This window comes from Arachis ipaensis, chromosome B6 (genome assembly GCF_059453495.1).
Source record: "Arachis ipaensis isolate K30076 ecotype BB chromosome B6, ASM5945349v1, whole genome shotgun sequence".
NCBI lineage: Eukaryota > Viridiplantae > Streptophyta > Magnoliopsida > Fabales > Fabaceae > Arachis > Arachis ipaensis.
The window spans coordinates 134270511-134342599 of record NC_142441.1 but is presented as its reverse complement, the minus strand read 5'-3'; the positions used below and the strand labels follow the sequence as shown (position 1 = coordinate 134342599).

General features: G+C 33.9%; 3 protein-coding genes and 2 pseudogenes across 3 annotated transcripts; all 5 read left to right on the top strand.

The window, feature by feature from the left end:
* Positions 1 to 667, top strand: part of LOC148562819 (uncharacterized) — a 16128-nt pseudogene extending 15461 nt beyond the window's left edge.
* Positions 668 to 31164: 30497 nt separating this feature from the next.
* LOC107605001 (putative metal-nicotianamine transporter YSL6) lies at positions 31165 to 38726 on the top strand. Its single transcript, XM_016306733.3, has 7 exons — positions 31165 to 31805; positions 33425 to 33597; positions 34189 to 34286; positions 34453 to 34590; positions 35577 to 35766; positions 36029 to 36161; positions 37425 to 38726. Exons 1-7 carry the CDS (start codon positions 31457 to 31459, stop codon positions 38357 to 38359), a joined length of 2016 nt encoding a protein of 671 aa, XP_016162219.1. The 5' UTR covers positions 31165 to 31456; the 3' UTR covers positions 38360 to 38726.
* A 12379-nt stretch (positions 38727 to 51105) lies between these two features.
* Positions 51106 to 53509, top strand: LOC107647394 (uncharacterized). The gene is made up of 5 exons (XM_016351472.1): positions 51106 to 51361; positions 51469 to 51577; positions 51686 to 52946; positions 53150 to 53268; positions 53353 to 53509. Exons 1-5 carry the CDS (start codon positions 51106 to 51108, stop codon positions 53507 to 53509), a joined length of 1902 nt encoding a protein of 633 aa, XP_016206958.1.
* Positions 53510 to 57101: 3592 nt separating this feature from the next.
* On the top strand, positions 57102 to 59178 carry LOC107647393 (cation/H(+) antiporter 15-like). Its single transcript, XM_088491010.1, has 3 exons — positions 57102 to 57296; positions 57959 to 58963; positions 59155 to 59178. The coding sequence occupies exons 1-3, from the start codon at positions 57102 to 57104 to the stop codon at positions 59176 to 59178; spliced, it is 1224 nt and encodes a 407-aa protein (XP_088347136.1).
* Positions 59179 to 59480: 302 nt separating this feature from the next.
* Positions 59481 to 60662, top strand: LOC148562818 (cation/H(+) antiporter 15 pseudogene; annotated as a pseudogene).
* The last annotated feature ends 11427 nt before the right edge of the window (positions 60663 to 72089 follow it).

The following is a 72089-nucleotide window of genomic DNA, read 5'->3' as shown; positions in this document are numbered from 1 at the left end:
TTCTGGGCCGAAAACTGGGTCAAAATAGGGCCTAAAATAACTCCCAGCAAATTCTGCAGATTCTGCAGATTGCGTACGTCACGCGATCGCGTCATCCAGCGTTTTACCTTGTCACGCGTGCGTGTCGTCTACGCCTTCGCGTCACTGATGCAGTTTCCAATCCGCACGGTTGCGTGAGCCATGCATCCGCGTTACTGCAATTTCCTCTATGTCGCGCGGTCGCGTGAGCCATGCGTCCGCGTCACTTCTCGCTGGTCATCTCCTTAATTTCTTGTGTTCCTTTCATTTTTTGCAGGCTTCCTTTCTAATCTCCAAGTCATTCATGCCCTATAAAACCTGAAACACTCAACACACAGATCACGGCATCGAATGGAATAAAGAAGAATTAAAATACAAAATTAAAAGTCTCTAGGAAGCAAGTTTTCAACCATGAAGTATTTTTAGGAAGGAATTATAAATGCATGCTTATTTAATGAATAAGTGGGTAAAGATTTGATAAAACCACACAATTAAACACAATATAAACCATAAAATAATGGTTTATCATAGTTCTTCTGGAATTTTGAGGGTCTTTTCCAGGTATAGATTCCTTGAAGTTGCAAAAAACCGGATACTTCAGCTCACAGTATCTGTTTGCAAACTTGACTGGGTCTGTGGCGGGCAGTAACTGATCAGCTTTTTCCTGCGGAGTAAAATTCTTCTCCCGCCAGAAATCATCATGGAGGATATCCAAAATAGTGGTAGAGGATTCTCCTCTTTTTCTCTTGCATGTGCCTGTTTTGGCTTTTCCTTTGCCTTTGGGGTCTGACATCCTGAAAAGCAGAGATTTCAGGATACAGTTTATTAAACTAAAGCAAGAAAACAGGTAAGCAAATAGTATATGAGCAATATAAGCATAGAGGGGCAAAAGAGGAATAAAAGAGCAATATAAGCATAAAGTGAGTTAAATATATGTAAAATTTTGGACTGTATTCAAATGAAAAGTCAGAGAATAAAAATCACGATCCAAAATCTATGATATGCAAAATTCTTGTTAATTAGGAGCAACAATAATCATGCCTTGAAATGGTTTGAAAGTAGTTAGTTGAAAACTTAAAAGAGAAGTTAGAAAGTTAGTGCAGTTAAGAGTTAAAAAGTGAAGTTAAAGTAAGTGGCATGGTGTTGTGATTCTTAATTAACAAAATTTGCATAAACTTGAATAACAAGTAACTCACATTCAAGTAGATATTGCAGATTATTGATGATAAATCATAAAAAAGAATTACAAAATGAAATTGAAATCATCAATAATGCGATTTAATTAATAAGGGAATTAGAAAGAATAAGAAGCTAGCCCATTCATTCATGAATTGACTTGGTTAAAACCAATTAGTGCAAAACTTGAAATTGCCAAAACCAATTCATGAATGGGAGTTGAATGAAATAATTTGCGGAAAAAAAAATCGGGCAGCATTCCGGCTATAAATTGGACGTTCCCGAGTAATAAACAGCAGCAGAAATAGTTCATATGATAACAAAGTGGTGCAGAAAAGAGTAACAAATAGTAATTCACATGAATTCAGAATAAACAAACTCAATCTGCAGTAAGAAATGCAATTCAGGTAGAATAGTGTAACAACAGCATTAAATAGTAAAGAACAGCATATGAACAGCATCATCATCACAGCAAATTCAAAATTGCGAAACAGATAAAACAAGCAGCAAGAACGGCGCAATTATCAGACTTAAATCCACTAACCACATCTTAGCTACCTAACCACCTAAAATCCACTACGATCATGTATTTCTAACTATCCTAATTAGAACATAATTTGAAAAATATGTAACTATCTAACTAACTGGGAAAGGAATCGGTGTGCAGCGGAACCTGGTGGGCGTAGTAACAGAATTTGGATGCAGAGAGAGGGTGGTGGTGTGGTGGGTGGCACGACGGCGCTGAGAGTCTCGCGGTGGTGGCAGGGCGGTGCGGTGACGGTCGTTGGTGGAGGCATGGGTTAACAAAGGGAGAGAGAGAAGAAGAAGGAGGGGGCAAGGAGAGGGGTGGCATTGGGGTGGTGGTGTTGCCGGCGGTCTGGGTGGTGGCGGTGGTGCTGGTTCAGTGATGGAGCAGGGCGCCTTGGAGGAAGGTGGGTGGAAGGGGAAGAAGAGGGGGAGAAGAAGAGAAAGTAGGGGGGCAAGGACGGTGCGGCGAGGGCAGCGCGGCGAGTTCGGTGCAGTGGCTGGGTCGGTGGTGACACGGCGGCTGGTCGGCGATGAGTGCAGAGGAGAAGAGAGAAGGCTGTGAGGGGGGAAGGGGTAATGGCGACACGAAGAGGGCTAGGGTTCCACATGGTTGGGTTAAGTGGATTCAAATCCACGCGAATGCGTGGTTGAGGCAGAGACGCAATGACGTGGACGCTTCATTGATGCAAACGCGTGAGTGAGGGATAATGATAGTGACGTGTACGCGTGAAGCATGCTAGGGGTGAGCACGGGTAGCGGGTACCCGATTATCCGTCCGAACCTGAACCGAACTAATTAAATTGGTTCTGGAACTAATGGGTAATCGGGTCCAACCCGAACCAAACCGATGGCCTTTGTTAGTAATTAGTTCGGGTATCGGTTCTGGGGGTACGGAACCCGAACCAACCCGCAAACCCGATCATATATTAATTAAATAAAAAAATAAAAAATATATATGACTTTTCTATTAGACAATGATTATTCACTATTAATATGTTTGGATTTTAATGAGTTTAATTTTTAATGTATCTGGTGTTTAACATGTTTGGATTATTTCTATTGATGTTACATGTTTTTGTGCTTGTTGAATTTTTAAGATAAAAATTTGTTTTTTTTTTATGAATTTTAAAGTCATCGGGTACCCAATTACCCGAACCGAACCAATCTGTTCTTAATCGGTTTGGTTTGTTTCGGTTACATGTACAAAAAATTGCAAATTCGAACCAAATCGAACCAATTATATTTTGATCGGTTCGGTTCTAATTTTACCATAAAACTGAACCAAACCGACCCGTGCTCACCCCTAAAGCACGCGTACGCGTTGCCCAGAATTGTGCTAAATGCACAAATCCAGCGTCGTTTTGGCGCAACTCTCTGTTTCAATTGAGGGGGCAATAATTTCCACGCAACGCGTACGCGTCGCCCACACTTTCGCGTGGTGTGTGTGAAGTGAAAGTGACGCGTACGCGTGGCCCAAATTGTGCCTAACGCATAACAGGTGCACGATTCCAGCCCAACTTTCTGGGCATTGGATTGTGACATCGATTTGTAGTCGACCCCCACACGTGGCCCATGCGCACGCGTGGTATGTTTTTGTTTTTTGTTTTTTTAGGCAGTATGCAAGATGCAGATATTATGAATGATCCTAGGGAAAATAAAATAAAATAAAATGAAACTAAAACAAACAAAACGAAATAAAATTAAAATTGGAAAAGGGATGATCATACCGTGGTGGGTTGTCTCCCACCTAGCACTTTTAGTTAAAGTCCTTAAGTTAGACATTTGATGAGCTCCTTGTTATAGTGGCTTGTGTTTGAACTTATCCAGAAATCTCCACCAACGTTTGCAGTTCCAATAGCCTCCGGGGTCCCAAACTAGGCACGTAAAGCCTTCAAGCAAGTCAAAGCAAGTTTTCAGACTCCAGGAGTATTGATTGTCCGGATAAATTCCAGGATCCCAAACTTTACTTCTATACCCGTCTTCGCTGTTATCTTCATTATTCCAACCGGGCAGTACACAACCTGAATTTCCACTGAGATACCCAAACTTCTTCTGAAATTCATTTAATGGAGCTCTATACCAATCCTTGCACTTCCATTTGGAGCGTGGAACCATATTGAACCTTAGGTGCCAACTGTTATTACCAACCATCTCCCTCTTGCTCTTAAAGCCACAAAGAGCTCTAAGCTGGCCATCGGTTTCAAGCAAACCATATTCAAGTGGAAAGGTAAAGATAAAGACTAAGGATTTCACCCACTTGAAGTTTGTATTAGGTGGTAGTGGCCGTGGGAGAGGTGTTTCTGGTGGTTCTGCAAATTCCACTTCCTTGTACTCCTCTGTGAATTCTTCCATTTCCTGACAGACCTCTTCAATTTCAACCTCGTCTTGATCAAAGTCTTCAATTTCTTCCTCATCACTTAAGTCATAAGTTGGAGGTTGAGAAAAGTCTACCTCCATATCATCTTCATATTCACTCGGGGCAGAATCTTCAGTCTTAAAGTATTCAATTACGGATGGAAATTCATCACTAGGAAAGCTTGATTCATGATCATCATTACCAAAAAAACTTACTTCTTGATTTGTTCCGTCTAGTTCTTCATAAGATACATGCTTTGGGGGTTTTGCACTATCCTCCTTAGCATCAATTACAAATTTCTGGGCAAAATTTTCCACAACTCTTGCTTCCCATGGAGGTTCAGCGTCTCCTAAGTCTTCAACGAATTCTTCTTCCTTGATAATTTCAGCTTCCTCTACTTGTTCCAGTACAAAGTCGTGCTCTTTACTGTCCACTGGGGTCTCTAGTGTCTTCTTCGTACTGGGGGCTAATCGATTTATCGCTTGCTCCAATTGATGAAGGGTTGTATGAAATTGGTTCACTGTGTCCTTGAGACATTCCTGTGATTCTTGGTTCGACGGACATGGATATGGTGCATATGAAAGTGGTGGTCCTCGGGAGTAATTGGATTGGAATTGGGGTGGGTAGAGATTAGGGGCATATGGAGGTGAATGGTTGTGGTTGGCTTGTGAGTATGGTGGTTCAAAGCTATGTTGAGGAGGTGGTTTATAGGCGTATGATGGGGCTTGTTGGTAACCACAAGGGGGTCCACCATATCTATCATCTTGGTACGCCCCTTGGAATGGCTCTTGACCATAGTAATTTGATGGAGGTGGTTTGTCACGAAGGGGTCCACCATAACTATTGTCTTGGCATGCATTGTAGAATGGTCGTTGTCCATGGTATCTTGGAAGGTGTTATTGCCGAAAGGGTTGATCAGATCCTCGTGGCTCCTTCCATCTTTGATTGGTTTGACCTCGATGCATGTTCCTGTTATAGCTTCCATTCTTTTCAACAACATTAGAACCAAACTCAAAGCGATGGGGTGAGAACTCATAGTAACTGATAAAAATTAAAAACAAAAATAAAAACAAATAAACAAGCAAAATAAAATATTTACAATAATCAATAATAAGGCACACGTTTGCAATTTCCCGGCAACGGCGCCATTTTGACGATTAGATTCTTGCTAGTAAAGAATTTTACAGATAAAGTCTCGTTGCAAGTATAGTTTCTAAACCAGCAAAGAATCCTTTCGTACAAAAAAACTTTGGTTGTCACAAGTAACAAAACCCAATAAAATTTATAACCGAAGTATTTAAACCTCGGGTCGTCTTCTCAAGAAATTACAGGGAGGTGTGATTTATTATTGATTATGGAATAAGGTGTGTTTTTGGGTTTTTAAAATAGAGAATAAGTAATTTAAATGGCAGAAAAAATAAATTAATAATTATAAAGACTCTTGGTAAGGTATGAGAACTGGAAATCCCATCCTAGTTATCCTTATTAGGTGTGATAAGAATTGTTATTGCTCTCACTTAGTTAACCCTTACTAAATAAAGGAAAGTCAAGTGGACCAATTAACTTGATTCCTTAAGTCCTAGAATATTTTTAAAGCATAGGAAACATGTTTTCACATATATCATAGAATAAGGAAGGAATTATAAAACCATGCAAATCTTATGAATAAGTGGGTGAAGAATTGATAAAAACACTTAATTGAGCACAAGATGAATCATAAAATAGGAGTTTATCACAGAGAATAGTTTAAAATCAATCAAACATAAAATTGAATCGTAAAGGAAAGAGAATAACGAAAAAATATAAAATGAAAGACAATGAATCAAATAAACAAAAGAAAACAAGTTAAAAGTTGACTTCTAACACTTACATGCACTTACACTCCATGTTCTTCCATTGCGTTGCGGAGACTAGGAATTTTATGAGTTTATGTGATGATCTAGCATTCTTGATTGAAGTCTCTGAACTCTTCTGAGTTTCTACTATTTAAAGACCATGGAGATGGTCTTGTCATGGATCATGTTATCCACTATCTTACTTCTCCTTTTTTCTCAGGCATGACCTTGCCTTATCCATGAAGAATCTTGACGCCCAAGTTTGACACCCACGTCTTCCAAGAGATGATTGATGTTCCTAAGAAAAAACAGTAACCCGTGACTGACTTTCTTGAATCTAGACATGTCCCCCAATCACTATCTGAGAATCCGGATGGAGTGAGGTCTGTGTTGGGTGAGAAGAATAATCCCTTTGCTGGAGCTCCCCTTAAGTATCTTAGGACCTTTAGTGCAGCCTCAAAATATTTGTCCGTAGCACAATCCAAAAATTGACTTAACTTTCCAACCTCATAGCAGATTTCAGGTTTTGTGTTTGTGGATACAATAGACGTCTAGTGATTCTTCTATATTCTGAATTTGATGTGAGTGGATTCCATGTGTGTTTCGATAAGGGTGATGTATAGTCAATAGGGGTTGAAGTTGGCTTTGCTGTCATCATCCCATAGTCTTGGAGGAGATTGAGGTAATACTTGCGATGGCACACAGTAATCCCCCTCTTGCTTCAAGCGACTTCCATACCAAGAAAATACTTGAGTTCACCCAGATCTTTAATTTTGTACAGATCATACAAATACCCTTTTATCCAAGAGATTTCATTCAAATTATCCCCAACGAGCATAAGATCATCAACGTAGACAAGAATGATTGTAAACCCACATGGAGAGCACTTAGTAAACATGTTGTAGTCATGTTTAGATTAGGTGTAGCCAACAGCAACAAGCGAGGCAGCAAGCTTGGTGTTCCATTGCCTGCTTGCTTGCTTCAGTCCACAGAGAGAATGATCAAGGCGGCAAACCAAACTAGGTTCTGGAAGTTATAACCCAGGGGTGGTCTCATGTAAACTATCTCATCTAAATAACCATGCAAAAAGGCTGTATTTACGTCTAATTGATGTAAATGCCAACCCTTGACAGCAGCAATGGACATAACAATCCAAAGGTATTCATCTTGACAACTGGGATAAAGGTATCCTTGTAGTCTACACCTTAAGTTTGAGAGAATCCCTGTACCACGAGCCTCGCTTTATACCTGTCCACGGTGCCATCAGGGTGAAGCTTGAGCTTGAACACCCATTTACAACCCACATCTCTTTTACTAGCAGGTAGTTTAGTGAGTGTCCAAGTTTTATTGTTCTCCAAAGCAGAAAGTTCATTGTTAACAGCTTCCTTCCAATTAGGATCCACAACAGCTTCATCATAGGTTTTTAGTTTTGTATGCATGGATACAACTAATGCATATGTAGGTTTGACAGGGGATGCAAAATTATTTTTAAAAAATTCTAAGTGGGAGATAGGAGATTCATGTGAGGGCAACAAGCATGCAATGAAAATCTTTCAAATAGGAGGGAGGCCTCCTTATTCTATCTGATCTTCTAATTTCTTGTACATCCTCATGATGTGATGAATGTGTGCAATTAAATTCTGATGCATCAGTATCAATGCCCTAGGGCATGAGCTCAACAGTTGGTTCATGTAATTCAGCAATGTTTATGATGATTATGCAATTGATTATTGAGACCAGATTCAAGTGTGATGTTCTGTGAAGTAATGTTATGATCAGATGAAATGCCTATATCGAATAGGTCAATGAACGAGTGTGTAGAGCGTTGTGATGGAATCATGAGTAGAAAAGTAAAAAGTCTGATATGGCAATACATTCTCATAAAAAATCACATTTCTTAACACAAAAATTTCTCTATTTGTCAAATCATAGAGTATGTAATTTTTTACACCCGGTTTATGACCAATATGCACACACTTGTGTGCTCTCTTATCAAGCTTTGTCCTATCAGCAGTGAGTGTAGAGGTATATGTCAAGCACCCAAAGACTCTCAAATAATCAATTTTTGGCAATTTGTTCTTTAAAATTTGATAATGAGAGTGATTTTATAACAAAGTGCTTGGAATCCTATTAATTATGTGGACTGCTTGTGCAGCCGCATAATTCCAAAAACATCTTGGCATGGCAGAGTGAAACATTAGAGCTCTAGTTACTTCAAGTATATGTTGATGTTTACGCTCTACAATACCATTTTGTTGAGGTGTCTCAATGCAAGTTGTTTGATACAAGATTCCATTTGAATTATAGAAAGATGTCAGTTTAAACTCTGCACCATTGTCTGTCCTAATTTTCTTTACTTTGATATTAAACTGAGTGCTAACTAATTTCACAAAATTTTGCACGAGAGAAGAAGAAGAGGCTTTAGCCTTTGATTTCATGAAAAACAACCATGTAAATCTACTTTGTCTTCTATTACAGTAAGAAAATATCTATGTCCTCCCATAGAGGAAGTACCAAGTGGTTCCCATATATCTATATGAACAAGCTCAAACAAGTTTTCAGATTGTGACAGACTAGATGGAAAAAAAGTTTTTTTTTTTGGCAAAGTGACATGAGTCACATGGATCTGCAGATCCTTCATTCTCTAAACATGAGTAAAATTGTTGCATTATTTTCATTCTTCTATCTGGCCACTGTGGTTTCGAAGGCATACGGGCCTTTTTTTGTTCAGATACTCCAATCATCCTCTTGCAGAGTTGATCCTGTATCTCACAGTTAGAATCATTAAAAATGAATCAATAGCTACGATCTTATGTCAGTTTGGAGACTAAAATGAGGTTGAACTTAAATTTTGGTATGTACAATGCATTAACTAAATGAAATTGACTTGTGAAGTGAATGGTTCCTGCTATGTCAGTAACAATTTTTGTTCTATCTAAAAGGTTAACATGTATAGGCTTGATATGATATAAGGTACTAAATGCACTAATAGAAAATGATACATGCTTACTGGCTCTTGAGTCTATCACCCAAGAGTTTGGACTAAATGTGCATAAAGACATTATAAACGCTATACCTTGGCTTGATGGTAATGTGATGGTTTGGTTGCTGTCATTATGAGTTGGTTGCTGTGAACCTTCCTTTTCCAAAAGTGCTAACAATGCTAGTTTCTGATTTGTAGAGAAATAAATCTCAGATCTGTCACCATTGGGTCCCTATCGAAGAGTATTGCTAATTTTATCAACCTTCTCATAAGTAGCTACGCTGTTTATCATGCTACCCCTATTGTTATTCCTCATATGTGGTGGCAGTCCATGCTTTCTATAGCATACATCTTCAACATGTCCAGATTTTCCACAAAAAGTGCATTGTTTATAACTCTTACCACCTCTGACACCACTTACTATTCCTCCTCTTTCTCGAAAACTTTTTCCACCTCTCATTGACTGGTGGTTTTATGTATTAGTTCTAAAATTGGCATTAGCTATCAGTGTCTTACAATCATTCGAATCATAATTTTGTCTTTATTGTTGGAGGAGCAATGAAAAGGTAGCATCGACCTTAGGAAGTGGTGTCATCAACATTATTTGAGATCTTGCTATTGCAAACTGATCATTAAGACCTCTAAAAAAATGCACCAGGTAAGTCTCTTCCAATCGGTTTCTCATAATGTCAAGTACACAATTACACGTCCCGACACACACCTTGCAATCTGGAATTAGACTAAAATTGTCCAATTCTTTCCAAATACCTTTCAATTTTGTGAAATAGGCTGTGATGCTGAAGTCTCCTTGCCTTGTTAAAATAAATTCCTCTTGTAATTCAGCAACTCGAAAAATATCTCCATGATAATACCTATGTTTCAGAGCATTCTATAGGTCTGTAGCTACATTAATCTAGATCACACTTTGTGCAATATCTAGACTCAAAGAAAGATTCAGTCATGACACTATATATGTATTGCATCTATCCCATATATCGTATAGAGGATCATCTCTCGCTGGTTTGGTGATAGATCCATCAACAAATTGTATTTTATTCTTAGATCTAAGAGCTCTGGACATTCCTCTTTCTCATACATGATAGTTATTAGGTCCAATAATAGTTGAAATCAAAAGAACCCCTATATTCTCTCCAGGATGAAGAAAGTACGGACTCACCGGATCTGTAATAGGACTTAGATTTGCTCGATTTATGGTGTATTGCAACTGGTTTCACCAAGTTTGCAACCGATTGGATGTCAAAGTTAGTCGCTGGATTTGCCATTGTTGGTTCTGACTGTGAGTTCGGCATCAAATTCTACATGCAACGGGTTCTGAGATGTGAATCGATCACCTTCCACACCTAGTCTCGTAATCGGAGTACTTACCTACTCCACGCTCACTGCACCATGTTGAAGAGCTATGGCAGAGGCAAAGCACTCTCATCAACTCTGTTGTATGAGTCTAAGTGTGAAGAGAAAAGAAGAAATAGAACGAAGCTAAAGAAAGTGATAAAAGTAGTGAAGCAGAGAAGAAGTTAGAAGTTCAGAGAGAGAATAGTGAGAAGCACTACTAATCAAAATTTTCATCTCAGAAAATGAAATTCACAGTACTAATTACAACTAACAAGCTACTATATATACTTCTTCCTATACAATTTGATTAAGTTACCTACTAACTAAGTAACCAGTCATAATAACCTTTCATAACTAATTCTAGCGCCTTCCTACATGTAATATCTAACTAATTTCTAATTGACTTGCTTATCATACATCATCACCAATAAGTTGCTGGCTGCATAACTAACTACGTGCATCACCATCATTAGTCCTTTACTCAAGTAACAATATTGGATTACACATAATTTTTTTCATTACTAAAAAAATTAGCCCAATTATATATCCTAGTTCAGTCTCTAAGTACAATGAGACCTACATCCCATTTTCGTGACAAATATAATTAAATTTTCATTATAATTGAACCAATGACAGTCACTAATTCTAATGAATTACAACACTAATTCATTGAAAATCTTAGATATCAAACCAAACTCAAAACTATTAAGGTCACACCAAATCAAGTCAAATATTAACTGATTTAATGGTGATTTAACTGAAATAATCGTATTATAATAAAATAATCTATAAAATTATAACTAACCACACAAAAATATAAAATATATATCAATATAAATTAATAAAAAACATAAATTAAAAGTGCAAAACCAAATAAAGTTTTATGATTCCATACAAATATAACACTTAAGTTAAATAGAAAAGAGAATAATCAAATCTCAAAGTTTATAAATGTATAATATTCATGAAATTATATATTTTAGATTTAATTATTCTGTTAGTCCCTATAGTTTCAATTAGGGATGTCAATTTTCTTCGGTGGGATGGGTATCCGCGGGGAATTACCAGCCAGGAGACGGGTTTGGGGAGCATTTTCTCCCCGCGGGGACGGGGGCGGGGATCCGTATAATAAATGGGGCGAGAGCGGGGATAGAGGTCCCCACCCTATGGGTACCCATTTAATCCCCGTTATATTGAAAAGACCAAAATACCCTTTATATATATATATATATATATATATATATATATATATATATATATATATATATATATATATATATATATATATTAGTTGGAAAACCCTAGCCTCCTCCATTCCTGATTTCTCCTTCAGTCTTTCCCTCAGACTCTTACTGAACCCAACCTTACTCACCTCCGCCACCACTCCGCCGTTCCCTAAACCCTACTCACCACTTCCTCATCTCAATTTCAAGGTCACCGCAACACTCATTGGCTTGTCGCCCGCCTGAGATTACCTGCCCGAGAAGAACCTCGTCGCTGTCTTCACGAGAGCGTTGTGTCTTTGTCTAATAAGTGAGCGCCGCTGTCGCCATCTTTGTCGCAGCGGTGAGTCGTGAGCGCAGCAATGAGCGTCGGCATCGCCGCCTTCGTCGCAAAAGTTAGTGTCACCATTGCCATCATCCTAACAGCAACCCTCGCAGTAAGACAGTAACTCTCGCCGCTCTTCCTTCCTTTAATTATTCTGTGATTGTTGTGATTTCTATGAAACTGTGATTTCTCCTGATTTTCTGTGATTGTGGTGATTCTTGTGAATTTGTGATTTCTCCTGATTTGTTGTAATTGTTGTGATTTCTACGATTTATGTGATGTCTTTTGATTTTATGTGATTGTTGTGATTTATGTGATTTCTGGAATTTACCTTGAAGCATTTTTGTGATTCTGCTAAATATATGTGTCTCTCTGAAGAATGTGTTCATGTAAGTAAAGTATATACAATACACTATTTTTTCATATTATTGTTGATTTATTATACGATTTTGATTTTAACTTTTAATTGTTCTTATTAATATAGGAATAGGATTCAAACAAATCTGTCTTTAAACACTAATGAAATTATGTTTGTAATGACAATTAAGGATTATCTTGATTTTTTAAATTTTTTTTGTTTTCTTTTTTATTTTTGTTTAAAATCCACGGATATCCGATTCTCCGGTGGGTACGTGGTCCCCGTTACCCGTTGCAGGAATGGGGAGTGATATCAGAGGCGGGGGCGGGGGGCGGGGGCATGTCCTCGCCCCATGGGGACCCGTTGCCATCCCTAGTTTCAACGAATTTTTAATTAGATCCCTATACTTTTTTTCTTTTTCAATTGGGTCCCTATACCATATTAGATTTTGTAATTAAGCTCTTATTAACAGTTAACATTAAAAAAACATTTATGAAATATAAATTTACTAATTTACTCATGTCTTCAACATAGAGGAACCACCCTGTTTCCTATTTCTCTACTCTGTGAACCTAAACACCAATCTTCCCGAAGCCACCCTCCTCCATTCAATATAACCCACTCAGTAGCATTCCGTTGAACACCTCACCCCTAACCTTTCCCATTCCTTTTCTTTCTTCCACTCTCACCGCCCTCCATCACTACCCTTACCTCGTCCATCATCTATTTACCCTCCTCCTCCGTTACTATCCTCTCTCTATCAACAAGCTTCCTTTTTCCATAATAGAATTCTTGCCATAATCAATTTTTAGCATGATCAAAAGTAGAATTTTTGTCCTAACATAATCAGTTAATTACAGACAAGTGAAAAGAAATGGTGTGGTAGGAATGATGAACAGGTTGATAAATCAAAATCTTCTGGTGATGATCATCAAGTGAAGATGAACTTTAATTCTAGACTTCGGAGGTTGGAGAAAGATGTCCGGATGCAAAAAGTGGTTACCCAGTTGTTAATGTTAGTTGTGTCTGTATTGATAGTGTTGATGGTTATCCTGTATTGTAAATCATGAATGAGTTGGTGGTGGGTTTTCTGTATTCATGGGATGAGCAATATATGTAAAAATGGTGTTTGTTGATGGAATGATAACCTAGTTAACTATGAGTTTATTGTATTTATATTTGTTCATGAAATGAACCAAAAACAGTAATATGTTAAAGAAGGCAACAAAAGTGATTGAAAACCACAAAGCATAAGTGTATTAAGATAAATTTCATAATTTAGCAAAAAACAGCCAGTAACAAACATAAAGGGTAGTCAACTAACATGAAGCTACTAAATGTAGTTGCCTAAAAAAGAAAGACTTCACAACAAAACATAAAGGATCACACATCCTTGTATAGTTATTGTCTAGTGAAAAGTTTTAATAACACAAAACAGAAGGCCCTATATACATTTAAGTCTTCAATTCTTCTTTCTTGGAAGCTTAAATCCTGGAGTTGGGATGAACTTCATCAAATTGGCAAATTTTGTTGCTATTCCTCACCCTGCATAAGATTCACTATTGGAGAGATTGCCAGTGGAAATGATCTTCTTCTTGGTGACAACTTTGAAGGCCTTTTCATACTAGGATCCTATATGAATAAAAATGGGCATTACACATAAATGAGCATTCACCTGAATCATAAAAGCCTAATGATATAAATATTAAACTAGCTGTTGAGAATCTTCTGTCTCAGAAGCAGTTGGCTGAGATATCTGTATCTGCACTGGTTGTACAACAATAGTGGGTAGTGCATTGTCAGTAAGCTGCACAACAGAATTATTTTCTCCATTACCTTGGTCACCATCATCTTGGGGCTGCTCAACTTGCTGCTCAGGTGCAGGATCACTTCCATCATTTTTCTTCTTCTCAGCAGCTTTAGCAGCAGTGACAGCAGTACTAGCATCATTCACCATCTTCTTTTTGCAACCTCTCCTTTTATATGTCCCTTTTCACCATAGAAGCTACAAGTAAAGGTTCCCAATTGTCTTTTTAGATGTATATTATCTCTATTGTTACTAAAAAATTTGGTATTAACTTTAGGCTTTTTAGATCCTCCTCTACCTTTCTCATCTACATCCATCCTTCTCTTTATCTTGAGTTTTTCAAGTTTCTTCTTGATTTTTGGTGTATGTGGCCTATTGCAGTCATCTGCTTGCTCCCATAATGGTTGCCCAGGAATTGGATGAATGTGATAATTATATGTTTCCATGTATGACTGTATCGTTAGCCATCTGTGACAAAAATCTTCTAGTTGCTTGTTAACCCGAGAAAAGTGCAGCACACGCATGCACACAAAGAATACCTGCATATGCCCAACAATCACATCAACCATGCATCTTAGTCGTATAGCGTCATGTAATTACTTGGGATAAAAACATAATTGTTATACATAATCATCTAACCTGTAAGCATCCAAAATTGGCAGGTACATAATTTTTTTCTATGTCTATGACATGGTTAGTTAGGTGTCCATGCACCTCAAATTTTTTGTATCCGTTATCCCAGTCCAAATAGGCTTCCAATTCTTAGACTCTTTTTTACTTTCTCCAGTCTACTCTTTATAACCGGTGTGAGCTTTTCAGTGTGATTGTTTAATTTCATCTTGTTTTTTGCTATGATCCGCATAACGAACATTCGAACCTCCTCTAGCAATGTTATAATGGGATTGGCTCTTGCATCTTTGATCTTTATATTGAACACCTCACAAGCATTATTACATATTCTATCCAACTTTGGCTTATGGCTGAATAAGCTTCTGGTCCAAGCATCCATTAGCAACTTGTCTAAATATGTCCATGCATCCTCATTTAGTCTTTTTATCTTGTCCATTCCATCCCTAAACTTGTGATAAGTCGTTGCCCTTGCACATTCCCACAAAAGTCCCCGTAGCTGTAGGTTCTTCCAATTCTTGTTGAAAATTTTCCATAAATGCCAAACGCAAAAATGGTGATGCACATTGGACATCATCTCTTGCACTGCTGATATCAGTCCCTGACAGTTAGGAACATCATGTAACAGTTTAGACATCATCATATGTATACATATCTAACCATTCATCTAATATACACATAAAAGTCCCTGACTGTCAAGTCGATAACCATAACAGTCCCTACTATTTACTCATTTTTCCCATAAAAGTCCCTAACATTCATCTAGTATACTCATAAAAGTCCCTGACTTTTAATATAATAAACCATAATAGTCCCGGACTAGTCACACTAACCATTCTTATCATCATCTAAAAGATAACATATAATAGCAATTATATGTAATAGCACAATCACATAGCTAATGAAACCTACAAGTATTAATATATCATAGAATCAGATTAGCACAAAATGTAAGATGTCTCCATACCTTTTGCATATCTGTTATGAAGCACCAGCCTTATCTTTGTAGTAGCCCAAGTCTAGACGTAGTAACTCAAGAAACCATTTTCAGTTCTCTGTATTCTCCACCCTAACAATAGCCTAAGCTATTACATAGATATGATTATTTGCATCTAGCCCGACTGCTGACAAAATTTGTCCACCAAACTATGTCTTTAGGAATGCCCCATCCAAGCCTATCAACGGACGACAGCCAGCCTTAAACCCATTTTTACAGCCACTTAAGCACACATACATCTTATCAAATGTAACTTCACCATCTGGTTGTGGTGTGGTACATATTTGCACCATGGAACCAGGATTAATTTTTAGCAAGGTCATACTATAATCTCAAACCATCCTATATTACTCTTTCTCATCAACATACACCACAATTCTAGCATCCATTAAGGCCCTTGAAACTAAGTTCTTATTTAGTGTCAAATCAAATCGTGTCTTGAAATAAGTTGTAGCCTCGCAGTGTTTAAAACTATAATATTTTCTCACCTTCTTAGCATCATGCACCTATTTTTGTCCTTTCTAGGACAAGTGTGGTCATCGTTAAAGGTTTTAATTTACCAACACGTGTCTTCATGGTCTCTTGATGCATAGGCTACCCATGGACACTCCTTAACCTTACAAAGTGTCCTGCACCTTATGTTATCATTCTTAACCAGCTTTATGCTCCTACTCTCTTGAATTGTATATTTTCTCACAGCTTCTCTAAAATTCCACTTGGTTCCAAACTTCATGCCAACCTCAAGATGCATCTTCCCAAATCTTGCACCCTCTCTAAAGATAGGACATGCATCTTCAGAATCATAGTCTTCTTCCAGCTCATCTTTTGAATTTGGAGGAGTCTTCATCTCCTCTGAGTGCCATAAATTGGTGCCATATGAATCAACACTAGGATCTAATCCATCATCTGCACCTTCAACAAAACTACCGACAAATCCAAGATCAACCTCATCGTCGCTAACTCCTAAACCAAAGTATCATCTTCAAGCAATATCTTATCCTTTCCTTTAGTGAGTGAATTAACATTTCTGGTTGGCATGTCTGTCTGTACTTTATTTTTTCTAATCCTACTCCCAATATTGACAGCAGTATCAGAATCAAAGGAGCTGTCTTCATCAAGACCTGGCCTAAAAAGGCTATCTTCTGCACTGTCATAGGAGTCAGAAGACACTTCAAAGAAAACTTCATTGTTAAATACTTTACTCTTAAATCCTCTAGTAGCAGACCTTGTACAGGGTCTCCTTGATATACTGGATTTGTTAGGCAATTTTGGCTTGTTGGACTTATCTGAGTTGGTGCATTGGCTGGGCTTGGTGGGCTGGATGATTCTGGTGGGCTTGCTGAGCTTAGTGGACTTGATGATTCTGGTGGGCTTTGTTGTCTGGGGGGGGGGGGGTTGGTTGGTTTGGGAAGGTTAGTGTTGTGTGTAGTCAGCTGGTTTGGAGTCGTTGAAACTGGTGGTGGCTATGTGACTTTGGATGTGGTTACAACTTTAATTTTTGAGGGTGATAGTTGTGTTTTTTTGGGACATTTTTTGTTTTTGTTGGAGCTGGACTTGCTATGTCTATTGGGTACAAAATTGGTGGTGGGAGTAACTATGACTGCATAAGTCTCATTTTGAAGGGGGAGGGGGGATTCACAATAGCCTCTATAGTAGTATTACACCCATCTCCACTATCATTATCCAAATATACAACTGTGTTATTGCCCTCTAAGACTTCCAGCACTGACACTCCAGGCTCAAACTATACATCAATCACTCCATCATTTCTCCTAGCACAATTCACCATCTCTCTTATTTCTTTGTCACTATTTAGGTTTCTCAACCCATTCTCCAAGTCTTTTCTAGGAACATGCCACCAACAATGCTTTATGTCATTGTACCCAAGCTCCTTATGGTAATTCCGTATGTAGAAGACATCTAGAGTATCGGTATCTACATCACCTAAACACTCCTTATTGTCTGGAGAATATACCTTTATCCCTTCTGCATTTTTTTTAAATCACCCCCATGATGAAACATGATGTCCAACATCTATTCCATCTGCAATAAATTCAAAATTTGCACTTAATACAAGTAGATTTTGTTGGCCTACTAATGCATAAAAAAAAAAACAAAATCAACACCATAAGAACACATATTTTTTCAATTCTATAAATATCGTTTATCCTATTCTTGTTTTATTCAGGTAAAATAGAGCATCCCACAAAACCCCAACCTACCTTCAAACCCTAGAGACTACAATGACAACAAAATGAGAAAATCTCAACCACACTAACAACTTACATATAATGAAGAACCAACACTGTATTGGAAATCCAAGGTAAAAAAAAAAAGGTTATCTTGAGTCTGATGAGGATTGTTGAACCCCGTGCTTCTGGTGGAGGAGGGAAAAACTAAAAGAGTCTTCAGTCAGATTAGTTCTTCTCTCAACTTTTTCAACCCCAGCAACAGAACCCTACGACAACGACATTGATGAAGAGACGAAGAAGAAGTGGGGGGTGGAAGAAGAAGAGACGAGTGAAGTGTTTGTATTGGAGGCAAAATTATTTGTCACGCTACATATCATTCAAACGGCGTCGTTTTTTATACACCAGGATGCCAAACCAAAACGACAACATTTTGGAGCCATCCAATGTGACAAAACGAGGCCACATAAGCACTCCGGTGATGATTCATCACCAGAAATAAGCCTAGGGACCACTATGTATATAATGGTCTATTATTATTATTACTATTATTATCTATTTCTCTTTCTTTTTTGACTTTGTAATGAAAAGCAACTCTATTATTTTAAAAATTTGGTTTGAAATTTCAATCCATTAATTAAGGCTCTATTATTTCCTTACTATGTACATCTTTGCCTTTTTAGCTATAGATCGATGAAGCTATGATACTACTCTTAGTTTGATGATGTTGAAATTGCACTCAGTTTCGAGTTTGTTAATTAAATAGATTATTTGTTTCAATTTGTGTGAGGATAAAGATGTCCTTATATGTTAATGAAACTATAAAAGATATTACATCATTTTACATCATTTTATGTGTGAATATCAGTACAAAGCATTCAAATATTTCTTCCCCTGTCCCCCAAAACAATAAATAATGTAAGAAAGGTAGCAAATCACCATGCTGGATGATGAGCCCAAAGGACTTAAGCCATGAAATTTATTGCTAACAATATTCGGCCAATTGTAAAAAGGAAAAAAAAATGAAATAACTAATTTTTTTTATCTCTAGAGTCAATTTTAAAGTACATTCTATTTAATTTGAGTATCGCTCTACTTAATTATTCATCTCTTTTAGTTATTTATTTAATTTTTGTTACATTACTAATTAATAATTAATATTTTATTCGGTAATGATAATTAGCTTTACTTTGTTGCAGTCTTTGCACAAGTAAACGGGTTCATGGAATTAGCTTTCATGCTTGTAATCATGCTTGTAATCATGGAATTAGCTTTAGTATATTCTATTTCTTATTCACATGTTAGGCCTCTTTTTAATTCACATAGCTTGTTTTTGCTGACCCCTATTTATATTTTAACTTTCAGTTTCAATTTTACATGTCTTCGGATACCCTATATTGACTATTAAATTCGCTTGTCTTACTTGTGTTTGAGACTTTTAACTGATTTTTAATCAATTATTCAAATAGGCGCCACCAGATTTTACATTTGACCAAGGAATGAAGAAATAAGAATTAATGAAAACAGATAGTGTATCTTTGTGTTCTCATGTAAACCAGTTGTTTGATTATTTAGATAACTAACTAACTTGCTTTAACTAACATAAATTTGTTGGTGATAATTTTTCATGTGAAACAGGTTTTAAATTTTCTTCAATTCTTGCTGCTAGCTACTTTACTTTGAAAGCTTCAAGTTTTAATATTTGCTGGGAAAGAAAAAAGAAGGAAAATTATCATTTGAAAGAGGCAATTATAATTTTCTTATATTTTCCTTTAGAATATTATTTAAGTAAGTTTTTAATATCTAATTTTTGCTTACCATGTATGTGATTTTTGCTGCTGTTCTCCAGCAATTGTCGTTGGTTTGCTTCTTCAAGTGTTTGAATTGAATGCTTACTTCACTGTTGCAACAATCTATTCTTTATTTTTAGTATTTATCTTGCATTTAGCTTGATTTTGGAAATTAAGATAGTAATATTGTTTTCTTAAGTGCTCTTACAAATACTAAAAATGAGATCTTTTTGTGAAATTTTTTACCTTATTGCATTGGTTTGTTTCTCTTTCAGTTTATGTATCATGGTCTATTCCATTACATGAGCTTGTCAAATGTTCTTTATTTTTGTAGTAAGGAAAGTTTTGTCAACATAGATTTTGTGATTTGATAATGTCACTTGATTATTATTCAAGAGCGTACTATCCAATTGTGTTAACTATGTGCTACACAAGTCATATTTTAGACAGCCATCACAATGATAAAGATAGTGCTTTCAGTTATCGTGGCAGTCATATAATGTGGCACCAAGCACCCACATGGCACATGGATGAATCTCTCTCAACTGACTTATGCTACCTAAAGTTACGAATTTTTTTTATAAATTATAATTTAAGAATAATATATTTGCTCTATTTATTTTTTGTCTTTTTTTATCTTGTAGAAAAAAATTAATTTGCATATATACAACTACTTGAGAAGAAAAAGTTCACAAAGCCATTGTTACAGCCACAAAATTATTATTTGTAGTCCTTCTTAGTCATGTCAATCGATAAGTCATGGATTGAAAAATCACGAAACACGCACAAGAGAAAGTGGCAAGTGGCAAACAAGAGAGAAAGTTGGAGCCTGCATAGAATTATCCTCTTTTTTTTCCTTTGCTTTAATATGCTACAGCCTGCATAGAATGGAGTGTGCATTATGTTGGCATCAACGATAGGGGGCTTGAGGAACATTGCTGTTGATGCCTCCACGGCTCCACTTATAGATTCTACACCTAGACTAGATTATTGAAAGAATGTGTTAACTATAATTAAACGAGTTAATTATTGGACTGGGACTTACTAATAATCTAGTTACTAATGTGTCTTTGTTTGTTGGAGTAACTATCTTTTTGTAGTCTTTTTTTCTTTGGTGGTCTTATCTGAGCACTTAAAGATTTCTTGTCAGCCATATATACTAGTTAAATTTTATTAATATTTGTTTGCATTATATTCTGCTTTCATGTTAATTCTTGTGTTCCAGTTAGCTATTCAACCTCTATATTTTGCATTTTTGGTACGGTTAGTAAAAGAACAATAATTTTCCATTTATGTGTTGTTTGGTTCCATGAAAATTAGAGGAAGAAAATTGGATGGAAGAAACGTTAATATGTGAATTTTTTTTAGATGAATTCAAATTCATAATTATCCACTTATTATTAATATATGCCTTTTTCTTGTATTTCTTGTGCTCATAATAATTATATTTTTATTGTAGGAATTGGATTAGGAGAGTGAGATTCCATCACCAAAAGAGTTAGGAAGTAGGTCTTCTGGAGTAAGCAACAAGGAAGCATGACCTTGCTTGATATGTTAAAACGTATATTAAGGATTATATGTTAAGACATACTATTGAAAAATGTTATTTTGATACTTTATTTTTGGATTATGACATTTCAATTATGACTTGGATTATGACTTTTGGATCATGTATGAATTAAAAATTATCTTATGATGTTTGATTTATGGCTATACCTTTTAGTTATTATGAGATTTTTAAGTGAGTTTCGAAAATATCACTTTAAATTAGTGGTTTCAATCTTATTTTAAAACGCATAAAATTGTCATCATAATTAGGTACAAACGGCAGTTAGAAACTCCCATTTTAAATGAAAACGATGCCATTATACGCTGGTAAAAATGGCGGTTAAAAACTGCCATTTTAAACAAAAATGATGCCATTATAACCTGGTAAAAACGGCGGTTAGAAACTGCCATTTTAAACACAAAAGATGCCATTATAACCTGGTAAAAATGGCGATTATAATGGTAAAAACGGCGGTTAAAAACTGCCATTTTAAACAGAAATGATGCCACAACATCCTGGTAAAAAACGGCGATTATAGACGCCATTTTATCCAGAAATAATGGCGGTTATAAACCGCCATTTTAACCCTTAAAAAACTGCCATTTTATCCACTGGTTATTACGGCGATTTTCTGAAAATCGCCGTAATAACCAGAATGGCACCCAGAATAACGGCGTTTCTTGGAGGCGCCATTTTTGGTAATAATGGCGGTTCTAACCGCCGTAATTTCCAAAAATAACCGCCGTTTTAACCCTGTTTTTTGTAGTGTGAGTGTTTGGAGCTCTATTTGGGGGACTACTATGAGAAAATTGGGATCTTGAGGACTACATTGAGTATTCACGTGAATCTCAGGGACTATTATGGAGATTTACTCCAATTAGAGATCTCCACATTCCTTTGCCAATCTTAATGGACTTGGTTATTTAGACATCACAAGTTGGAGAATGTGCTCAACTCCAAGAATCATTTAAAAATTTCAAAAGAAACCATTCAACAGCATGCACAACAACTTAGCAGTAGTGTACTAGTGCCCACCACGCCACCAATAATGTCACCGCTGCGTCACCATTAGTGTCATTGCCGCATCATTTTCAACTACGCTGGAGCCTCGCATTTTTCCTTGCTTCTGCCCCTAGCATTTCGCGCGACTCTGTTCCTCATCTGTGTGGCGTGAAGCCCTGAACTACTCTGCCTTGCCATTTCTCCTCGCCTCCTCCCCTCGTCCGTGTAGCTGTGAACTGCGTCGTGTGAACTACTCCGCCTCGCCATTTTAAGTTGCCTTCTTCCTTTTTGCTCACTGCTTGTTGGATCTAGGTTGCTTCTCGTGCTACATCCGTGAGCTTTTTTGAAAACTAGCCAGGTCCTAGTTCGATTCGACCAAGCGATTTTCGGTCCGTTCAACGGTTCATTTACGATTTTTGAAATAGACAGTTATATTTTTAATTGAATTATTTTTTCGTCAGTTTACGGTTTGACCGATTTAAAATGGTTTTTAGAATCTACTATTTAGAGAAGAGGAACTAATTTCTAGTTCTAACAATCAAAATCATCATTACCATGATATAAAAAATATGACTTTTCACAATTTATTTCTCTTATCTTTTATCATTTTTATTTTTTTTTATAATTTCTCATTCAAGTATTAATGAAATGAGCCATTTTAAATTATAAAAAGATAGAGTAGAAAATATTAGAAAAAAAACATTTTAAGAAAGCCCAATAAAGAAAAGATAAAGCTCTCAAAGGAAAAATGCGTGTTATATTTTCTCTCCTTTTTTTATTTGAGTTTTTTATTAATCGTCAACTATATAATGGAAGTCAATCTCCCCAAAAATTTAATTATGATTCTTCTCCAATATAGGAACATTGCTGCAAAACTGTTTGAGGAAAATCTGCTAGCCACAAAATGTCCTTGCCCATTATCATTGCACTATTCTAATTTTGCCAAGTGTGCACCTTGGTTGTTCTTTTTTCCTTCTATTCGTTTGTTTATGTGCTTATTATTTCTTTCTTTAGCTCCAAGTCGACATGCTAAGAATTAGTTTGGTAAAAATTTTTTAAGGTGTGTTTTTATTTTTTAAAAGTTTAATTTTTTTATTTTATATTTGATAAATTAAAAAGATTATATTCTTGTATTTACAATTTTTAAAAGATCAAAATATTTTTAAAAGTACTTAAGATAAAATTTTTTAAAATTAGTTTATACTTTTTAAAATTTAAAAATCTAATATAACCTCATATATTAACTAATTTTTAAATTTAATGCTTGTATTTATGTCTATTATAGTATTTTTAAATTTTAAAAATTATTTTACCAAATGCAATTATTGTTTCTTGTGTTTATTAAAAACTATTTTTAATTTGATTTCCAAATATAAATACTACAACTTTTAAAAAGTTATCTTTTAAAAATTAGTTTTTATAAGCTACTTTTGAAAAGTAAAAATTTTACCAAATTAAGCCTAAACCAGATTCATGGGTTGATTCTTATCTATTTTTTTCCTTAATGATTGTACTTATAATTAATTATATGAGTATATTTATTTTTATTAAATAATTTTAAATTAAATATTTTATAATTTTAGTTAAATAAAATTAAATAAAATAAAAAATAAAAATTAAACTAACACAATACTATCTAAAATATTATATCGATATATTAAGAGATTTTACTCATATTTTGGAGAATTTTAAAATGTTAAATTGTTAATTTTTTAATTAAAAATTTAAATCGTTAATTTTTTTTAAATTAAATATTTAATTAACCATACGAATACAATAATACGAATACATAATATTGTAGTTAAATCGTTATAATAATATACGTATCTTAGTACACTAGCATTAAACTTATTATGTCCATACTCCATAGGATGCACTTGAGAGATTTTTTTTACTTCTATTAGGGTACACAAATTTGCATTTTGAGGTAAATATCAAATCGACATTCGAATGATTTTGAAATTGACAAAATCATACATGACTTATGTTATTGACAAAATATCCCCTGAAAGATTTTAAAATTTGACAAAATCGTCTAACTGTAAAAGAATGACGTCACAGTAAATGAAAAACGTTGATGTGACTGTCGAAAGAGAGCTTCGATGATGGTAGAGAGCTCCGGGGACGTTTTTGGTGGTGTTGTTGTTGTTCTTCTTCTTTGCCGTGGCGGAAGGGAACACAACGGCGAGATGTTGCCATGGCGGAGGGGACGCGAAAGGAACGCAACAGCGTGTTGAAGAAGAAGAAGCGGCAAACACGAGAACGCAGCAAGATACTGCCATGCCGGAAGGGGACGCGAATGGGACGCAGCAGCTGTTGAAGAAGAAGAAGCGGCGAACAGGAAGAACGTGGCGAGGTGCAGCGACGTGTCATAGCAGTCTTCTTCTTTAGCTACCATGGTAGAAGGGGACGCATCGGCGTGTTGAGGAAAAAAAGCAGCGAACACGAAGAAGAAGAAGAAGAAGGTCGCTGGAGCTCTCTTCCGATAGCCACATCAGCGTTATTCATTCATTGTGACATCATCCTTTTACGGTTTGGTGATTTTGTTAAATTTTAAAATGTAAGTCTCCAGATTTTTAGAAATTAAATAATAAGTTATTTATGATTTATTATATTTTAGAATTATATTTTTAGGAATTTTTATATATAAATCAGACAATTTTTTATTTATAATTTGAATTTTTAGTAATTAAAAAATAATGAGAATTTTATATACCATATTTTGAATATTTAGATCTTAAACCTTATTTATGATTTTAAAGGAACTTAATTTGATTATCTCTAATTCTTGGATTAGAGTATTTATTTAAAAATAATTTATAAATTGATGAATAAATAGTATTTTTATATATAATTATTGTTGAATTAAAATTGGTCTTCAATTACTATATTATCCCTATTTTTATTTGAAATTATCAACCTATTCTTACCAATTTCTCTCAAATTAAAACTCTAACCTTAATTTTTACCCTAACCCACCCTCACTCTTCTACCTAGCCACCGCACCCTCATCTCCCTCACACCCTCACCCTCAGCCTTCACTCATCAACCTACACACACTAAACAAACACACTCACACACGCACTGAGAGAAGGAGATCCGAGAAAGAGATAGCGCTAGTGGAAAAGAGGGAGACGTTGCCACCGCTGTCGTTGTGTCGTCGTCGTCGCGTTGCAATCGCTGTCCAAGGGTGGAGGAGGCGTTGAGAGAGAGAGAGAGCATCGCACAGGAGAAGGGCCGTTGCTGGTGCCGATGACGCGACGTGCCAAAAGAAGAAGAGCTGTCCCGCGCCATGACGCCGTCGTCGCCATCATGGAGCCGTGAGGGAGCCGTTGTCGTCGTTGGTGCGAGCTTGCGAAAGGAGAGAGGGAGCCCGCAAAGATGAAAAACGCGACGGTTGTGGGTGACAACCGTGTTGCCACTACTGCCGTTGTTTATGTCGTTGTCATCACTGCTTGGGCTGTCACCGGAGGAAGCCATCACTACTACAAGTGTGAAAGAGCCGTGGGAGGAGTTGGTATACCGCTGTTGCTGCTGTTCCATGCCGCCAGGGGTTCCTCACTGTCGTTCAACAGTCTAGACGCCAGGAAAACACAGCCGGAGCTGTTGCCACTCCATTGTCTTGTTCCTCTTTAGCCATAGGTCGAGTTCTGGTTATTGCATGTCGCGATTGGAGTTGCTGCTGTTGTTACAGATATGATGTAGATTTGTGGTTGCATTTGTCGCTGCTACGGGCTGGTAGAAAAGGGTTTTGATGCATTTTATAGCTTTTGGGTTTTGACTATTCAAAGTATGGGTATTTTTTTAAACTCAGTTTACTTTCAAGAATTGTTACAAATCGATATTAATATGAAAAAAATATATTTTTGTGAAGACGCGAGTCTTATGGATTGAACTAAACTATTTTAAATGAATGTGAATATTTATCTAGTTGATTGTATTATTGAGGTTGGTTATTCTTATTTGCTGATTTAGTTTGTTAAGTTGGTCGTTGTTGGACTGGTTTCTTGGAATTGGTTTTTGGATTTTGATAGAATGATTTGAGATATTGGAATTGGTTTTGTTTGATTTATCGGAAATGATTTGGTTAGGACTCGAGAAGGATGGAAAAGTCCGAGTTTTAAGGAAGGTACTGCTAAAATTTTTATGAGAATTTTGGAAATTTTATTTTGGTTAAATTTGATTAAAGAATTATTTTATTTAATTTTGATTTAACTAGAGAAAAGAGTCATGATTTAAGAATTTTAATGAATTTAAAGAAAAATGAGTTTGGTTTGATTTATTTTAATCAAAAGAGATATGTTTTGAGTACTTTTAAAGATTTTAGAGCAATTAAAATAATGGATTTGAGATAAATGCTTTTGGAATTTTCAATTAGGATTTTCAATTTCTAACTGGTATGGCTTGAGCCTTGTTGAAAAAGTTTGAAAGCTTGAAATGATTTTGAAGTTGGTTTATGATTTAACTTATTTAATTTTGAGACGACGATTGGAGACCGTGAGGATACTTTAAATTGATATTTTGATTCTTGAAAAAGTTTTGTAAGTTGGTTTAAAAAGATGAGATTGGTTGTCGCTCCTTTAAAGTCTAGAGGCCTTACTGAGGGATTTAACTAATAAATGATTTTCTTTTATCTTTGAATGAGGTTTGAATTTAAAATGATTTGAGGTAATTTAGGAAATCCGATTAAGTGAGAATTGAGTTTTGAAAGAAGAATTGATTATTGAAGTCGATTTGGGACTTTTGAATTTTGGTGAAACTGAGATTTATGAAAGAGAAATAGATTTAAATTGCTTTTAAAAGAGATTTTGGTATTTAAGCTTACGGGGTAGACACAAGGATTGTGGTTTTATCCTTCTTGCTCCCGGATAGTATTTAAGCTTCTTGGATAAATGCAAGAATTGTGGTTTTGTCCCGCTTACTCCAGGTAAGTACTTGGGCTCCCGGGACAAATGCAAGGGTGTGGTTCGCCCCACTTGCTCCTGGTTAAGATGATTGAAACTCCCTGGCTAGATGCAGTGGTTCACCGCACTTGCTCCAGGTCGAGATTTGAGACTTTGTTGACCCTCCGTTGCAAGATGTGGTCGGACACTTAAACCTTTCCGGATAATTCCTCCAAGGAGAGTGAATTCTCCTTGGGGTTGCGCGCACCAAGAGATTGTCCAGGCCAGGGTTCGCTATCGGATATGTCGGGTTTGGCTGTATAATCGACAGATGAGCTCATTGGCCATAGGGCAGGCATGCATCATTTGCATCTGTGTGACACTATTTGGGTGTGCATATTGTATTTGGTTTGTCTCTGTGAATATTTCTGTTTAACTGCTAATTGTCATACTCGTTGTAATTGCTCTTGATTGTATTTGAACTTTATTACTTGTGATTGTGACCGGTTGGTTCGAATCGTGGTAGTTTGAGTGGTAATTTGATTATATTTTGGGTTGGAGACTATGATTTGATTATGTGTTGGATCGGAGGTCATGATTTGGTTATGTCTGGGTCAGAGGCTGTGATTAGATGAATCGGTGGTAAGTTTGGTCCTTTGGTTTGTAGTAAAATCCTTTGAATATTATGTTCGATTGGCTTTTATAAATTTAAAATATGAATTTTGAGCTTTTGGATAATTAACCGTCGGTTTTCAAAAAGATTCATAAGACGAGCGATAATCACTGCGTATGAAAATAATTTTCTTTTGAATATCTTCTTATGACAATTCTTAAATCTTCTATTAAGAACCTGCGAGAACGATGTTCTCACCCGTTATAGACTTTTCTTTTTAGGATGGATGAGGAAGCTTATAAAGTTTTTGTTGAGTTCTTATTTGTGTTGTTTTTATTTGGATATATTAGTTATAGTTTTTTTTTTCCCTCGCCTTTGTTATTATTATGTTTCTGTAAAGAGGGATAGGAATTGTAATTATATGTATGTTTATAATATTTGTAAGCTACTTGAATGAGAAGTCTCTTATGTTTATATATATTTATATATGTATATGAAGATTGTGATTGAATTTGTTTATATATGCATGTTTGTAAAAGGTGAAAATGAACTTTTGATTTTTCAAAAAAAAAATAGCAATACGATTTCAAGTTAAAGGCTCATATTTTAATATTATATATATAGAAGTCGTCATAATATCCTCACTATCAGAGTGGCGCAACTGGAAGCATGACATTTTGATAGTAACGGTGTTACATAAAATCTTTCAGGGACTATTTTGTTAATAACAAAAGTCAGGTACCATTTTGTAAGTGCCAGAATCTTTCAGGTTCTGATTTGGTATTTCAATAAAGCTCCACATCCAAGTGATTTAACCAACAAAATCTTTTAGATTTATGCGTTTTCTTCTTATTTTACATCCTTCTCGTTCATCATCATCATCATCATCATCATCATCATCATCATCATCATCATCATCATCATCATCATCATCATCATCATCATCGTTATTGTCATTGTCGTCTTCTTCTAATATGTATCGTTGTTATTGTTATGGTTATCATCGGATTTTTGCCATATTGATGACATTGTCTTATCCAAAATTGATTTGGATGTATTTTTGTTCAAAATTGACTTGGTCTGTACTTGTCTTAAAATGATTTTGTTTGTGTATCGTCATCATTAAATAATTTCATTTCATTCGAAATTTAATTTTCGGTTCATTTCTGAGTGAGTTTTGATCATTCAATTTTGTTTGTGTGCTTGTTTTCAAACGCAATCATTAAGTAATATCGGTTCATTCTGGATAAATAAAGTGCACTTAGTCTGTGCTTGTTTTGAAATGAGTTTGTTTGTATATCGTCATCATTGAGTAATTTTAGTTCATTCTAGATGTAATTTCGGTTCATTTCTGAGTGAATTAAGGTACATTTGGTCTCGTTGTTCTGCACAATTCAAAACTATTCCTCCTCATATTTTCTTTTGAGAGGAATAAAACCAATAAAAAAATAAGAAAAATCAAACAAAAAAGAAGAAATAAGAATAAAAAAACTTTTCAAAATTCTTCATCACATTCTTCTTCTTCTTGTCTTGTTTATCTTCTCTTTCTTGTTTTTCTTTCTCATAATTCTTCTTGTTTTATCCTCTTAACAATAATAAAAACATGAAAAGATCAAACAAAAAAGAAGAAATGCATAATGCTACAAAATTACTTGATTGATTTGGATGTGTTTTTGTTCATGATTCAATTTTATTTGTGTGCTTGTTTTCGAATGCAATCATTAATTAATTTCGGTTCATTCTGGGTTTAAATTAGGTGCACTTGGTCTTTGCTTGTTTTGAAACAAGTTTGTTTGTGTATCGTCATCATTAAGTAATTTCGGTTCATTTGAAATTTAATTTTTGATTCATTATGGATGTAATTTTAGTTCATTTCTGAGTGAATTTCTGATCATTCAATTTTGTTTGTGTGCTTGTTTTCGAACGCAATCATTAAGTAATTTCGATTCATTCTGGATTTAAATAAGGTGCACTTGGTCTGTACTTGTATTTTCGACTAGGATAAGCTAATTCGAAGTATCAAAGAGATGCTAGGATGGGAATAAAGGTCAAAATGACACGCGTGCATGCATTCGGTGGAAGATATTCTACATGGTTTCGATGTTGTAAATCGAATGAGCATTCAGTTGAGGAATTGAGCAGAAGTTTGAAAGTTAAATCGGAAGGTTATGTTGAGGCGAGAAGTTTAAGGCTTTCGTCATGTGAGGGGTTATGGGTAAACGTTTATTAGCAAAAGAGCGAGAACGGTTATCTGGGAGTGCGCATACAAGACATCGCTATGCCATTAATGATCGGTTATAAAAGTAGACTATAAATATTAGAAAGTTTTAGGAAATAAAGGTTGGAACTTTACTTCAGAAATTGCTCATGCACACTCACATCCCAGCGATTTTCTGAGTCTGTCTCGAGTCAAATTTCTGTAGGGTTCCTTCCACTTGTCTTTACTTTTCATTTATATTTTCTGCTTACTTTTCATTTACATTTTCTGCAAACTTTATTTTTTTGCAAACTTTACCTTTCAAGCAAATTTATGTTTCAAGCAATGATTATTTTTCGAATGCAATTTATATTTCAGTACCTTTAATTTTCATGCACAAAGTCCTTTGACCCAGTCGAAGGATTTTTACATTAACTTTTTCGATTCCAACCATTTTACTTTTTGAACGCTTTATTTTTTTTCTTCTTTTATTCTTTTACAAATTTAGATTTACTCTTAATTCCAATACTCGTCTAATTCGAGATACTTTGATGCACTTATAGAAAACTGGTACCTGCAAAGAGGAGTAGGTTTCGCTCCCAGATTATTAGATATCCAACTACCATCGATTTGCTAAAAATCGACAAAACAAATTGTTTTGAAACGAGTTTGTTTGTGTATCATCATTATTAAGTAATTTCGGTTCATTCGAAATTTAATTTTTGGTTCATTCTAGATGTAATTTTGGTTCATTTCTGAGTGAATTAATGTGTATTTGGTCTCGTTGTTTTGCATAATTTAAAATTCTTTCTCCCCATCTTCTACTGCTTCTTCATCTTCTTATTTCATTTTGTGATAATTCTTCTTGTTTCACTCTCTTGAGAGGAATAAAACTAAGAAAAAAAATCAAACAAAGAAGAAACTCATAATGCTGTAAAATCACTAAAGAGAGGAGGAGGAAAAGAAATGATAGTAACAAAAGAATGACGATGAGGAGAAAACACGCGAAGAAGAAGGAATGCAAAAAAAATGTAGAGAAAAAAAATGCAAAAAAAAAACAACGATAATAATATAAAGCCCCACACGTATAATCACGCGCTTTTAATGAAAATAAATTTTATTGATGTTAAATCTATTTGATTGAATTTACATCTAAATAATGCTCGATACGTAAGGTATAAGGTATTTAGCTCTGATATTTTTTAAGATTTCTTTGCCTATGTATTAAAAATGTGTAGGCATATTTAAAATGGGAAATGATCTATTATTACATATTTCAATAAATATTATATATTATATGTATTTTAATTTAAAGAAAAAAAATCCATATATCTTAACCAACTAACCAAGTTGCTTGTCCAGTTGCCCTTCCTGTCAATCCTTGAAAGCACCGTACCAAATTGGGAAAAGATAGAATCCAAATTCCTCCATCCCCAACCTTTCTCCGTCAAAGATCCCCTTCCATTCCCCAATCCGATAACCCATAACCCATAACCCATAACCCATAACCCAATCATTCGCCTCTTCCGGGTCAATCCCGCAAATCCATAACAAACATAACATCCTTTTTATTCTGATTCACCCAACAAAAGAAGATAAAAGAAAAAGCGTCACTTGTTTTCGTCTTTGGTCGTTATTTTCATCATTATGGGAACTGAGACTTCATCAATGGACATTACGGAGCCGCTGGTTGTGGAGAAGAATTCACCGTCGGTATCGGAGCACGTTCCAGAGTGGAAAGAGCAGATCACGATCAGAGGGCTGGTGGTGAGTGCGGTTCTTGGTTGCCTGTTCTGCATCATCACACACAAGCTCAATCTCACCGTTGGTGTTATCCCTTCCCTCAACGTCTCTGCGGGATTGTTAGGGTTCTTCTTCGTCAAGTCATGGACCAGTTTCTTGAATCAATTAGGGATCTTCACTAAACCATTCACAAGGCAAGAGAACACTGTCATTCAGACCTGTGTTGTTGCTTGCTATGGCCTTGCTTTCAGCGGTAACTAACCCCTCTCTCTTGTCTTCCACTCTCTCGATACTTTCGGTCCAAGATTTCGACATAAAATTTCATGTCTACTATTCAAATTCCTCATCACTATACCAATTCTAGTGGCTTTATTGGTGATATTGTTTGAACATCTAGATCTAGAAGTTGTTAGAGACATTCAAGAAGATTCAAAATGAAAAAAAAAAAAAAGAAGAAAAGAGTAAAGTGGGTCCAATTCCATGTCAAAATTATGAACTAATAAAGTGGGTGTCAACACCGAATATGATAATTTTACCTATTTTTTAATCACGGTCTTAGACTATTACTACGAATTTGATTAATGGAGGAATTATGACGGCCTCTCTGAATATACTGTGGCTCAGTTCAAAACCACTATGAAGGGGACAACCACTTGACCAATTAGAGCTTTTCAGCCATTTACGTTGTTTCCCCTCTTGTTTGGAGTCAAAGGGTGCTTGGTTTGCTTTGGTTTTTAGGTTATGGATTTTTCTTTTTCCTTAGGTATATTCTTGTGGATGTGATTGTTGTTGATGTTGGATTTTCACTTTTTTTATTTATCTTCTCGTGTACGTTTCCGTCACAAGTCAATGTCCTTGAATCTTCAGAGGATCTTCAATGCTAGTTTTAATTTCAATTTCATTTTGGCTCCTACAAGATGACACATAAATGTTTATGGAACTACATATTATAAATAGTGATTTAAAATTAAAAGTGAAATTTGTACTTCCAATACTTAGTCTTAATTCAATTAGAATTTTATATTATTTTTAATTATTTCATCAACATAATTATACGAGTTGCAAAATTTTATTGATTCTCTATCAAGGTGATACAGTATCTCTATGGTGACACCGGCTTCATTTCATCAATCAATTCCAATGCAAATTTCAATTCTAAATCAATTCACTTTTTCAAAGTATCAAAGGGATAATCTAAAAACACTCCATTGGAGATGCTCTTACATTCCTTGGGAAAAGGTTGTTTTTTTTTTCTTTTTTCAGTTTAAGATTCTATTTTTTATGATAAGTTTTTTTTTTTGTTTTTTTTTGTTTTTTTTTGAGGGGAACAAAAAAAACCTCGTTGAGCTTATTTAAGACAAAAATACACTACTATGAATGCTGTAATTTTGGCTAGAACTAGCGTACTAAGGAGTAAGGGTTCATTATGGAATTGAATTTGAATCAAAAGAACTAAATCCCAATTATACTAGGAACTTTGTGAAAAGCTAGCTACCCCAAAACTCATAAAATGTTATGGCAAAATGACAATAAAGGATAAAATGAATATGACCTATACAGGTTCACTGTTATCTTTGCTCCCTGGAATCCAGATGATGAGCTGTGATTTTTATAAATGAATCAAATTAATTGACAGGATAAATAAATGAGTGCTATAAAATAAAAATTTCATGCAAAAGAGTAAAAATGAACTAGGTTCACTGGGAAGGGCAGTTCTCTGGTTATTGTTCTTCTTGGGTTATGCCTTTGTTCTATTTGGTTATAGTTGTCCTCTGTTAGTCTGTTTGAAACCTTTTGAGCTTAACATACAGGAGTCACTTCTATTTTTTTTCGCCATAAAATTCCATGTGCTAATGGTCATAATGTCAACAGGGGGATTTGGTTCATCCTTGATAGCTATGGATGAAAGAACATATGAGCTTATAGGCCGTGACTATCCTGGTAACAGAGCCGAAGACATTATAAACCCAGGCTTGGGTTGGATGATAGGTTTCATGTTTGTTGTCAGCTTTCTTGGACTTTTTAGTTTGGTACCACTTCGTAAGGTAATCTATATTATCACTATTATTACATTGGACTTTCCTGAATTACATTTATTTTGTTGTTGTTGTTTTTCTTTTCTTTTTCCTTTATCAAAAGGAAGCTTCTTTTAAAGAGGATGCTACAGGAAAATATTAGCATTGATTGAACTAATATATTGAAGACTTTTTCCCCATTTAGTTTGGTACCATGTTTTATGGGTTAACTTGTATCTTGTTAAATTTAAACTATTCTCACACTGGTTGTGCTTTCTTAATTTAGTATCACATAACATATATGTTTTTCTTGATGAACTGAAACTAATAAGTTGAATTGGAGAACTAATGATTATGTTTTTGAGCTTTTCACTTTTTAAATAGCTTTTTATTTGAAAAACATAAAACAATAACAAAAGAACGCAACCACACAAAATTGGCATCATGATTATCTTATCATAATATATACAATGTATGATGAAAATATAATAAAAGAATATAACCTGATATGGTACAAACTTTGGTTATGAATTTTATGCATACTTAAAGGTCAAACTTCCTGTTTCTTTGTCTATTTAATTTTTTGCTAATGCAACATGGGTCTGTGAACTGCAATTTCAGGTTATGGTCTTGGATTATAAGCTTACATACCCCAGTGGAACTGCAACAGCAATGTTAATTAACAGTTTCCATACAAAGACGGGGGCTGAACTTGCAGGGTATGCATTATAAGTTATGCTAATTTGACCATTCAGAAGCTTATCATATTTTATGCCTTGCAGGAGCTCCTTAAAACTATTTAAACTCTTTATCTGTCAGTTATTTTTGTCAATATTTTCTTCCTTTCTATGTTTATCGGTTTATTGTTTATGATAATCCTTACAGGAATCAAGTTCGGAAACTGGGAAAATATTTGGGCCTAAGTTTCTTCTGGAGTTGCTTTAAGTGGTTCTTCAGTGGTATTGGAGATTCGTGTGGATTTGACAACTTCCCTAGCTTTGGTTTGACATTATTTAAAAACACGTAAAGCTCTCGTGATTTTGTCTTCCTTTCTCACGTTTCTAAATGCACTTTATCTTCCCCTCTTGCATATAGGCAGTTAGATCTGCATTTTTATTATTATTATGATTCTATCATATTTTTTTGACACTATAAAATAGGCCACCAAAATAAATTTTCTCATGATGATTCTCTTGCTGTTTATGACGCACGGACTCTGACAGGTGACATGACATGATTACACAACATATAGTATATATATATATATATATAACTTTTTTTAGTTAGTTTATAATAATATCTTGATATTTGATTGATATTAAACTACAAACTAGTTTGTTTAATATTTTTAATGTTTTTTTTAATTATATAAAACATTTTAGATTTTTTTTGTATTAATAATTAATAATACATACTATTTCTAAACGAAATTTAAGAATATATGACAAGAATAATGTTGGATGCACTGACACTTTTATTGTATTTAGGCATGTCTAAGAGCGTCTGAAATTTTTTTTTCCTTTACTATTTTCTATTAAGACACAGTTAAACTCGTAAGACACGCATGTCGGATGAGTGTTGGATGAGTGTGTAACGACAGGTCAGTGAGGGGATCTGTTAGGATATAAAACAATTCATGTGTCTCTATCTAACGGTTTAAGGACTTTTGAATAAGATGCTCCATGACACTTAATAAACCTGCATTTTCTTTTAACTATTCTGAAACATCTGCTTTAACTTTCCTTTGTGGTGATTCCTAGTTCTTAATTGCCCCTCTTGATCACTTATCAAGATATTCATCATTATTACCAGGTCCAAGTTTTGTAGTAGGTAGTAGGTGAAATATTTATATACATAATTGGTAAATGATATGAATATACTCTGGAATGAATGTGGAAGGTTCTAAGAATAAAGTAACTGTTCAAATACTTATACAAGAATAACACGTTATCCCAATAGGTGGAGTCGGCGAATTGTTCAAATACTTATGTTGAATCCTTTTCATGCAGATTCTACTTTGATTTCAGTACAACCTACGTTGGATGTGGTCTTATCTGTCCTCACATAGTCAACTGTTCAGTTCTTCTTGGAGCTATTATATCATGGGGTATTCTTTGGCCTTTTGTCTCCCAGCATGCTGGGGACTGGTATCCAGCTGACCTCGGTAGCAATGATTTTAAAGGTCTATATGGATACAAGGTAAGGCAAAGCAAATATCCTTGCAGAATACTGTGTAAGAGTAGGTCTGGAATTTTGGATTGGTTTTGAATAAAAGTACTTTATGTTGAATAATATTTCTTTTAACAAATAATTCATTAAAAACTATTTATTCTCGATTTTTTTTTCTTAAAGAAAAGGTATTTTGTCAGCTTAAACAAATTATTTCATTAAATATTCTCATGCAGGATTTTCTAAATACTTCTAAATTTTGCATTAAATATTCTTTTAATCTTTTGTGCAGGTTTTCATATCTATTGCTCTTATTCTAGGGGACGGTATTTACAATCTTGTAAAAATTATACTGATAACTGTTAGGGAGATGTACAAGGCAAGCTCCAAAGAGACCAGCCTTCCAACTGTCACAGAGGTTCTTGGTGAGTACAACAAAGTATTTTCTAAAAAATTGTTTTAACAAGTAAAGAGGTTCTTGCACGCGTTCATTCCATTATGCCTATAAAATATTTGCATCACAGTCCCTTAGTTCTTGAACTACATGGCTGATTGACTGTTTGTCTCTGCATAAATAAAAATTAGGTTAGATTGTGGAAAATAAACAAATTGAATGCAGTTAATTTCAACTTAAAATCACGTCTGATTGTCAGCTTGCAGAGTTAGACATTTGAAGGTGCAAGGGAATACATTATGTCATTTGTCCTTTAGTATTAATAGTTAGAGTGAAACCCCAAATTGGTTCCTAATTTTTTTTTATTAGATGAGTTAGTCCCCAACAAAAGGGTTTGACAAACTGGTCTTTGATCTTTTAAAATTTTAGAAAAATTAGTGTGTAACAAAATAAATGGACAAACTAATCTGTTAGAGACTTGGGTATTATGGAGTGCTTAAAGTTCTACATCAGATAGTATGAGATGTTTGATGTTATATTTAAAAATAGTGGTTTTTTCTCCTTAACAGCTAGCTTTTAAGATGTGGTTTCCACCTTCCTTAGATACTTAACAATAGTATCAGAGCCTTGGTTGTCGGCGTCATGGAAAAGTCTACCTATAGGTTGGATTAGGTGAATACCGATAGCCAGTAGCAAGTGGGCTACTGCTGGGTAAGTGTTGATAGAGTAAAGCCGCCGTGGACGTTGGTTCTCTAAGGGCGGTGTATTGTTAGGGACTTGGAGATTATAGGGGTGCGTGAGTCCAGAGGGTAGTATAAGATGTTTGATGTTGTATTAAAGAGAGTGGTTCTTTCCCATTAATAGCTAGCTTTTAAAGTGTTGGTTTCTCACTTTCCTTAAGTACATAACATATCACTTATCGTTTTAAGATTTTAGACAATTTATTCTCTCAACTATACTATGTTTGAGTAAAACTAAGGACTAATTTGTCGCTTTTTACAATAATGGATTAATTTGTTTAATACTCTAAAAAGTAAGGACTAATTTGTTTTTTTTTTTTGTTTTGGTGACTAATTTGTCCGATATAAAAATTGTTAGGAGCTAATTTGGGATGTCATAGTTTTTATTTTCCTCTTTGGATGCATGAGATTAGGATCTTTTGTTATATAGATTGGTGTGGCGTCTGATTACTAGTATAACATATCGGCATGTGTTGCTTACTTGATATAATTCCGTGATTTGAGTTCAAATGGTTACTCTGTGGAGTAAACTGTTTTCATATGCATTTTGTCAGATGATGAGAGTTCCCGGTTGCAATTAGAAGAAAAGAAGAGAGAGGAAGTATTTTTGAAGGACAGGATTCCTACCTGGTTTGCGCTGTCTGGTTACGTGGGATTGGCTGCAATATCCATTGGAACAATACCAATTATCTTCCCTCCTCTAAAATGGTACTTGGTTCTATGCTCTTACATCCTTGCCCCAGCCCTTGCATTTTGCAACTCTTACGGCTGCGGGCTCACTGACTGGAGTCTGGCATCCACCTATGGGAAGATCGGTCTTTTCATTGTTGCGGCTGCAGTCGGCCAAAATGGCGGGGTAATAGCAGGAGTAGCATCGAGTGCCGTGATGATGTCTATTGTTGCCACTGCCGCCGATCTCATGCAAGATTTCAAGACAGGCTACCTCACCCTTTCGTCGGCAAAATCCATGTTTGTGAGTCAGTTGATAGGAACAGGCATGGGATGTATAATTGCTCCCCTCACATTCTGGATGTTCTGGACAGCCTTTGATATCGGGTCACCTGACGGCCCTTACAAAGCACCATATGCAGTTATCTTCAGGGAAATGGCCATACTAGGTGTCGAGGGATTCTCGGAGCTTCCAAAGCATTGCTTGGCCATGTGTGGCGGTTTCTTTGCTGCGGCAATAGTTATCAATCTTCTAAGGGATTTGGTTCCCAAGAAGTACTCGCAGTATATCCCCATCCCAATGGCCATGGCAGTTCCTTTCTACATTGGCGCTTACTTTGCGGTGGATATGTTCATCGGAACTGTGATATTGTTTGTGTGGGAGAAGTTGAATAGAAGGGATGCCGAGGACTATGCCGGAGCAGTTGCGTCTGGTTTGATATGCGGCGATGGGATATGGACTATTCCTTCTGCAGTTCTCTCTATTATGCGAGTCGACCCACCCATATGCATGTATTTCGGGCCTTCTGCGAGCAGCTAAATTAAGCAGCTTTCTATAAGAGAATGAATGTTTTTCCGCAGCACACCGTTCGAGGAAACACGCCGAGAATCCTGTCTGACGTGGTCCAGCATTTGATTTGGATGCGGTTAAACACAAGCTAATAGGCTCTTGGATCTTTGAAATGTTGTTTATCGTCCTTGGGTATTTGTAAATATTGGAATGTACGATCACTCGGAGTGTCTATTTCATCTCCTCTGTCTAGTATCTCATCATTGCATGACTGTCTATGTATGTAGGAAATTGTGTGATTGTTATCTTGGGAAACAAGAAAAGGAAGAAAGGAATTCAAGATGTTAAATTAAAACTAGTTTCATTATTGGAAGACAAGAAAATCAGTTCAAAATTATTTTATTTTGTATTTTTTAATTATTTTTTATATTATTTTATATTCATTAATTATTAGTAGAATAATTAAGTAATACTAGTGTTTTTATCCATAATATTATTACAGGAATATAAATCTTTTAAAATTACGTCGATTCTGATATTATAGATTATGATACAAAAAATTTATAGCATTAGACTACATTTATAAAGAAGTTATAAGGGACAAAAGTCTCTATCGACTAGGATGATCAGGGTTTGAAAATAAAAACAAAATTAAATAATAAATTTTTTAATTATTATTATCATATGAAAGAGTTTAATTTTTTACTAATAATTAATTTTAATATTTGTTATTTAAAATTTGAAAAAATTTAACGTGTATACTTTTATATTTGATTAGGTATTAAGTCTGTTGCACAAATAGAAATAATTAAATTTTTATACATGCTATTTAAAAAATATTTTTCTATATATATAAAAATATAATTAGATATTAGTATAAAAAAATTTATATTGATAGTTATAAAATTAACTTAATTTTTTTTAAAAAATAATTGAATTTTAATTCTAACTTTTAATCACAACATTAGTATTTTTTTTTAATTATATGTAATAAATATTTGAAAGAAAAAGAAGTAAAAATTTGTATTAGAAAGTTAAACAGTAAAAAATTAAAATAAAATAAAAAATATGTATATAATAATATTTTTTATTTAAATTATATTATGTTGTTAATTTTATTTTTTATAAAATAGAAAGGTAGAGAAAAATAGAGAATGAGAGAAAAAAGAGAAAAAGATAAAAAAAATGATAGAAGGAGTTTATTAATTTTGGAAGTTAAGAAAAAATTTTATTTTAATAATCTTTTCTGTCAAAGAATCTTTTGATAATAATTTTTTTGCTTACAAATCTTATTTTGTAATAAACCCACCTCACTTACATTACAATCCTCTTCATTTTTCATTTGCTATGAACTTTGAGTTTCATAGGGCAGTTGCTATACATCGTTCTTTGTACCCTTCTTATCTCGTTGATCTTTCTACTTTGGAAAAGAAAAGATTTGACTATGTGAAAAACCTTGTTTTTCTGGACTGGAATTATCTATTTAAAATAAAAAAACCTGTTTACCCTGATTTTGTCTGTGAATTCTATGCTATCAGGAGTTCTCACAACGAAAACATTCACTCTTATGTTAAAAGGACTGAATTAAATTTGAACAGTAAAACTATCAGTAAAACCCTAAGGTATTTTGATATTGGTGTTAACGCATATACTTCGAAAAAATGGGATGAAAACTTAGGTCTTTGGTGCTAAGATGCCCTAACTTATGTCTATAAAAACATCTCTCTCATTGATGGTCTCACTCCAACCCATAAAGCTCTTGGTTCTGTTCGTGCACAACTCCATCGAATTATAAATCATATATTCCTTCCTCAAAGCAGTTCCTATTAGAGGGTTTCATTTTGTGACACACTGGTGTTGTATGCTATTATTATGAAAATTAAAATTTTCTTTGCTTATTTGATGATGAGGTGACGAACGATTTCTATCGGTAAAGAATTCACAAATAAATCTTCGTTGTTAGTATAGTTTCTAAACCAACAAAGAATCCTTTCATACATAAACTTGTTTGTCACTAAAGCAAACCCAATAAAAATAATAACCGAAGTATTCAAACCTCGGGTCGTCTCTCAAGGAATTGCAGGGAAGTGTTCTTGTTATTGGTTATGAGTTTTCTAAGAAATTTTAAGAGTTGGAGAACAGAAAAATAAATGACTGTAAATTAAAGCAATGAAAATTAACAAGAGAATTTATATAATTAAAATAAAAAGCCTTGGCTAGGAAAAGATTAGTTGGAAGTTCTATCCTTATTGGATTTCCCAAGATTAATAGTAATAGGTTGTTGTTTCTACTTACTTAACCCTTAACGAATAAAGGAAAGTTAAGTAGGGAGCCAACTTCTATTCACAAGTTCTAATCCTCTTCCTTGGGAAGGATTAGAGTCAGAGACTAGAGAGTCAACAAACAACTTCCAGTTACAATTTAACTCTTGAGTCTTCCAACTCAAGGGTCTTCTATTAAATATTAATCAACTCCAAAGCCAAGTTGGAAGCCTACTCCATTGACATGGATGACATTCTCGCATACATGTAAAGGGAGTAGAAAGAAGACATGATAATTAGACTCAATTGAAAATAATCAAGAAATAATGAAATTAAATAGAAAAGTATCTTTGCATTAATTAATTCCAAAATCGAAGGTATCCATATAACTCTAAACAAAGTAAATGGGGAATAAGAAAGAGTAAAGGAATAGGAAACAAACTAGAATGATAAAGATTTCAACGGAGGTAGTAACTCTTTTCAATATCCAACTCAACAGCATAAAACTAGGAATCCTAAAACCTAGAGAGAGGAGAGAGCCTCTCTCTCTAGAAAACTACATCTAAAACTTAAATTGTGAATAATGAGAAGTGTTCCCTCATTCCTCCACTCTACAGCCTCTAATCTGTGTTTTCTGGGTCGAAAACTAGGTCAAAAACAGCCCAGAAATCACCGGGCGAATTCTGATACGCTGAATTTTCGCAGATGCACGTGTGCACGTGATGCACACTTGCGCGTCCCTAAACACCAGAGTAACTATAGCAAATTATATATCATTTTGAAGTCCCGGATGTTAGCTTTCCAACGCAACTGAAACCACCTCATTTGAACTTTTGTAGCTCAAGTTATGGTCAGTTAAGTACAAAGAGGTCAGGCTTGACAGTTTAGCAATTCATTCAATTTCTTGTATTCCTTCCACTTTTGCATGCTTCCTTTCTATTCTCTAAGCCATTCCTACCCTATAAACCCTGAAAATACTTAACACACATATCACGGCATCGAATGGTAATAAGAGAGGATTAATAATTAGCAATTTTAAGGCCAAAGAAGCATGTTTTCAATCAGAGCACAAAATTAGGAAGGAAAATGTAAAACATGCAAATTATATGAATAAGTGTGAGTTTAGTGGATAAAAATCCACTCAATTAAGCATAAAATGTACCACGAATGAATTCCGGGGTCCCAAACCTTGCTTTTGCACCCGTCTTCTTGTTAATCATCATTTTTCCACTTGGGTGGTGAGCAATCGGAATTCTCACTGAGACATCCAAACAACCTCCTAGACCCATGCAATTGAAACTTATACCAACCATTGCACTTAGACCTTGAACATCCAACCATAACGATCCTAGGATTGTGATGCCAACCACTAACCATCTCCCTTTTACTCTTAAAATCACAAAGAGCTCTGAGTTGGCCATCCGTCCCAAGCAAACCAAATTCAAGTGGAATGAGAAAGCTAAGGGATATGAATTTTACCCACTTAAATGTTGTATTGGATGGTAATGGCTTTGGGGGAGAGGTCTCCAACAACCTTGGCAAGGTGATTACAAGCTCCATTCCCTTGTGCTCTTCCATGACAACGTCCACCTCTTTGCAAGCTTCTTCAATTTCAACCTCTTCTTCTTGGTAGCTTTCTTCCAATTCAATCTCTTCTTCATTGCTTACCAAGGGTATGGGAGGTTGTGCCTTTTCTGCTTTAATCTCCATGTCAAGTCCAATGAGAGAGGATTCAATTGTAGATAAGAATTCATCAATGATTGAATCCATCTCTTGATCATCCCCTTCAAAGTCTTCAACCATGATATGCCTTGGAGGTTGTACACCCTCCTCAACATCAATTTCAAACGTCTCGGAAGGAGGCTCTATGACTTGACTTTCCCATGGAGGTTCCGCATCTCCTAAGTCTTCAACCACTTCCTCTTCTTCTATAATTTTGGCTTTCTCCACTTGCTCTAATACAAAATCAAACTCCTCATTGATGTCTTCCCTCACCAATTCTTCAGCTACTTCTTCATCTTCAAGGGTCTCTACTTTCACATTTTGGGCCTCCTCGTGCTTCTGTTGAAGTATGGGTGCATGAACCCGATCCATTAAGTCCCTAAGCCGATCCCTTCTCTCTTGTTCCGTGTCAATAGCATAATTGGGATCATGTTGCTCTTGGATTGATGCATCTACACGGGATATAAAAGCTTGGATAGTAGAGGTTAGACCAGTGAAAGCAGAGATAATTATGGTTTGAAGCTCTATTTGCCTTTGGCGAATAACATTAAGGGTGTTGTCATCCAGTGGAGGTTGGGGTGGATAGGAGGGTTCATTATTTTGAAAAAAAGGTTCATAATAGGAAGGTGGTTCTTCTTGGTAAGGGTATGGAGGTGGTGAATATTGAGGTGGTGGTTCTGGGTATGGCTCATATGGTTTGTATGGTGATTGGTATGGTGGATATGGGTTAGGATCGTATGGAGGTGAATGGTAGAAAGGGGCCTGTGAGTATGGTGGTTCATAAGCATATGGTGGGGCTTGTTGGTAACTACAAGGGAATCCACCATATCCATCGTCTTGGTACGCACCCTGGAATGGCTCTTGACCATAATGATTTGGTGGAGGTAGGTTGTCACGAAAAGGTCCACCATAACCATTGTCTTGGGATGCATCGTAGAATGGTTGTTGCCCATGGCACATTGGAAGAGGTTGTTGCCGAAAGGGTTGATCAAATCCTTGTGGCTCCTCCCATCTTTGATTGTTCCGACCTCGATGCATGTTCTCATTATAGCGTCCATTCCCTGCAACATAATTTGAACTAAACTCATAGCCGAAGGGGTGAGAATTCATAGTAGCAAATAAAAATAAAAACTAATAAAAATAAGCAACTAAGTCCTAAAACTAACAAAGACTAACAAACAAGCAAAAAGCAAATATTTACAATAACCAATAATAAGGCACACGTTTGACGAACGAATTTCTGTCTGTAAAGAATTTACAAATAAATCTTCGTTGCTAGTATAGTTTCTAAACCAACAAAGAATCCTTTCATACAAAAACTTATTTGTCACTAAAGCAAACCCAATAAAAATAATAACCGAAGTATTCAAACCTCGGGTTGTCTCTCAAGGAATTGCAGGGAAGTGTTCTTGTTATTGGTTATGAGTTTTCTGAGAAATTATAAGAGTTGGAGAACAGAAAAATAAATGATTGTGAATTAAAGCAATGAAAATTAACAAGAGAATTTATATAATTAAAATAAAAAGTTTTGGCTGGGAAAAGATTAGTTGGAAGTTCTATCCTTGTTGGATTTCCCAAGATTAATAGTAATAGGTTGTTGTTTCTACTTAGTTAACCCTTACCGAATAAAGAAAAGTCAAGTAGAGAGCCAACTTCTATTCACAAGTCCTAATCCTCTCCCTTGGGAAGGATTAGAGTCAGAGACTAGAGAGTCAGCCAACAACTTCCAATTACAATTTAACTCTTGAGTCTTCCAACTCAAGGGTCTCCTATTAAATACTAATCAACTTCAAAGCCAAGTTGGAAGCCTACTCCATTGACATAGATGACATTCTCGCATACATGTAAAGGGAGTAGAAAGAAGACATGATAATTGGACTCAGTTGAAAATAATCAAGAAATAATGAAATTAAATAGAAAAGTATCTTTGCATTAATTAATTCCAAAATCGAAGGTATCCATATAACTCTAAACAAAGTAAATGGGGAATAAGAAATAGTAAAGGAATAGGAAACAAACTAGAATGATAAAGACTTCAACGAAGGTAGTAACTCTTTTCAATATCCAACTCAACAGCATAAAACTAAGAATCCTAAAACCTAGAGAGAGGAGAGAGCCTCTCTCTCTAGAAAACTACATCTAAAACCTAAATTGTGAATAATGAGAAGTGTTCCCTCATTCCTCCACTCTGCAGCCTCTAATCTGTGTTTTCTGGGTTGAGAATTGGGTCAAAAATAGCCCAGAAATTGCTGGGGGCAAATTCTGATACGCTGAATTTTCGTAGATGCATGCGTGCGCATGATGCACACGTGCGCGTCCCTAAACGCCAGGGCAACTATGGCAAATTATATATTATTTCGAAGCCCGAATGTTAGCTTTCCAACGCCACTAGAACTGTCTCATTTGGACCTCTGTAGCTCAAGTTATGGTCAGTTAAGTACGAAGAGGTCAGACTTGACAGCTTAGCAATTCCTTTAATTTCTTGTATTCCTTCCACTTTTGCATGCTTCTTTTCCATTCTCTAAGTCATTCCTGCCCTATAAACCCTGAAAATACTTAACACACATATCACGACATCGAATGGTAATAAGAGATGATTAATAATTAGCAATTTTAAGGCCAAAGAAGCATGTTTTCAATCAGAGCACAAAATTAGGAAGAAAAATGTAAAACATGCAAATTATATGAATAAGTGTGAGTTTAGTGGATAAAAATCCACTCAATTAAGCATAAAATGTACCACGAAATAGTGGTACATCATGAGGCATATGTATGACTGCATAAAAAGTGATTAGAATTTATCACTTTTTTATTATATATGTTTAACTTGTTTCTTTGAATTTGTTGGTGTTAACCTGTCCAATGATTCACTTAAAAATAGAAACTCTTACCTAAAAAGGGGTAATGCAGTGAAACAACAAAAGAAAGGACTAATCAGATCTGAAAGAGTGGTTATTGATGTAGAAAAAGAAGAGCTTGATGACATTCCTCCTCAATCCACCACTGAAACATCAGTCTCCACTGGACACAAATCTCTTCTATATGGTGTTATAAAGGATGTTACACTGAAATTCATTAACTTGTCCAATCATCTCATCTCTTTGAGCCAACAAGAGAGAAAGCAAGTTGTTCACAATGAAAAATGTATTGTGCAAATCAAGAGATAGAGTTGCAGTGCTCTTGAAGTATGTGGACATCATTCATGAAGATGACACAATGGCTACTGATCAAAAAGAGGCACTGGATACTGAGAATGAAGGCTCTGATTCCTAGAGATGTCTCATGTTAAAAATGATAAAATTCTGTTGAACTTAGTTTTATGAGACAATTTGGTTTTAGCTACTGTTTTTCTTATTTTTTGGGTAACTATAATTCTTAACTAAATGTATGCAACTTATTTGCTTATGTTGTCTTTGGCATCTAATATGTCTTTTGCAGGTTTGAACTGGTTACCCTTTTTCTCTCTTGATGACAAAAGGAAAAGTAGTGTAGTCATGAATAGGATGGATTGATAGACAGATGATATATTTTGCTGATTAATTTGTTCATGTTTAATGATATTCTCTTATATGTATTGCTAAAATTTTGCATATCAGTATAACATATGTGTTGTTTGTGGAGAAGCTTATATTAAAGGAGATTATCTCTTGTGAAAGAAAGGGAGAGTAGATCAACATTTGAAATGGTATCATCAAAGAAAAGTCTCTAATCTAAATCTAGTATTTCATTCCCTTTATTTCTATTTTGAATGAAGTTTGTCTTTAAAGGTAGATTGTTGAGTTTAGTAAACAATAAAATAAATAAAAATGTCAAACATTATATTTGGATGGGTTGAAAGTTCAATTTGTGTTTGATCCATATAGCAGGCCCAAAATTATTTGTGCAGCCTAAACAATAGAACCAAGTCTCTGAATCTGAGCCACTTAGACCAAACTCAAAGTCTAGCCCATTGCCTTCGTGAAAGGAAAAGAATCTTGTTGCTGGTGGAGCTTTGAGGCGGGTAAATCACAAAAAAGAAAAGAAGGGTTCACTTTTTCAATCTAACATAAAAAAAGAAAGGATTGGAGAAAATCAAAATCTTGGAGGCTATGTCAAATCAAAATGGAGCCAAAATCAATTTGTTCAAGTCAAGCATAATCAGAAGTAAAAAGTAAAAAGTTTTCATTAACAAGCAAGTTAATTACTTATTGAATCCACCTTCTTTCTGCCTATACATTTCAGGTAACAAAAGAAAAATGGAGTTTACTTTCTTCTGCTGTGAATTAATGGCTAATATTGATGCTTGGGGCCAAAGCACAATATTAATGGTTTTGATTTATCAAACCCGTTGAGGATCTGTTACCAATGAAGCCACTGCTGCCCATCTATCTTCTGCGCTGCTTAACTTTATTTCTCAAGCCCTGATTTTCTGGTCTGAATTTATAGAAAGAAGGACAAGTTTTAAGCTGGCTCAAGATTCATTGTGTTGACTCAGTTCAGCAAACCTTAGCCTTGACAACTGTACTCCATACAAAAAAAAAAATTAACTTCATTTTTGGGCAAAGAGAGATAACTAGAATCTATGTTTCATTGAGTACTTCTCTATGGTTATTGCTCAATATTTTGGACAGTGATTCTACATCAAAGAAACATTTTGCCAAGATAGAGAGCTACATATGAGAGAGCTGAATTCGGTTCATCCTATATCTTCAGAGCTGATTAACATCATCTCTTTCATGATTTATCATTGAATATTTTATTTGTATGTTATATCTTTTTTTTTTGTTTCACTTCAATGAAAAAGGCATATATGTGAGGCATTAAGAAAAAGTCATAGAGAAAAAAAACAAAAAGAGGTAACGGAGAGAAAAGTTAAGATTTATGTCATATCTCTTTTGATTGTATTTCTATTTTGTGTCTTGTATCTAAGTTGTATCCCTTGATAAGTTGGGTGAGCACTTAGTGTGTTGTGAGTCTAAGGAGTGAATCTAGCCAAATTAAGTTTAGGTAGAAGCTTGGTTTGTCCCTGATAGGATTAGATTGAGTCCTTGAGAATTGGTGTATGTAATACTTAAAAAGATAGTGAAAATTCTACCACTATTATGGCGGAGACTGAATGTAAGTTACATTGCACAAGACAGCTAAACCAGGATACATGGCTATGTTATTTTCTTCTTTCCTACTCTAATTCTGTTTTCTCTCATTATGAGACAAAATAAAATTGTCTCTTGAATAATCAATCTCGCAGTTTGAACAGAAATAAAGTTTCATTTTCTAATTTAAGGATTAATTAATCAAGTTAAAAAAATATTATAGATTTGACCCCTTTTTCTATGCTATCAAGAACCTTCAGATTTCATGAAAAAATATCAATTCAAAAATCAAATTCTAAATTTTTGAAGAGTAAACTACCAAACCACTACCCAAAAATTTACATAGCTCACAAAACGAATTTCGAAAGATGCTAATAACAAATAAGCTCTCGAAAGATTTAAAAACATGACAAAAAAAACTAGATATTAAATATAATCTATCAAAACGATTTTAGAGTTCAAATTTTAATGCAAATATTTTTAATCATTATTAGAAAAATAAAATATTTTCATTCTTAAAATTTGATAATTTTTTGTCAAGTGAATTTAAAAAAGAAAATATTGTGAATGAGTACTTTTTTTAAAAAATAAAAAGAAAAATTTAGAGATAAAATTTTGTTCCAAATTTTTTTGTGCATCTTCTAAATATTTATTCAAGTGTTGTCACCAAAAAAATAGAGCTAATAGATAAACCGTTTCTTAGATATGAAATTTTTTTGTTACTTACAAAAAATAATATTTATGAGTTATTTTTATCGTATTTTTAAATCATTCAAAAACTGTTTTGTCGATAACATCTTTTAAAAATCTTTTTGCCAGGAATTGAATCTTTCGTCAAGTACTGAATTAGTAATTAACCTGATTTTTGAATTGAGAGTGCTACAACAAGGCGTTTTATCCACCCCTATCAACACTATTTTCCTCCTCTAGGGTCAGGTTAAACATAGTTTTAGGAATTGTTTCACAATATTCTCAAAGGAAGACCAACCCTTCCATAGTAAAAGGGCGAAGGCAACAACTGTATTGACGGTAAGGGGTGTGAAGTAGTGGCCCTGGCTATGCTAATATATTTGGGCAAAAGATTTAGATATGCATATTTTCTTTTTATCCCCAAATTTGGGCCATTTTTGTGAATATGTGTATTTCGTACTTGTAGTTGTTTTTCAGTGTCCAACATAGCAATTTGCAAAAAGCGTGTCTTTTAATGCTATAAAGAAAAAGTGAATAAACCAAGTTGGGTTGGTCTAGTGGTTAGCTCACTAGTCCGCTTAAGCAAGTGTCGGGGGTTCGAATCCCGCCTTGTGCATGCAGCAACCCATTGGCCAGCGGCAAACCCTTAAATGGAGCTCAGTACCGCGACGGATTAGTCCTTGACCTGCCGGGTTGGGGGATACCGTGGGAAACCAAAAAAAAAAAAAAAAAGAAAAAGTGAATACTTAAGTTGCATAAAAAAGTGGTGTGAATATTCTCTTAAAAAATGAAAGGTCTTAAATGACTCTTTTCAAACTATTTTTCTTACTAAAAATCAAAACATTACCGTGTTACCGGGACAAACCATAATTAGCAATTGTTATATGATTTTGCCCTTAAATAAGTAATAAGTAATAAGTAATAATTATAATAAGAATGATATTTATTACACTATAAAAGGCTAATATTATACTTATAATACCTATAGATATATTAAAATCATAATTGCGTATAATAACTGTAATTTATAATATTTATAGATATTTATATATTAATATCCGTATAAATATTTATAAATAATATCTTTATTAATAAACATAAGATTATTCTTATCATAATTTATTGTATAATTTTTATTGTAAATAGTATAACTATTAATATCCTTATTAAAATAATTAGAAATATTCTATTAATTATAATTTATTACAATAATTGCTTATAATTTATAACCATCAAAATTTCCGTATATTAATTTACAACCTATAACATTACTATATTATAAGGATATTTAAATATTAATAGTATTATATAGCTGATTAAAATTATGGGATTAATTATTATATGGTGTAATAATTTTTGCAAGTTATAAAAATTTAATAAATATTGTCTTCGATCATTTTTTTGTTGAAACCAATTCTATCACAATATATAAAAGGATTTAGTATGTGTTTGGATTTCAGTTTACAAATGTCAATTTGCATAAAATTGATTTTATAAAATTTATTTTGATGAAAAGTAACTTTGGGTTAACATGATTTATGTTTGACAATATTTACTTCAAAATTGATTATAGATTAATAAATATTGTTTGGATTATACTAATCAAAATTAACGCTAGATGAAAAATTACTATTAGAGATATCAATTTTAATTATTTTTTTATATACATACAAAAACAGAACCTCACAAGTACAAAATAAAAAATATTTATTATATAAATACATAAATACATTAAAAAATTATGAAAGAGTGGTCTCTAAATTTTATAATGTTAAACAAAAAAATATTTTAGTATTTTTTTAGTATTATCCGTACTCTTTAATTTAGACTTATTTTGGACTATAAATTTTCATTATTTATGATTCTACTGTTACCTATAATAAATTTTTTTTATTTATTTTTCGTTTTTTATAGGATCATAGTTTATGTTATACAAATTTTTTATAAAAAACGTAGTATATAATAATTACAATAACAAAATTTACAAAGTCAAAATAAAAAATAAAAAAATTGATATAAAACAAAGATAGAGTACATCAAAGAATAGAAAAAATAATCATACGGAGATTAAAATAGTAAAAAATTCATAAAACCAATAACATATATCATATAAACAAAAAGAATACAATAAAAACTAAATAAAATTCATATGAACAAAATAATAAAAAAAACTGACAATAGAAAAAGTAAAGTTTACTCGTTCATTATATTTATAGGAGTACAGATCATGCACACAAGTGTAACAAGACCCCTTTTTTTATACTTTATTTTTAAAGTAGTATTCATTTTTCATTGTAATAATTATGAATTAATACATGGTGATAACTAATTGCTATTGTAGAGAATGTTGAACGAGAAGAAGAGAGAACAAGTTAATATAAGAGTGGGGATGAGCCAATGATAAATATGTAGATAAATAATGGTAAAAAAAAAGAATGATAAACTTAAAAATAAAAAATTTTAATAGAATAATAAAACTAGAGATATTTTAAAATATTGAATATAAAGTTATTAGACATAAAAGTTTTTTAGCCATTAACATTATACGAACGACATTAGTTACACACTGTGCACTTTAAGTACATAGACAAACTTTAAATAATAACAATGCCAAAACCATAAAAAATACTAATAAGACTATATGTGGTCCTATTTTAGGAGACTATTATTCGCCATAATTTTCCGTATGACAGTAAGCGAAGGAAACACATTTTTTTATATTTTGCAAACCATTTTAAATCTCATATCAACTGAAATTCGCTAAAACTAAGTTGCTTGCTAAAACTATATCGTCATAATTCTGATGGATGCAAAATTTTACCTTTTTGTTTTCTCATCTTTTCTTACGTCACTATTAATTAGTTCGCTTTATTTTGATACTAAACTAGATATTGATAAAACCTGGATTTCAAAATCACGGAGTAGTGTGGAATATAGGCAAGGACTGAATCATTTTTTAGACTTTGCGTTTGCGAATGCATCCTCTGATGGCATGATAAAGTGTCCATGTCCTAAATGCAGGTTTCAACTTATGCAAACAAGAGAGGATGCATACGACCATTTGTTGTTACGACCATTTTCCCCTGGATATACTATTTGGGTGCGTCATGGTGAGAATCCGGTTGAAGAGAGTCCTAGATTGGGACGAGTAGATGACAATATGATATCCCAAGTGAATCAAATGCACCAAATGGTCAATGAGGCCTTCAATTTCACCATACAACATGAGAGTGAGGATATCACACAATCGAACATGCAGAAGATGATGAAGACGTGTTACCGAGCTTGTATGAAGGTCCAAGTCACGCGGCGCGGGATTTTAACGATCTACTGTCAGATGGAGAACAGGAGTTATATCCCGGATGCTCAAAGTACTCCAAATTATCGTTTTTAGTGAAGCTTTATCATATCAAGTGTATGTGCGGTGTGAGTGACAAGGCAATGACAATGATTCTTGACTTACTGCGGGACGCATTCGAACAAGCAAAACTTCCGAATACAGTGTATGAAGCCAGGAAGACAATAAGAAAGCTGGGTATTGAATACGCCAAGATAGATGCTTGTCCAAATGATTGTATGCTGTACTGAGGTGATGATGCGAACCTGACTAGGTGCAAGAAATGTGGGTGTTCAAGATGGAAGCAGAAGACTAAAAAGGGCTCTATTCTTAGGCTCAACGTACCAGTGAAGAGAAATGGAAAACCTATAGCAGCCAAAACCCTTCGTTACTTTCCCCTCATACCACGACTGCAGCGGTTATTCATGTGCAGCAAGACATCGAGTGATATGTTATGGCATTCACAGGCGTCTAATAACGATGGTTTCCTTAGGCATCCAAGGGACGCTGAAGCATGGAAAAAGTTTGACGCAAAGTATACTAATTTTTCGGCGGATCCGCGCAATGTTCGCCTAGCCTTGGCGAGAGATGGATTTAATCCCTTTGGGAATATGAGCACAAAGTACTCCATCTGGCCTGTGATTCTTATTCCGTATAATCTACCACCATGGCTTTGCATGAAGCAGACATCTTTCATCCTATCCACGCTTATTCCTGGGCCAAAAATGCAAGGTAACGACATAGATATTTATTTGCAGCCTTTGATAGATGAGTTGAAGCAATTATGGGATGGCGTTGAAACCTATGATGCCAAAGAGGGAAACACTTTCAAGATGTGTGCGGCACTGATGTGGACTATCAGCGACTTTCCAGGATTGGGAAACCTATCTGGCTGGAATACGCACAGTGGGTTAACCTGTCCTACGTGTAACTTGGATGCTAAGCCACATCGGCTGAAAGACAGTCAAAAATGGTATTTCATGGGCCATCGACGCTTTTTAAATCAGGGACACAAATACATACTAGACCAGAATAGATTTGAGGGGCAGGTCGAAGGTAGAGATCCGCCAAAGAAGTTATCCAGAACAGATGTATTGAGTCAACAGTCAAATGTGCACGTTTCATTTGGGAAGAGTTCAAGTGTGACATCCAAAAAAAGATGCAATGGCCAGGATGTGGATGAAGATGACTTGCATTGTAAGAAGAAGAGTGTTTTCTTTGACCTCCCGTACTGGGAGGATCAGATGTTACGTCATAACCTCGATGTGATGCATATAGAAAAAAACGTGTGTGACAATGTAGTCTTCACTATCTTAAACGATAGCGGCAAATCTAAAGACAATGTTAAAGCTCGCAGAGATTTACAATGCATGGGTATAAGGCCTGAATTATGGCCGGGAGAAGGTGGTAAATATCCTTCTGCAATATTTGCGATGTTGAATTCACAGAGAGATGTATTCCTGAAGACTTTGCAGAATGTGTTTTTTCCAGATGGTTACTCTAGCAATGTTGCTCGTTGTGTTGATTTGCGCAACGCAAGTTATCTGGGTTGAAAAGTCATGACTGTCATATTCTGATGGAACAATTACTCCCAATTTTAGTGAAGAATGCACTTCCGAGTCCGGTGTCCAATGTGATTGCAAATTTGTCGTCATTTTTCTGAGAACTTTGTGGGAAAGCCATAAACCCTATGCAGCTTGCTGAGCTTCAGAATCATGTTGTGCAAACCTTGTGTCAGATGGAAATGATTTTTCCTCCATCCTTCTTCACCGTCATGGTTCACCTCACCGTGCATCTCGTTGATGAAGTTACTCTTGGTGGACCAGTACATTATAGGTGGATGTATCCAATAGAAAGGTTAGCTATTTGATAAATCCTTTTAGTACATTTAGTTCAATTAATTATGTATATACTAAGCGTTTCATTGTATTTATATAAAAGGTATTTAGGACATCTGAAGCAATATGTTCGTAATAGGGCACAACCGGAAGGCTCAATTGCAGAAGGCTATTTATCTGAGCAAATCCTGACTTTCTGTTCTAGGTATTTGGATAATATTGAGACTAGAATCAACCGACCAGGGCAAGTTGATGATTAGCCCATTGACGTTCGTCATAATTCAGGGGAAAGTATGTTCCCAGCTATTGGAAAGGCATTAGGGGCTGTATCGCATTTTGAACTTAGTCCAATGGAAAAACATCAAGCTCATCGTCATGTGCTAGTCAACTGCGATGCCGTGGTTCCGTTCCTTGAGTGAGTATACGCATGTATTTCTAAAACACCAATATAACTCTTTTCTCCCAGTGACTAGTTAGACTAATTTTCTTCTCTCCAATAAAGTACATTTAGGGAAAACACAAAGCGAAGCTTGCGTCATCAGACAAGGTCGCAAGCTAAGATAGATAGTGTCGTCCATGCAGAATTTCCTCACTGGTTTAAGCATAAGGTTGACAAAATATTAACCTGACCAATGTTTTTTTAGCCTGGAGTTAGTACTAAATGAAAACCGATTTTAATATAAAGCATGAATGTTATGTGGTTCCAGGTTCTTATGGAAAGTACGCTTCAATCGAAAGACCTGCAGTTGCTTGCGTGCGGTCCCATAATTCAGGCCAGATGTTTTGGGGCGTACAATGTTAACGAGTACAAGTTTAGAACTATCTGAAAGGAAAACGAGATGAAAACACAAAACAGTGGAGTATATGTATCATCTAATACAAGAAGTTATGCAAGCATGCGTGATAATAGAGTGGTTGTTGGTGGTGTTTCGTATTACGGAAAAATTGTAGACATAATTGAATTAAATTATAGCTGTTCCTTCACAGTGGTATTGTTCAAATGTATTTGGGCTGATACCACTACCAGTAGAGGCATCAAACAAGACCATTTAGGGCTTACCAGCGTTAATTTCTCTCGTCCAATATACACTGGTAATCGTGAAGAAGATGAACCGTACATATTGGCATCAGAGGCTCAGCTTGTATACTATGTGGATGATGAAGTAGCTAAAGAATGGAGTGTTGTGGTTCATGTGAAACCAAGGGATTTGTATGACATGGGAGAAGAGAATGAAGAAGCTGAAGTTGGTTTTTCTCCACAGCCAGGGTTGAACATGTCAGCGGAAGGTGACATTGGAGATTTACTGTTGATAAGGGAGGAAGATATAGAAGACCTCATAGAAAATGCCTCTGAGAATTTCGATGATGTCGCGTAATGCATTGTATGATGCATTTTAATGTAATTTAAAAATGATATTTCTGTCATAAATTAAGTTAAATAATCTCAGCGTTGTACGTTGTTTTCTTTGGTTACTTTATACTTGTGTAGTTTTTTTTTGCAGTTAAATATTTATGTTATTGTGAATTTAGATGAATAAAAGTAGACTTTTTGGTTCTTTCAACGATTTTAATACGAAAAAGTTAGTTTACGTTAAATATATAAACCTTCTACAGTTGTTTTTCTTAGGGTTGCATTTTTCATAATATTGCTATGTACTAAGCAATATAATTTCAGTAGTGTTACGTTTTGAAAACAATAGTGAACATAACATGACGGTGGAACATGATCGATGAAAAATGAGGACTTTTCGTCATCCTCTGCAAGCACAACAATTGCTATAGAGCTTCTGTTTAAGAAAATTGCCCAAACTACTAACAAGGGTGATGGTAATTGTCGAATATATTGCGTTTAGTTTTAAAATTATCTTAGCATCTTGTAGTTTGGTTTTTTTTCTAAGTCAGTATTTAATGACTCCAGAGTTCTCAATTTCTTCTATGTATACTCATTCTATTATGTGCATGTTGATATTTTCAGTCTTACCTGAATATTCCGGAGAAATAGTTCCTGACAGTCTAGACGGAAAAGAGTCTGATTCAGAAGACATTTTAGATGATGTATCCTCTGTCGCAATCGATAGATCCATGCAGTTTGATCTGAATAAGGTTCCGGATGAAGAGGAAGAAACTTTAGAAGACCAACAAGATAAACAAGATGATATACATGTTAAGAAAAGGTGCTTTGATCTGAATAAAATGCCATGGTATGGAGATGAAATATCAGATCCTCTGAAACGTGAAGCCCATAGATTCATAACAGAGTATTTTTCGCCGGGTCAATACGATGTTGGAGAGAAATTTTGATCTTTTAATATAACAGTTACGCTAATTTCCTTAGTTTAATGATTTGGGTCGCAGTTGTACGTGTTTATTCTTGATTTAGGTTTAGTAAGGTATAACTTCAAAGAGGAGTAACTTTGATTCATGCTCTCTAGAACTTTGTTTTAACTTCATAAATATTAGAGTTTGATTGTATTTTCTTCTTTTACATCCATGATTGAATACAGTTTTTAAATGCTAATAACGTCATCAAGAAAATCTTATTGATAAATTTGTTCACATGAGTTAACATATATAGTTTACAAGTAACTTGTGAATATTTTTAACGTAAAACAAATGTAGAAAAAGTGTTACGAGTTTAAGTAACAATGATTTAAACATAAGTATCTTCAGTTAGTAATCGTTACTTAAATAGATTATACCTAGATGGTTATTACTAAAGACAACAATGGAATATGTGGTAATATGCATTTTGCGGCGGTTTAAACGTAACCGCCGCAAAATGCCTCACAAGAAGTCACCGGCGGACATATCGCGGCGGTTTTCGAAAAGACGCCACGAAATGTTAATCTGACCAGCAATATAGCGGCGGGTTAAAGAAAACCGCCGCTAAATGGAAACATGACAGCAATATAGCGGCGGTTTGAATAAAACCGCCGCTAAATGTCAGCCTGATTGCGGCCCCAACCTTTAACCGCCGTTATATGTGCCACAATTTGTCTTTCCGCAGCGCATTACATAACCGCCGCAAAAAAACCGTCGCTATCTTAAGGAATTGTTGTAGTGAATTACCAAACTATACAAAAGATAGCATAGCATGGGAGACGTGCGATGAGAGTGGTGACATTCTTGTTTCATATTCATGTGGAGACCATTGTCTTTGGTTTATGAAATTAAAGTTATCTTTCTTTTCCAAGTAAAAATGTATAAGTAAGAATACTAAAAAATTATAAAATAAAAAAAAGTAAAACAAAAACTTTATTTGCAACTTTTGATTTAAATGATGTTTTTTGATAGAGAATAGATGATTCGTATGAAAAATTAGTTAAATGATACCATTAGCACGCAGAAGAGGTAAGTTAATTATCAATTATTACGACTTATTCCGTTAGAATGTCATCACAAATTTTGTTAAGAGTCTAGAAAATTAGTTATTCCGCTACTTCAATTCAGTTAATTAGTTTGTGCACAAACTAGACTTGTAATACAAGTTAAGTAAGATTCACTATTCTAAACAAGAATTCATTTTCTAAAACTCCAAACTCAGAACAATTGGTTTTATTACCACCTATTCTCTTTCTCTTAACTATTTTGTGACAATAAATTAATAATATGTGGCGTGTGCAACCATAAAAGTTAGTAGGTTACTACGCGGTGTGTTATTGATAAAAGTCATAAAACCAAAAAACCGATTCAGATAAAAAGACGGACCAAGAGTCAACAATAATTACTAACTTGGGAAAATCCGTGTTCCTTTAAATAGAAGAATATATTTTTGATGGTGCATAACATTGAGTTCAACTTGGTCAACAAAAATTGATCAAATTGAAGAATATTTGAAGAAGAAAAGTATATATGGGAGACGTTCTTCCCCTTGCATGTTATCCAGTTTCTGTGACTGAAGCTAATAGAATATGGCAAACGGGTAATATCATAGACTCTGAGCTTCCTACTCTGGCCTTTCAAGTTGCCTACACTGTCTTCGTAGCCTGCCTTTTCTTCCTTCTATTCAAACCCTTCCATCAATCTCGCCTTATTACATACGTCTTTGTAAGTATCTATCTATATCTCCATGCATCTTTCTTCTTCATTTCTATTTTCTTTTTCCCAACGTAATAAGTTAATTCCAGATAAAACAAAAATTGACAATTTAGTTTTCACATCCTAAAATCAAGGTTCTCAAAGCCAAACCGATTATCAAACCAATAGAATTAAATGTTCAAATGTTTAAAGATTCAACCGAAGTTTAACTTGAATTGAATCAAATATATAATAAAATAATATATTTATGTATAAAATATATAATTTAAAAAATTATTTTTTTTGTATAATTATTTTAAACTTGTTAATTACTAAAAATTCGTATCCGTTCGATCGATTAACTGAATTTTTATTCTTTTTTAGTATTTTTTTATCTTAAATTAGATTGATTTGGTCAATTTTTTGTTAATCGGATTGAACCGGTCAATTCGGTCTGATTTTTATAATTGAATCTAAAATATTATAAGAATTTGTTTTTAATAAAATAAAAAAATAAATTATTATTTTACAAAAAAAAAAGTTAAGAAGGTATTTGTCTTTAATATGCCTATTTATTTTATTATTAGAGACATGATTAAAATTTTCTCTCTGTGCAATGTAAATTTTATTAAAGATTGTTCGGAAAATTTTGATTTAAGACTCTAATAATTTGTTGGGTTTCTAATTTATAGGCAGGTTTCCTACTAACTCCACCTCTCCTGAGAAGATTTGAATTCCTGTTTGCTTTAGTTTATCCTATAACTGGGATAATGAATGTTGAAGTTATCTCAAACTTTGGCTTGATTTACTATGCGTTCCTCAATGGCTTAGAGATGAACTTGGATACAATTCTCAAAGCCAAAAAAGAAGCTACAAGCATTGCAGCTGCTGGAATAATCTTTCCTATGATAGCAGGATCTGGATTATATGCTTTACACCGAAGATTTTATATCAATAATATTTTCAAGCTTGAAGAAGTTTCAACTCATGTTTATTTAATTTGGAGTTTAGTTCTCTCAGTTACAGGTTTTCCAAACCTAGTAGAAATTCTTTCAGATCTCAAGCTTCATTACACTGGTCTAGGCAAAGTTGCCTTAACCGCCGCAATGATTATTGACACCTACAATTGGATTCTTTTCACATTGTTGATTCCATTCTCAACTTATAGTTCAAATGCAATTTATTCAGTGCTAAGCACAATCATGTTCGTTATCGTGTGCATCGTTTTGGTTCGTCCTATAATAACAAAGTTTGTTGAAAGAAAGACAGAGGAGAATGAATTGGATGAGTACCAACTACTTTTTGTGGTGATGGGGCTCTTGTTGTGTTCATATGTTACGGATATTATTGGCACACATGGCATTGTTGGTGCTTTTGTGTACGGACTAATTTTACCTCGTGGCAGATTTGCTGACTCGGTTATGGCGGTTTCTGATGATTTTGGTACCGGCTTTCTAGCATCAATTTACTTCTCTGGGACTGGAATGAGATTTCTGATTTCATCTGTTTTTTCTCATGCAAATTGGAAATTGACATTCCTCGTTGTCATCTTATTATGTGTCACAAAGATATTGGGAACTTTATTTGTCACCTCCTTATTTGGTAGGCCCGCCAAAGATGGTTTTGCCATAGGATTGCTTCTCAACACCAAAGGTGCCTTAGCTCTCATATTGCTAAGCATTGCTTGGGATAAGATGGTAATTTTCTATTCTTTTACCATACTATTTATTTATTTAGCAAGCTATCAATTAATTTCTTGAAAAAATTATGACACTCATCATTTAACTTTTGAAAGAAAAAAAAAATACACGTGTAGATATTTAATGATGAAAACTCATTATTAGTCAAACAATAGAATTATAGAAAGCTAATGAATTGATATTTACAGTACACTCAATTTATTTCGGGTTAATTTTGTCTAGTCATACAATGTTTTAAACGTTATTAAGGTTTATTTATTCTTTCTAAATATGGGTACGTTTATTAAATAAAAAAATATTACATTTAAATTAATTAATTATTTATTATATATTTATAATATATATTTTATAACTATCTGCACACCTCCTAAAATGAACATCCGATATATCTATTATTTACGTTGTTTGTCTATACTTTTTCATGAATGAAAATGAAATAATTGATTGTTGAAAATGATGGTTGTAGATTTTTTTTGCACCAACCTATGCTGTTCTTATTTCTGCTGTTCTTCTAATGACTATGGTAGTCTCTCCCATCATCAACCTGATCTTCAAGCCAAGAAAGCGGTTTCAACAAACGAAGCTAAGAACCATAGAAAGGCTAAGAATTGATGCAGAACTCCGAATGTTAGCATGCGTCCACACTAACCAGCACGCCACAAGCATGATCAACATCATTGAACTCTTCAGTGCCACAAGACTCTCCCCTGTATATGTTTTCGGCTTGTACCTTGTCGAAATCACAAACCGTGCCACCGCACTTGTTGTTGCTCATATGGAGAAGCCGAGTTCACAGCTCGGAGGCCAAACTGCCTTCACCCAATCACAGGTGGAGTTAGAAAATATTACTTTTACCTTCGAGGGTTTTGGAAACAGACCCGGACATGACGCTTTCAGGGTCGAGACCACCAGCGTGGTCTCGGCCTACGAAAGCATTCATGAAGATATTTTCAACTCCGCCAGAGAAAGAGGCGCAAGTTTGATTCTCCTTCCGTTCCACAAACACTTGAGTAACGGTAATTTGCTTGAAACAACGAACTCCGTGTATAAGGATATAAACAAGAGCGTAATGCAAGATGCGCCTTGTTCTGTGGGAATCTTCGTTGATCGGAATCTTGGATCGTTTTCCAAAACCAAGCTTCGTATTCTTATGGTGTTTGTTGGAGGCCCAAACGATCGCGAAGCTTTAGCGATTGCATGGAAGATGGCTAGGCATCGTAATGTTGAACTGTCGATGATTCGAATTCGGTTGTTTGATGAACCTGTGGAAATAGAATCAACTCATTTTGAAGAAGCACGTGGGATATTATCGTATGTAATGGATGAAGAGAAGCAAAGAGAGTTGGATGAAGGGTATATAAGTAAATTCAGATACACTGCTGTGAACAATGAGGATTCTATATCTTACTCGGAGGTTGATGTCCATACAAGTGAAGATGTTCCTAGAGTCTTGAAGGAACTTGATCAGAACGGTTGTGATTTGTACATTGTTGGACGAGGGTATTATAGGAACTCTAAAATATTCTCAAACTTATTGGAATGGTGTGAATGTGTGGAATTAGGAGTTATTGGGGATATTTTAGCATCAAATATTTTTGGTTCAAGCTCTTCTGTTTTAGTTGTTCAGCAATATGGTTTTGGAGGAATGGAATTTCGGAAGAAGAACTCTACAAAACTCATTGTCAAGACAGAATAAGAGTGCATTAGAATTTAGGATTGAATTCTATTGGAAAAAAAATGAACATCACAGCTATCTACTAGTGCAGGTTTGAATATTTGCTTCTTCTTTTTTTGTTTGTTTTTTTTTTTAAATACAATTTCATTGATGTGAATATTGGAAAAGTCTTTGTTTTTTTAAGGTATTATTTGGAAGAGAGACTGAGATTGACTGAGAGACAAATAATGAAATAAGTTTTAATATTGTGTTTGGTGTAAAGTGGGAGACAGGGATTAAAATAAGAATAAAACTCTAATTTAATTTACATAAAGAATAAAGTTAAAATTAATTAACTAAAATGAGAGTATTTTAGGTATAAAATGTTATTAAAATTTCAGTCTCATTTCTAAAAATTTCAGTTTTCTGTATTCTCACTTTTTAAAATACTGAAATACTGAAATTTTAGAGACAAAAAATGAAATTTTAGTACCAATATCTAAATCAACAAATATAATATTAAATTTCAGTCTTTCAATCTTCATCACAATACCTCAAAATAAAAACTATTTAATTGACGTGGATATTGGTCATGTTATTAGTTGATATGCTTACTATTTTTTCCTTTTTTTTTTTTTTTCAGAAAACTCATGAGTTGTGGTGCTCTCCATCTTATATCGTTGGGGTCAAGGAGTACTTGAGAAATGATCAAGGAAGAGCAAAGTTTACTTGCCTCCTTGTTGGTATCGGATGGTTGGATATCCATATATAAGAAAAGGGCCATTTTATTTATTTTATATTTGTTATTTTGCATGTTCAAGGGTTCGTATTCTTTAGATCATTATATGACGAAATATATGTACGACTATATGGTTGTTATAACTCGCCACTTTGGATGTTATAAACAATGAAATTTAAAATGTTAGTTAGATACTTAGATTACATATATAGTAATTATAAAGGCCAAAATTGGGCGCTTTTTTATTACAAACTATTGTTAAATCCGTACGATACACAGACTTATATTTAAATTTGACATGTTAAACTAAAAATAATATTTTAAATTATGAATTTTTTAAGTTTAGTATAACACGATTATTGTTATTATATAATACAAGTTAAGAAAAACATAAGAAGCTAGAACCGTGTCGAATTGTTACTCATTTGCTTTCAATTTTTTCTTTATTAATTTCATTCTTTCTTCATTGTAACATCTTTTCTCAGAAGAGTTGTCTGAAGTGTATGTACTCTAGAAATTAGTTATTTCATCATACACCAAATTCATAAATACAATCTAAGTTAGTTTTTTTTATACATCTAAGAATTTGGACTTCAAAATTTATAAAGTGTATTCTTACACATCTATTATTATTTGTAATTTGATCTATTAGAAGACAATATTAGCCTAAAAAGGCTTGAGGTCATAATATCTAAAGTAATTAAATCATATTGATTGATATGAGTTACTGGAAGAGCTAAAAACGTATCACTATTTGATTTGGGTCAGCTTCAGTCTATAAAAAAGTGTCATTTGTGATCTGAATGATCTTAATTAACCAGGCTTAAGAAAATAATATCGTATAACAATTATTCAAATAGTAAAACTCTTAACATGGTTGAACATTAAATGTAAGCACTCTTAACAACTAGTATGCATCCTCGCATACCTCTTCTCAAGCATATCTTAACGTTTTTTATGAACTAATATTTATCTTTCACAGCTCAGAAGTTTAAGCTACTTGATAAGCCTTCTTATATCAAGATAGAGTTGGCAAATTCAGATTTAAACCCATGCATCAACCATACATAATTATTCTTATTCTTTAGGCTGCACTATATTCCGCCTTAGGGTCTACAACATTTCTTAATTGCACCAATTAGTAAATCACTCCCCATTTTAAGACAAAAACTTATTACTTATATTTTCCATTTACATTTAGTCCAAACATAACTCATGTAGAAGCAATTAACTCACACTTGCAAAGTCCCAATAGTATTATTAGTGGGCCAAGGTTTAAAAATTCTTCTTCATTGTTTTGTTCCAATATAAAATTAACAATAATATTACCTTGATAATTTTTAGAGTTGTTTATATTTTACAAGAGACAACTTATATCAAATAAGGCCCAAAAAAAGGGAATAAACTTAGGACACTTTTTTTTTTTTCATTTTGTAGAGAATTACAATGCATAGACAATTCTCAAACTCAAAGTATCACCATATATTGCTTCTCTATGAAATTTCCCAACTTCCATCAACATAAGAATGGCAAAGCATATATTTTTCTCCCCCTCATTTTTCAAGCCCAATAAAGTTAATTGTCAAACATTTCAATATTTTTTATTTTTTATTTATTCCTTTTACTATCTTAGAATGAAATCGATAATAGTTTTTAAATGACTGGTGAAGACTTGTATAGCAGCACTTGCTGTAACACTCACAAAGATTTATTATACCTCCCAATCAATAATGCTTCATGTCAAGAAAACTTGAGCATAATCAATCCCCGTTAACCAAGCATTCACATGAGTTTAATTACTATTTGCGTTAAACGCACATATTTCATTCCAAAACAAGCAAACGTTAAAGTCATGACAAAGATAGATGCTACATATATATAGCTGGAAAGCATGAGCATCACTAAAGTGATTAAGACAAAACTTGGATTCAACCTTATCCCATATCACTGCTGGGACAAAACCAAAATCAGAGATCGATGGAAAAAACTATATATACACATACAAAAAATATATTTTTCACCAATTAATACTTTACTATTATTATTATTATTATTATTATTTAACATATAATAATTAAACACTAAAAAAATAAATTTTGTTCCAAAGTATATTATCTTATTTATTTCTTCTAATTATTTCAAAAAAGATAAAGTTTAGAGACGACAACTCTTGAAATTATATTTCTATATTTATGTATCGTCTCAACAACCGACTATTAAAAAACGAGTTACAAAATAGAATACAATATTATGAAAACTGAATTGATTATCGATCCAGTGGAATAAAGATTTAATAGTTTAAAGATTCATCCAAAATTAAAATAAATATAATAAAAGAATAAAATATATATTTTGAAAATAAAATGATTTTTTATTTTATTATTTAAATCGGTTAACCGTTAAATATTAATATATTGTTTTTAATATTTTTAAAGCGGATAACATTATTATTATTACTATTATTCTCAATGCGGAAAAAGATGTATCGTGTCTTTATTTTCTTTTCGCATTTGGCGTTCGAAATTGATATTGAGAGTATTGTGGTATAAAAATTCAAAGAGGGGCCACCCTTGTCTGCATGGTGGGAATCACATGTGACTCACAATGCAATCACCAACACCCACATAATAATCGCACCTAAAATTATTACCATTCATCACACAAACACAGGAATTTAATTGAATTGATCATTCTCTACATCAACACACACAACAACAAAAGCTAAAGTTCAAGATAAACATAGACTTCGTTTCTATTCTGCCTTTTCAAACACGCACCAAATTTTCCTTTCTCACGAAAAAACATAAAGTATAATTAACAAAAATTATCTCCATATATTTTCTTTCCTTAATTTTCAAATAAACCCAAAGCTATTATATAATTTCCATTTCAAATAACTACTAATTTTGATCAATAACATACTAAAAAATTTAATATATTTATTAATATAAATGTCATTAAGCTGGTTGGAATTTGGATATTTAAACAAAATATTTCAAGTTCGAGGCATATCAATGAAATAAAATTTCTTCAAGGCTGAAATAAAATTTTGGTTCTTGTAAAATCTTATTTTTGCTTTTGTTTCTAAAATATTTTTAATAAAATTTAAAAAGTCTCCATGTTAGTTTTTATTATAAGTTTATTTTGTTAAATATTGACGTGACATGTTAACTGTTGATGTGATAAGTCTTGTTATATCAACAATCTAATGAAACAAACTAACAATATGAATTGAAATAAAGGTCTTTTAAATTTTACTAGATTAAAATAAAATAAAATTATAAACACCAATATAAGAAAATGAGTCACCCAAAAAAATGAACAATCTATGTACAAAAAAGTAGTTATTAATCCATGTGTTATTTAATTTATTTTTAATATATATATATATATATATATTATATTTTATACTAATAGTTATTTTTTTTTATATACCTAGTATCGTTTATATTTAAACCCTTTATTCAAAGACCATAGGTCCTGATTATCTTCACAACACCTCGGTTGGCTCAGATCGAACCAATCAATTTTTTTTCCCTAACAAAAAACACAAACAAACGAACATTGTATACAGATAAAACTGACTTTTTTAATATAACACTTTCAAAATTGATGGTTTTTTATATGGAAAATAATAGATAATTTAGTTCCAGGATAGTGATAAGAAAAGTAGTATGTAAATGGAAAGAAAATGGAGATGAATAATAAGCAACTTAAATAGTCCCTTTTGTGATGATGTAGCCTATAACTGTCTTGAAAGTTCCATCACTATATAAGTGAAAATTTGACTAAATTGATTGTTTTCTTCGTTACATTATTGCGTTTATTATAGTGACAGGAGATTGAGATAAGAATACAAAAATATAAAATTATATTTGATAACTAAAATATAAATAAAGATATTAAATTAATATATTTTTTTAATCTTTTAATTAAAAATAAAAATAAAAATATTAATTTTAATATTTTTATTTTTTATATTTTATTCTTAATATCTTATTTTATTATATCGTGTTCTCAAAATTAAACGCGGACTAAGAAGTCTCAATGTCTTTTGTGAATCTGGAAATAATAATTATTCAGTCTTGAGGGATAAGATTTGATTTAATTAGTTATTCTCGTTGTAGCAAATATGTTACTTAACCAACTCGTTTTCTGCTCAATGTTGATTTATCAATAGCGAAAAGTGGGGAAACAATTATATTCACACCTTGTTTTAACTATTTGAAATTTGGTTATTAAAGAAACTTTGGACCAATTATTGGGCAAACCACTTGTCATCAGTAAATAATTCTTGTATATAATTAACGGCCAATTGCTTGATAGGCGCCATAAAACTTGCACGTTAAGATTAGATAAACATAATTGCTCAAATAACAACAATAACAACTAAAGTCTTATTCTACTAATAAATGAAGTTGGCTATATAAATTAAACAACAAAACGTTATTGCTCCTTATTATGTATGATATTTGTAATAGAATCATTTATACATAGATTTTGCTTGATCACATAACATAAGATTTTTTTTAAGTCTATTTTAGTCTTTAACTATTATTGGTCTATTTTTTATGTAATTGACTATTCTAATTAAATACTTTGTCTATTTTTTCATATATGTCCAAATTATTTAAAGTGAAATTTTATTGTCTTTTTCAACAATAAATGCTACTTCAATTTTTTCTCTCTCATATTCGATCGTTTTTTATCTAATCCATACGTATATGATTGATCGTTCATCTAATATAATCATCCTCATTTCATCACTATATGAGAGTAATGAAGAAAAAGTGACAGATGTGAAGGGTAAAAAGTAAAAATGATAACAGCAGTGACAAATTCCTTTCTCTTTCTTCACCAACTATCACTATTTTCACGTTTGTATCAGTTGAGTCTCATCAATATTCCTGCAAGGTCTATGCCGACAGAACCCTCTCGGATCCCTTCACCTTTGATGATGGCAAGAAGAATTGAATCACGAGCTGAAGTATACTTAGAGTAGGGAAGAAGAGTTTTCAAGAAGTTAGTTTTTCCTTAAAAGAAGAAGGAAGGAGGATGATGAAGGAGTTTTTGAAAAGCTAGTTCTACCTTCAGCAAGAAATGGAAGAAATAACATTGGGTTAGGATTATGGTACAAATAGGGGTTGGAGGTGAGGATTAGGGTGGAATGAGATTTTTTATTTTGTAAGAAAGAATAAGGAAGGAATAAGAAAAGATACATATGAATTAAAAGGAATAACAAAGAACAAAATTAGAAGGAATAAGAAAAGATACACCGCGAAAATCTAAAAAAATAGATAAAAATTTTTTACTAGACCTCTTAGAAATCTGTTCTTAGCAACTTAGGTCAATTTTTTCTACTAGATATTCAAAGAACCTATCTTTGACAACCCATATCAGAGGGATGAAATTGAAAGAACTAATACTAAAGAATTACCATAGGTTGGATCCTTCAAATTTCTTCATGCAACAAGTAAAGCAAATCACTCACATCAGTTGATCACACATAAAAAAACGTGCATATTAGCACCTAAAAAAATTTATTCATTAAAAGTTGTGTAAATTTTCTGACGAAAAATGTTTAAATAGACTCTTAACCAATTAGCCTACAAGATAGGATAAGATGACTCAATATAAATTTTCTAAAGATAAAATAACTTAATTTAAATTTAAAATTCCTAAAAATACTACTAAGTAAATCAGAACTAAATCAAATCTTCTAATAAACCCTAATAACAAAATAAACTAAACATAGACCTAAAAAATTCGAAAATAAATATTAAATTGGTGTCTTTCACTAGACTTGAAAAATATTGTTGGGTCTCTTGTTGTCCTGACTTAGCCCAATGAGCCTTATGAGTTGCCGCTATTTTAGCACTACTATTTTTTTGAGACGTATTCTTGGTCTCTTTGATGTCCAAGATCGGCATGGTATTATTCTTCTAGTATTCAACTCTTTGAACGTGACAAGATTATCATCCTGCCTTTTAGCTCTAAAATACCACAAATACCCTCTTGAGCACGTATCATTCTCTCCCTCTTAAAAAAGATTCATCCTGAATCTGCATATATGTCAAAAAGAGAAAAACTAGATACACTAAACAAAACTAGACCAGATGACTTACCAAGAAAATTATTCTTGCTGGAATTGTCCTGGAATGGTCCAACACTTAGAGTGGACCATCTTCTTTCCTTCAATGAATCTGAACCCAATCTTTGGGTTCAAATACTATGGTTTAATTTTGATGGATCTTCTTTATCCATTAAATTGTGGCTATGTCCTTCATGTGTGCAAGTTCAATCTTTTCAACCTTACTTTCATCATCTAAAATAACACCATTACTTAAGGGCAAAAATAATAATTTTAAAATAGTCAAAGATTTAAAAACATTCAAAGATTCACAAGGATAACAACCAACTGAGTTATAAATATTAGAGTTATAAAGAATAACACTCTTAACATGAAAAATTTGATCATCCCTACAACTAGCATAAGTTAGTACATAAACAAAATCTTTGAAAAACAATTCAGCAATGTATGTGAAATCTGTTATATTTTGACTCGCAATTAGAAATATCGTCACATTAAATCTATCCACAAACAAAATAATTATATATTTATGTTTTCTAACCTTAGGCAAACCTAGCAGAAAATTCATAGAAATATCAATCTATGTATGAGTAGGAATAAATAAAGGACTGTCTAACATATTCAAGAAAGCTTGAGATTCAACTTTCTTTCATACAATAAAATCAAAATAAATTTCATCAACACTTCTACATCTATGAGGCTAACAAAAATATTTAGATAATATGTTTGAAATTTTCTTTTTATTCCACTATGACATTTAAAATTAATATTTTCACAAGCAATAGATAGAGAATATAAATCAGATTTAGTTGCATAAAAATTTTTCATACAATCAAATACTAAGAATTTAGGAGTAAGAGTTGCTATTAAATTGTATATTATGGACAACTCATTAGCAATCATATTCCATTACCTTGTTGTACCACATATGAAAAATAATCCAACAACTTAGTCCACTTTGCATGCCTTTCATTCAAAATTTCTTGAACTATCAAATGTAAAACATACAACATCTTGTTGTATGTTGAATACTTGAGACATGTCCCATATAACTGCTCACTAAAGTTTGGAATTAGTTATCTTTCTTTCTTTCCATCCATATTAAGGCCTTCATAATTTACCTGTAAATATACAAAACTTTGAAAAAATTTTATAAAAATAATAAGCAATTCATGGTTAGATATATGAAAAAGTAAAGACTCTTTGGAATTTAATGACACTAATTCACTCTTGTTTAAACTAGAACTTTCTAGATCTCTCTCACAAGTGTGTTCATTGCTCTCAACTTCTTTTTCTTTCATTGATTCTTCTCTCTCTCACTATTCTCTTCTTTTCTTTCAAAACTCTTGCTTTCACTCAAATATTGATTCCCTTTACTCAAACACTCACTTTCTTTCTCAGTTTTTTCTTCTCTCAAATTCTTTTCTTTTCTCTCTTATTTTTCAAATTGATCACATCCCAAAAATCCATTTGAAAAATTTTGCACATTTGGTTCCTCCAAGTACACATCTCCATCTACAACATACTTAACAAATTCTTTCATTACTGTCTTTGAAGAAAAATTAAAGATAGGCTTAGAAGAGCTCTTCTTCTTATGTCGATCTATAAGATTCTTCACTACAAGACATACGGGAAATTGCAGCGTTTTTTTTTGGGATTGGCGGCGGTTAAAAACCGCCGCAAAATGGCATACCAGCGGTTCATTAACCGTTGCGTATTAGGGCGTGGAGATTTGATTTTGCGACAGTTCTAATGAACCGCCGCAAAACAGGATTAGATTATTTGCGGTGGTTTAGAACAGCCGCGATTTGGCTTACAAGTTTCTTAAAAAAATTGCAGCAGTTTGTAAACCGTTGCAATTTTAAAAGTAGTTTTAAAAAAATATAATTCTAGAGGTTTATAACCCCCACGATTTTCACATTTATATTAAAAAATTGGCTTCATAAAGCTACTCAATTATATTGCTTCTGCATCTAGACAAATACAAAAATAAGAACAAGCTAAAAATGGCTAAAATATCACAAATAAAGTAATAACAAATTTAGTAATGACCCTATTAAAGATCCAAATTAGATAATACACTAACAGCTTGATTCATATAGCAAGTAGCAACACAAAATTTATAGTTACAAGAATTTTTAGCCACTGTAAGTTATTTTAATGCACTATAATCTATGTTAAATCTCCATTCACCTTTTTTTACTTTACTAAGAATAATAAAATTATAGGGACAAGTACTAATATATAAACAATTATTATTTATGAGCTTGTTCATCATCTAAATATACTGAAACATATATAAATATAAAGAAAAATGAAAAGATTTATCCCATGATGCACATTACTCCAAACCGAATGCATTACAAAAACAATATCAATTTTTATGGTGAAGTCCTTTATGCCAAGCAGACCTTTAAACTGTTGCAGTGCAATAGTAATGGCAGCTCCAGCCATAAAACCCACAATGGAAACATGAGATAGGAAATTTATGAAGAAACTAAGCCTACAATAACCATTCATGAAAGCACAATACTTTAGGCAAAGCACCACCAAAAAGGACAATGCATATATGAATGAAAATGAACCTTTTGCATAGTTAAGTCCTATCTAGTACTGTATGTACCTGCAAACTCCAAGTACCAATTTAGTGACTCCTGCAAAGAAGGTAGCAGTCAATGCAAGGCACATATAGTCATGACTTTTGGTGTCACTGATCTCAATAGAAAGTAAACTCCCAAGCAAGAGGGACACCACGGCTACAAGTCGTATTGCAATATCTCTTGAGGTTCCCATGAAAGCATACACAAGAGGTGCCACAAAACTTGAGTCTGCAAGAAAGAAAATATTAATTAGCAGAAGAAATTAATTTCTTAGAAATAAAAACTTTTCAATTATCATCATGATACTCGCATAATCCATACCAATAATCCAAATATGCAAGCTTCACATATGCAAGGTCCTGCTATAATAAACACAATCATTAACAAAGTAGTGTCTACCTGTTAAAAAAATATTATTCTCCATTGCCTCATCACTCACACGCTTATTCATTGAATATTAATCCCCACACAACACGCTTATTAATACTAATTGTAAAACCCGGTTAATTAACGGCTAATTAACCCATAAATGAAAATTTATTCTAGAACACCAAAAATGTGATTTTTATGGCTAAAGATGATAGAGGAGATTGAGACGAGAATTTTGGTACCAATTTTATAGAAATCGGACTAAGATTGGACCGAACGGGCCAAACTGGACCAACCGGACCCAAAGTGGACCCTTGGCCTAACTAAACTAAGCCCAAAACCCTAGTTTTTAGCACTCTCTCTCCTCATTTATTACACACACACACGCTGAAATGGAGTAAGGGAGGGGAAGAACACTCTCTCAAACTTCTATCTCTCACTTGATCTTCAAACCACCATAACTTTTGATCTAGAGCTCCGATCGCCGCACCATTTGCGGCCACACGTTCATCACGGAGAGCTCTACAAAACCCATACAATCAATCTTAAGGTAAGCCACGTTTTTCTCTTCGAATTTCCAGTCTTGATTTCGAGTTTCATGAGCAAAAATGTTGAGATTTTGGGCTCTTTGATGTTATAGGACCCAACTCTCTTGAAGGAGAAGATTAATCTTGACTCCTTGGACCTTGGGTATGGTAAGATTCTCAATCCTAGTGTAATTTGTTATTCTATGATGTTTGGGTATTGAGATGTTGTGTATGGGTATGATGATTGTGGCTTAGGTTGTGTATATGTGAATATTGGGGCTTGATTGAGACCTTGGAAAGCTTAAAAAGGGATTTTTGGTGGTAAAAATCTATTCTTGGAGGTGTTGAGACCTAGAGGACTTGTGGACAAGTGGTTTGGAAGTGCTCCGGTTGAGCTTGGAAAATCGGCTAAGGTATGGTCTCGGTTTCTCGTATCTAATATGTAATGTGGTAGGAAATACTTAGGCTAGAGGCCCTAAGATAGGCATTGAATTGATGATATTTTTGAATGGTTGAGATATATGATGTGATCATATATGTGATTATGAATATTGATGCCTTGATTGTGTGATATATGAGAAACTGCATGTTGTGATATATGCTTGATGAATGATTGAGGTTGAATTGGTGGGTGGTACCATGTTGATGGTGAGTATGATGATGATTATGTATAATGATGTTTGATTTGGAAATGGTATTATCGGAAATTGGGATGAGGAAGGATGTGTGATATGATATTGTGTTTGTCCTGTAGCCATTTGATTGAGAAGTGTTAAAATGGTTGGATGGTAGTTTTGGAAATTTTGGTAAAGTGTCAATGTGTGAGTTGAGGATGGCTTGATGTTGATTTTGGTACATTTTGATTGATTTCAAAAAAGGTGAAATTGGCATGTTTTGGTTGATTTTGAAAAGAGTTGAAAACGGTTTGTTTTGAAAATGGCACCTTGTAGTTTTGTATGAAAATATGGTTTTCGGGCATGTTTTGACGGGACATAACTTGGACTACGGATCCCCGTTTTGTACCAGACTTGTTTAGAAATGAAATTGGATCCGGGATGTCCACGCCGCTGGAAGAACAGGCGGAAAACGATTTAAAATGAGAAAGTTATGTCCGTCGGAAGATTGGGGGTTGAATCTGTGAAT

Bases quoted from the DNA above. Each gene is read 5' to 3' on its own strand.
- LOC107647393 (XM_088491010.1), top strand. From the start codon at position 57,102: ATGGGAGACGTTCTTCCCCTTGCATGTTATCCAGTTTCTGTGACTGAA. The intron at 57,297-57,958 runs GTAAGTATCTAT...TCTAATTTATAG, and splicing joins GCCTTATTACATACGTCTTT to GCAGGTTTCCTACTAACTCC. The intron at 58,964-59,154 runs GTAATTTTCTAT...TGATATTTACAG, and splicing joins GCATTGCTTGGGATAAGATG to TACACTCAATTTATTTCGGG.
- LOC107647394 (XM_016351472.1), top strand. From the start codon at position 51,106: ATGCAAACAAGAGAGGATGCATACGACCATTTGTTGTTACGACCATTT. The intron at 52,947-53,149 runs GCAAGTTATCTG...ACCTTGTGTCAG, and splicing joins GTTGTGTTGATTTGCGCAAC to ATGGAAATGATTTTTCCTCC. The intron at 53,269-53,352 runs GTTAGCTATTTG...TTTATATAAAAG, and splicing joins TGGATGTATCCAATAGAAAG to GTATTTAGGACATCTGAAGC.
- LOC107605001 (XM_016306733.3), top strand. From the start codon at position 31,457: ATGGGAACTGAGACTTCATCAATGGACATTACGGAGCCGCTGGTTGTG. The intron at 31,806-33,424 runs GTAACTAACCCC...TAATGTCAACAG, and splicing joins CTATGGCCTTGCTTTCAGCG to GGGGATTTGGTTCATCCTTG. The intron at 36,162-37,424 runs GTGAGTACAACA...GCATTTTGTCAG, and splicing joins AACTGTCACAGAGGTTCTTG to ATGATGAGAGTTCCCGGTTG.